The sequence below is a fragment of the Rhinichthys klamathensis genome, unplaced genomic scaffold (assembly GCF_029890125.1).
Source record: "Rhinichthys klamathensis goyatoka isolate OS25496 unplaced genomic scaffold, OSU_Roscu_1.1 h1tg000011l_1, whole genome shotgun sequence".
Classification (NCBI taxonomy): Eukaryota; Metazoa; Chordata; class Actinopteri; order Cypriniformes; family Leuciscidae; genus Rhinichthys; species Rhinichthys klamathensis.
In genome coordinates, this window is record NW_026606564.1 from 12,197,276 (window position 1) to 12,269,364 (window position 72,089).

Sequence of the window (72,089 nt, forward strand, 5' to 3'; positions counted from 1 at the left end):
CTCTTTTGAGAGCCAAAGCACTGACCATCTTTGGCTTTTTTGTGAGTATATTAGACACTTTCTTAGTATTTGCATTTAGATCAAACATCATGCAGCAGGTTAGAGTCATAAATAATGCCTTATACAAATTAAACAAATATATATTTTAGAAAACAATTTAGCATCATCTCTAATTAAATATGTTCACAATGATCATTAATGAATAAACAATCCATGTCAATTCATTCGGTATGCAGTGTCTGACTACTAATGTTTTGGTCTTTTTCTCCACTTTGTTTTTGTGTCATCAGCAGCACCCCAACGGCTATTTTGAAAGCATCTTTGGCTTTTTTGTGAGTATATTTTTTTGACTGAGTGTCAGACACTTTTTTAACATTTTTAATTATTAGTTTTGCCAACAGCATCTAAATAAAGAACACATTTTTTTTTCTTTTTACAGACTGTTTCTTGCTTTTGTTTTTTTGCTCATATTGGCGAAAAAGTAAGTATTATACAATTTTACTATCTATACTAAGTAATACAAAACAGACTTAGTGGCATATTACAAAAATCCCAACATTTAGAATCATATCTTGTTGGTTTAGTCATGGCAATTTCACAGGAGCTCATTTAGGACCAGTCCAGCACTATTGCAGAAGTGCATTAACTTATCTTAATCTTAGGAAAGCTGAAGCATACAGAAGCATCCAACCTTCACAGAAACAAAAAACAAAAAGTGGCTTTACTTTATGACCCACTGGTGTCCAAAAACCAACATTACAATTACAATACAATAGTCAACATAAGATGAAAAGTTTCTGTAATATGCCCACTAGGTTTAAAATTTTCAAACTAAGGATGGCCTTTTTTATTCACATGTAGGATATAAATAAATAAAAAATCATTCAATCAATATTTTGGTTTAAAGTCATTTAACAATATGTGTGTAAAATGGTCATAAATCAGCAATAAATCATATTGATGTTTTTATTTATTTGATTATTTATGTACTGATTTTTAAGCCTCAAATATTTGCAATATAGGCTTACCACGATATAATACCGGTTATGAGGAACAATATCGGCATAGATGGGAGCAAGTCACGCATGTTAAAGTCAAAACCAAGTCCTTACCATCAAGTATCGAATCAAGTCTCAAGTCCCAGTGCACAAAAAAGTCACTTCCTACTAAGGATCAAGTCAAGTCACAGTATCAAGTTTGAGGGCACTTCCGAGCAGAATGTCAGAATGTGCTGTATGATTTCTTATTTGCTTGCTTGCTGTCTTGCGAATAAATGTTTGTTGTATTCTTCATACAACACTAAATAAGTGTCTTTATACAAATAAAATAATGTATATTGTCTATAGAGGCAAATACAATTGTTCCTTCATTTTGGACAGCGATATATGAGTAAACTTCTGGAAACTTGACCAATGTCTTCAATATTGGGATATAACAAAGTTAAATATTTAATTATAATCATCACACAGCTTTATTTGTAAACTTGTTTTATTGAACTGTATTGTCAGTACACAAAAGCTAATTTTTAATTTGTCATTCAAAATAATGGAGACCGATAAAAAAAAGTTTTACAAGAAATTTCTTACTTTTGCTAATGGACAAAATGAGTACTATAGCCTTCATCTCTCAGTTAAACCGGCTAATAGTTTATAATATATTATCATAATATTGCTGTTAGCTCTGAAATGAATTAAACTAAGCAAGTTTCTTCAAATTTACTGTCTATATTTGTAAAAAGTTGAGACGTTTGACAGCATTTTTAGCGTCCTAATCATTTGGATATACACTCACCGGCCACTTTATTAGGTACCCCATGCTAGTAACGGGTTGGACCCCCTTTTGCCTTCAGAACTGCCTCAATTCTTCGTGGCATAGATTCAACAAGGTGCTGGAAGCATTCCTCAGGGAGTTTGGTCCATATTGACATGATGGCATCACACAGTTGCCGCAGATTTGTCGGCTGCACATCCATGATGCGAATCTCCCGTTCCACCACATCCCAAAGATGCTCTATTGGGTTGAGATCTGGTGACTGTGGAGGCCATTTTAGTACAGTGAACTCATTGTCATGTTCAAGAAACCAATTTGAAATGATTAGAGCTTTGTGACATGGTGGAAGTAGCCATCAGAGGATGGGTACATGGTGGCCATAAAGGGATGGACATGGTCAGAAACAATGCTCAGGTAGGCCGTGGCATTTAAACGATGCCCAATTGGCACTAAGGGGCCTAAAGTGTGCCAGGAAAACATCCCCCACACCATTACACCACCACCACCAGCCTGCACAGTGGTAACAAGGCATGATGGTTCCATGTTCTCATTCTGTTTATGCCAAATTCTGACTCTAACATCTGAATGTCTCAACAGAAATCGAGACTCATCAGACCAGGCAACATTTTTCCAGTCTTCAACTGTTCAATTTTGGTGAGCTCTTGCAAATTGTAGCCTCTTTTTCCTATTTGTAATGGAGATGAGTGGTACCCGGTGGAGTCTTCTGCTGTTGTAGCCCATCCGCCTCAAGGTTGTGCGTGTTGTGGCTTCACAAATGCTTTGCTGCATACCTCGGTTGTAACGAGTGGTTATTTCAGTCACTGTTGCCCTTCTATCAGCTCGATCCAGTCTGGCCATTCTCCTCTGACCTCTGGCATCAACAAGGCATTTCCGCCCACAGAACTGCCGCTCACTGGATGTTTTTTCTTTTTCGGACCATTCTCTGTAAACCCTAGAGATGGTTGTGCGTGAAAATCCCAGTAGATTAGCAGTTTCTGAAATACTCAGACCAGCCCTTCTGGCACCAACAATCATGCCACGTTCAAAGTCACTCAAATCAACTTTCTTCCCCATACTGATGCTCGGTTTGAACTGCAGGAGATTGTCTTGACCATGTCTACATGCCTAAATGCACTGAGTTGCCGCCATGTGATTGGCTGCTTAGAAATTAAGTGTTAACGAGCAGTTGGACAGGTGTACCTAATAAAGTGGCCGGTGAGTGTATATCAGGTACAGTAGGCTTCATGCATATTTTTCTCAAGCAAAGACAGACAAAGGAAAAAGGCAAATTTAAGTTTGACATTAATTGCACTAAACTACACAATATTAACAATTATTTTGATCTGTTGACAACTAACCTTGGTGTCCTACACCCTTTTGAACTCAAACTAAAGACATAATTAGACTTAAAATAGAATGCCTACAGTTCACGAAACCTTTGGACTACATGTATGATTGTAGTCTGCTTGTATGCATGATTGTAGTCTCGTCTGGAAGAAGACAGATAAGAGTTTGTTATCATCAAGATATTACACATCTCCAGCCAGAAATGGATAGTCGTGACGTCAAAACCTACTGACTACTAATGTTTTTTTTTTTTTTTTCTCTACTTTTGTTTTTGTGTCATCAGCGGCCCAACGGCTCTTTGGATTTTTTGTGAGTATATTTTTTGACTTGGGTGTCAGACATTTTCTTAACCTTTTTAATTCTTAGTTTAGCCTTTGCCAAAAGGATCTAAATAGAAGTTATGCATCTACAATTGCACCTAAGGCATCTTTCGGTTGCTGTCTACATTTTATCTTTTTACTGTCTCTGCAATTTCATATCATTGAAAATAATGAATTCATGCAGCAAGTAATATACATTACATTAAAGGAATAGTTATTTTATAATTGAAATTGATTGATATTAGTATTTAGTTTGTCTTAAGGATGTATATAACTTTTTTATTATATTACGTTCATATATTTTTCTTTTTACAGACCGTTTTTTGCTTGTTTTATTTTTTGGTTCATATTGGCGAAAGAGTAAGTATTATACAATTTTACTATCTATACCAAGTAATACAAAACAGACTTAGTGGCATATTACAGAAAAATCTTAACTTCAGAATCACATCTTGTTGGTTTAGTAATCATGGCATTTTCACAGGAGCTCATTAAGGACCAAAACTATTGCACAATAACATTTCAAAAGTGCATTAACTTATCTCAATCTTAGGAAAACAGAAGCATCCAACCTTGACAGAAAAAAAGTGGCTTTACTTTATGTAAAAAAAAAACATAAACTTTACTTTCCACTGGTGTCCAAAAACCAACATCACAATTGCAATACACGATACATAAGATGGAAAGTTTCTCTAATATGCCTACTAGGTTGCACATTTCCAAACTAAGGCTGGCCTTTTATATTCACATGCAGGATATTTTTTTTTTCATTCAATCAATGTTTAGGTTTAAAGTCATTTAACAATATGTGGGTAAAAAGGCCATAAATTAGCAACAAATCATATATATATATATATATATATATATAAATGTTTTTTTTTTTTTTTTTTTTTTTTTTTGATGTACTGATTTTTAAGCTTCAAATATTTGCAATAGGCTTGCCACGATATAATACCGGTTATGAGGAACAAAATCGGCAGAGATGGGAGCAAGTCACACATGTTAAAGTCAAAACAAAGTCCATCAAGTCTCAAGTCTCAACTCAACAGTGCACAAAAAAGTCAGTTCCTGATAAGGATCAAGTCAAGTCACTGTACCAAGTTTGCGGGCACTTCCGAGCTTGTCTGTTGTATTCTTCATACAGCACTAAATAAGTGTCTTTATACAAATAAAATGTATATTGTGGCAACTACACTTGTCCCTTCATGTTATGTCTAAACGTCTGGAAACTTGACCAATGTCTTCAATATTGGGATATAACAAAGTAAAAATATTTAATTACAATCGTCACACAGCTTTATTCCTAAAACTTGTTTTATTGAACTGTATTGTAAGTAGGCTACATTAAAAATTAACTCAGGCTTTTGTTTGTCATTAAAAATAATGGAGACCGATGAAAAGATGTTTTACAGGCGATTTCTTTTACTTTTGCTCCATCTAATGGAAAAAATGAGTACTATAGACTTCATATCTTTAAAACGGCTAATAGTTTGTAATTATAATTATTATAATATTGCTGAAATGAATAAAACCAAGCAAGTTTCTTCAAATTTACTTGTTCTCCATTTGTAAAAAGTTGAGACGATTGACATTTTTAATCTAATCATTTGGATATATCAGGTACACAGTACATACATGTTTTTTTCTCAAAACAAGACATACAAAGGAAAAAGGTTTGACATTAAGTGCACTAAACTACACAATATTAACAATTATTTTGATCTGTTGACAACTAACCTGTCGTGTCCTACACCCTTTTAAACTCAAACTAAAGACATTTACTAAATTAGAATGCCTACAGTTCACGAAACCTTTGGATTTTAGTCTCGTCTAGAAAAGACAGAAGAGTTTGTTATCAATCATCAAGATAATACATTTAGCCTACACAAAAAAATGTGGTAAAAAAAATAGGTGCCTTCCAATCGCACAAAAAAAGAAAGAAAATATTATTATATTTTTTATATTATATTAGTAATGTCTTTCAATATAGCATTGCAGTATAACTTAGAATAATCTAACTTTTTATGTAACTAACTTTAACAAATTAGGGTCAGTCTTCAAGAGAATTTTTTTTTTTACAATTATAAGTACAAAACATTATCATATTTGCAAATTTCATTAAATTAAATGTCAGTAATTTTTAAATACCAATGAGTTGTTGTCATGGTGAAAACTCCAAACATTTAGTATCTTTGAAAATCCCGAATGTGCTCTTTAAAGGGATAGTTCACTTTAAAATGAATACTCACCCTCAAGTTGTTTCAAACCTGTATGAATTTCTTTCTTTTGCTGAACACTAAAGAAGATGTCAGTAACTGGTCCAGTTGACTTCCATAGTATATTTTTTTTCTTACTATGGAAGTTAATGGGTCCAGTTAACTGATTGGTTACTGGAATTCTTCAAAATATCTTCTTTAGTGTTTAGCAGAAGAAAGAAATTGATACAGGTTTGAAACAACTTGAGGGTGAGTATATGATGACAGAATTTTCATTTTAAAGTGAACTATCCCTTTAAAGGACATCCAGAATGTGACATGTTGTCAAAGAAATTCACTAAAATATTATGTCCACTACACAGGACACAAGTCTATTCCTGGGTCCCATGAGGATATGTACATTTACATAAAATGTTGTTTACATAAACGTTTTATGCAAATGATTGTGCTTCAATTCTTATAGAAACATGGCTCTGTTAAACAAGTTCTGTTACCAAATGGAGGCGTGTCCAGAAAATCCTTCACAAGCTCCATTCTCCACAAATAAATGACACAGACACTCCAGTGGCAAGTCCCGAGGAATCTTTTATGCCAAATGAACCAACATGTGATGAAGACATGATCTGTGAGAACACAGACGACAACATTGACCAAGACAATGACAGTATCATTGATGATGATGACCAATTCACTGACTGTAATAGCAACTTCAGTGAGAACGAAGATTTTTTCAGTGACACACCTGACACTGGCAACTTTGATGACTTGCCAGATGAACTGCGTCAATGGGTTGTAGAGTCTGGAGTGACACAAAATGCAGCTGACAGCCTACTTAAAATTTTACATAAACACATACCCTCTCTCCCAAAATGTGTAAGAACTCTAATTAAAACATCACATTCACATAAGGTGAAAACAATCGATGGTGGGGAATATGTCCATTTTGGAATATTGGAACATTTGCTCCAAAAGAGAGATGGATTGCTGTCGCAAACTGACACAGTCAAATTGCAGGTGAATGTAGATGGACTGCCATTATTTAAAAGCTCTCAGAAGCAACTTTGGCCAATTTTAGGAAAATTTCCTTTTGAAAAGGATCCATTTGTTATAGGTGTCTTTTGTGGAAACAGCAAACCACACAATCCAAACCAATATCTGCAAGACTTTGCTGAGGAGGTTTCCACACTAGAACAAGGTTTCACTGTTGATGAGAGGATGTTTCATCTGTCCCTGGACTGCTTCATTTGCGATGCTCCAGCACGATCATTCTTAAAGCAAACAAAGGGACATGGAGGCTATAGTGGTTGCGATCGCTGCACGCAGGAGGGATCCTATGTGGGACGAAAAATGACGTTTCCCGAAACACATGCCACCCGGAGAACAGATGATTCATTTGCTGAACTTCGTGATGAAAATCATCACAGAGGTCACTCCATACTCACCACATTACGTTTGGGAATGGTCACACAATTCGTGCTGGACTATATGCATGTTGTTTGTCTAGGTGTGATCAGGAAGATGCTTAACTTTTGGACCAAAGGTAACCTAAAATACAGACAGAGCTCCCATAAGATAAAAGCCATCTCAGAAAAACTTGTAGGGATGTCAAAGCACATACCTTCTGAGTTTGCGCGAAAGCCAAGGTCACTCTCGGAATTGGATCGTTGGAAAGCTACAGAGTTTAGGCAGTTTCTCCTGTACACTGGTCCAGTAGTACTGAAAGATGTTCTCCCAACCCCCCTTTACAACAACTTCCTTTCACTGTCCATCAGCATTTATTTGATGCTTTCTCCAACCCTGTGTGCCCATTACTGCAATTATGCAGATAACCTGATTAGGTACTTCCTTGAACAGTTCGGGACCTTGTATGGGTTTGAGGAGATGGTCTACAATGTCCACTCTCTGTGTCATCTGGCAGATGATGTGAGGAGGTTTGGTCCCTTAGACTGTGTGTCTGCATTTTGCTTTGAAAACTTCCTGGGCCAGCTTAAAAGAAAGGTCAAAAAACCACAACACATTCTCCAGCAAATGACACGCGTTGTTGAGAGACAGTCCACACAGAACAAGTCCACGTACCAACCAGATAAACCCAAACTCGGTGGAAATCATTCAAATGGCCCAACAGTGCAAGACGGTGCATCAAGACTGCAATACAAAAGGGTCACACTTAAAAATGCTACAATAAAATGTAGGACAGGAGACAACTGCGTGATGATTGATGGACAACTTGGCTTGGTTGAGAACATTTTGCATGACACCACCACAGAAGAAACTTTCATTCTGCTGAGAAGGTTTCTGGATCTGGCGCCACTGTACACAGAGCCAATTATCTCTACAGATATTGGCATCTACACAGCTTGTGAGCTTGCTGCAGAGGTTAAACTGTACAAGCTTTCTGATATTGAGGCCAAATATGTTTTGCTTCCATTTGGTCTGAAATGGGCAGCAACCCCATTGCTACATTTATATTGAAGCTTCAATTCAATCAGTTCTAACACGTTGACCTCAAGTGATTGTCAAAAAAAAAAAAAAAAAATACAACAACAAAAAAATACAAAATGATTCAACTGAAATAGAAAGATTATAATGTACATAGTTCTACAAAATAATGTACATAAATCTCAATTACTTGGCATATGTACTGCATCAACACAAGATGCCAAACTACACTGGTTTAAAAAAGCAAGTAGGTATTTATCAGAAGTAATTATATTAGTACATATTTTTCATTTTGACAATATTAACCATTCTAAATAATTCTTTCTAATCTTTTCTTTAATGCATAAGATGAACTCACCATTTTTCCATGTCGTGGATTTCTTGGAACGGGGAGAGGTGGAAGTAGTAAGCAGTAGGTGGATGGCTGGTGAGGATGCTTGCTATTGGCCACCTTATAAATTTCCCAATTATGTAAAAAGAGCTCAGCTGCAACATGAAAAACCAGGAGCAGACTGGGAAGCATACAAAGTCCGCTCGCTGTACAAAACAAGTAAGCAGAGCCGGCCGAGCCACTAAGCGACCGTTGCAATTGCAAAGGGCCCCGTGGCCAGCAGAGGGCCCCCTAGAGTCACTGCTAGCTAGTGGGGGGGAAAAATCGCACAACAAAAGTAACATAAAATAAATAAATAAAAAGAAATGGACCTACAGCGCTCTTTATCAGGCATCATGATAAGCACAGAGTTGTTATTTAGTTCTGTATTATGGCAAATCAACCGGGAGCTCCCCGCAAAGGCGCGCGCGCGTCTTGATCCCGACTGCCCCTATGATGTCACTCGTTGTCACTTGGTCAGTCAGTTAGCGACTCTGACGAATCGACGATGTCTGACAAGAAACTAAAATATCTTTCTGGCCAAGAAAAACGACAAAAAAGAGCCTGGAAGAAGAGAAGAAGCAAGAAGATAAAGGTACGTAAGCCTGTAGGCTTAATTTTCCGATTTCTGTAATATGGATAATCTGCACTAAAAGTCTTATATTAACATTAGCCTAAATCATATATTAATTTTCTACAGTTGTTTAACTTACATGCTAATAACATGCTCCATAAAATTGGTTTAGTATTAGGCCTATACCATTTGCTGTGGTGCAGGCCTGCCAACTCTCACGCATTCAGCGTGAGACTCACGCAATTGAGCCAATTCTCACGCTCTCACGCCACACCCCCGATTTCTCACGCTGAAGTGTCAACCCGGTCGGTCAAATGCCTGAAAGATAAGTTTATATAGATCTACCAGTTGAGCCATTCGTGATCGACTAGTTTTACCGCAAATTAGTTAAAATATCCTGTAATCTATAGCGAGCGAGCGTGCATGCGAGACAGATGTGTTGAGCTCTTAACGGCGTGCTCCTAACCGCGCACGCGCACAACGGCAGAGAGGTAAGCGAGCTTGCGTGTCTTTCGCAACACAACCCAGTGGACAGTTAGACTGTATTGAGACAGTTGAGAAATAATAATATTTTTACAGTTTTCAACAATAATTGTCATTGTTGAACCCTTGCTCTTATTATGTTTCTGATTTCTCAGTTTTGTCATTATTTTAGCAAATAATTTATTTTATATGTTTTGAGACAGTTTGTTTTAAGAAGTTTCAAAGAGTTAGTAAAAGAGTAAAGTAAAAGTTAAAACTTTTTTATTTAAGTAGGCATCTATTTTTTATTAAGTAGGCCTATTTATTTTGTATTAATACATAACCTTACTGTATTCATTCATAATGTATCATTATTGCGTGACATTTGTGTCAATAATCGTCAAGCACAGGGGACTTCGCGTAGTGGGAGGGGCCCCCAAATCAAATTCTGCTTAGGGCCCCCAAAAGGCTCGGACCGGCTCTGCAAGTAAGTCATTTAGAAAATCTTGCTATTTACATTTGAGGTTCATTCACTATTCACTAATGGAAACGCATATTTGTCATATTCTATGCAGTAGTCAGTTCACAGCAGTGACAGAAATTAACATTTTCTATTAAGGGGTAATATTTGCAACCTTAAATTGATTTCCAGGGGCATTTTCACCAATGGACATTTGTAGATTGCATCACCTTTTATGTCAAATTCTAACATTCAAATTAAATTATATTAGCAGGGTTCCAGACTGCGACCATTTTTTGAGAATGTGCGAGTTAAAATGTTATGTGGTCGCATTTGTGAACGCCGTTGTATCAGATGCTGCAGTCCGTAACTTATGTTCAAAATGAACATAAGTTATATATTCGGCTACATCATGAATCCATTTTCCAAACCGTGTTTTTGACTTATTCTGAATCACTACGTTACGCCTATAGTAAGTGTTTATATTCGGACTATTTTATCCCGGGGTCGTCTCGGCTGCGGAGTAGCCCAGTGCCTGCGTGACTCGCCACATTAACGGAGAGAAGTTCCGTCTACAATGTTCTTCCGCAAGACACGTGCAGTTTATTTATTGACGAACGAAGACGTCACGCGCATTGCACACTGATGGTGAAACGCGCCAATTACGAATTCACGAATTAAGGCATATAAAAATGGTCTCACGAAACACAGAGCCCCTTCCTCCTACGTCTTTTCAGCGGTTATATTTTCCTCTGTCGAGCGATTACTCTCATGATCGCTCGACAGAGGAAAAGGAAATTATTATAAAATGCAGAAGGTAAGGAGTGTGAGATTTCTGCTTTTTGTTACAACAATAAACTTTGATAACGAAAAATCTGTATCAGTTTATTATAATACTCTAATCTTTTAAAATGTAATGCATACATTTGAATGTTTAATGATTTTTAAAAGATAGAAAGATGATAGATAGATAGATAGATAGATAGATAGATAGATAGATAGATAGAATATGATTCAAATGTAAATAGATAGATTGTATATAATTCAAATGTAAAATGCTTAAAATTACAGATTAAAATTACTGTCCAAAATCCATGAAAATCCTGAAATTTGGCAATGATAATAATATATTACAGGTATTTCTGCAGCAACCCAGAAAGCCTTTGCTAGCCTTGGTCCATTAAAACCACTAATCATCAGCATGCATTGATTAATCCCATGGCATGTAGCAAAAAAAGAAAAAGAAAAAAAGGTGCGACCAAATCATATGCTGGTGCGACCAACTGAGAAAGTTGCCAGCACCAGTAGTGCAACCAGTGGAAAAGTTAGTCTGGAGCCCTGATTAGAATAATTACACAATACCACTGTTACCAGTCAAATTAAATCATTAAATCAAACTTCATCTTTGCAGTGCAGAGGTGACACAAAAGCGGCATCAGAACTGGCATTAATATATTTACACTGAATTTACAATTGCAAATAAAGCTATGAGATTAACTATTAACTGATTTCTAATTTTAAAGTTCTTATTAAAGGGTAGGCCTACTTTAAATGTGAAACTAAAACTGCCAGTAGGTGGCGGCAAGTCACTGTCTTAATAAGTGAGTTGAGGGAGTCATTCATTCAACCGATTTGTTCAAAAAGCTGATTCATTCGGGAAAGAAACAAGTGATTGTTCATTGAATCATTAAAATGATTCGTTCAAAACGCGGATTCTATTCAAAAATCATCGCTGTGTTGCATTGAGACTCTGCTATGGCTTCATTTTGAAATTCTTGTCGGCGAAATAAAGGGAAAACAAACAATATTGACAATATCTATATAACTCACAATGTTAATTTATTGTTAATTGAACTGTTATATAAAATATCACATTTGCAATTGTGCACGGGAAAATTTAACTCTTTCTGAGGTGAATGCGCCAGAGACAAATGCAATGTCAGATCGCAGTGCCTCGCACATCGTTAAAACAATGATTACAATATCATAATAGAAAATACACATCGCACACCACTAAAAGAATAAAGAAGGAACTTACAATTGAACTGACATGTACCGACTTGATTCTCCTTCTCTCCTCCTGTGTCTCCTGGCCACGTGTAATGCTGCCGCGAATGTGACGCTAAATGTCACGTGAACAAGCAAATCCACAAAAAAGAAAAAGATTAAAGTACGCTAATTAGATAGTTCTAATTTAAAAAAACATTTAGATATGTCTAAGTTAAATTGCTATCGAAAAATTAAGACATTTTATAAGTAAAAATAAGACTTTTTATTGATCCGCCCTGATAAACTACGATGGAACCATGTTTATCGAATAAATTCCTCGATGTGCAATAAAAAAAAGTATGTCACATAACGAGCAAATACAGTAGGCCTACATGTTTTGAATGTTCCGAAATGCCTGAACAAAGTCTGTCATCAAAGTTACAGTGCGAGCGTTTCACTCGCATTTGCATAGTAGGCCTAGGCCTGATCATCAATGACAGAATTTTAATTTTTTTGGGTGAAGCATCCCTTTACTGTTTCAGGGCAGAAAAAATACCTGAATGTACGTTTCGCATTCAAATGAATTAAATCATTTTGCTTATAAATGTTTACTTGGTCTATCCCGCTTTGAGGAAAAACACATTTTTGGTCAATTTCCATTGCGCTCCTATATACACTCTAAAAACTCCTGGGTTATTTCTTCAACCCATTTTCTGGGTTATTTGTGTTGGGTTAAAATTATGGGTTATTTTTTCAGAGAGTAACCATTTTCTGGGTTATAGGGTTAATATTTTGACCCAATTCCTGGGTTGTTTGGGTTTCTGGGTTATTTTCAAAGAGAAACCCATGTTCTGGGTCACCCCTCCCCCAGTTGTTCTGGAATTTTCTCAACAGTCGTTTGAAATAACCGTCACTTCGCGCTCGATCCATTTTGGCCTGTGCTTCTTCAGTGAAACTTCATCGTGCATTAAAGGTAAGCAAGTATTTTCAGTGTTGATGTAATGTTAACTTTTCTGTGTCCATATCCCGTTGCTAAGTTAGTTTAGCAACATTTGCCATGGCTTAGTTGCTACGTTGAGACTACCATTATGTGGTAACGTTAATTTTGTGGTTGGCATGTAGACTCGGCTATCGCGAAAACATCTAACGTTAACTAGTTTAAAGTCTGTGTAAAGTCAACATAACCTTTTTTTTTGACAACTTTAGGTGTCAAAATGGTCGAAATGCTTTTTTCACATTGCTGAGAAATACATTTATGACCTATTTAACGTGTTTAGAAGAAAATGACTGCATTCACTTTACACGGCCTTTAAATTCTAGTTTTCATAACATGTGCTGCAACGTAACGTTACTTATCTCATTGTTATAACTTAATACAACGTTAATAATACGGTAAGTACAGTGCAGCTTGTGGCGACATAACTCAATCGTTGAGTTATGTTTAACGTTAACTTAGCTACCAGCTGCGCCGTGCCGTGCTTATTAACTTATACATAGCTCTAACTGGCTGAAGTAAGTTAGTGAGAGTTAAAACCTGTTAACCTTTGCAAGTGGCCCAGCGCACTTAAGCGTGTTTTTGTTTTAGTTCAAAGTTACTATCAGATCTGATTTAATGTTATTACCGTGACAAACTAACCATCATTAAAATATATATACGACTCAAGTTTCAGTATTTGACTATGACCATTATTGTATTCTGAGAAATTTATATTGACAGTCATGACTCGTGTCTTAATTTGTGTCAGAAGTTATGAAATGAAAAAATGAGTCGATACCCTTTAGAATGAATTATGAGCGTCAGCCGCTCTCATTCAGAAAAACAAAATCCTGTTGCTGTCGTCATGACGGCGCTTGACAAAACAACGTCCCTCAGGGCTTTTAGCTCAAAAAGGTGCAGATTTGGAGAAATATTGATATATATTCTCATAGGTTTACATCAGAGTTCTATAGGCATGAATACTATTTATTGAATTTTATACACAAATGCGTTGATATAATAATTATGGAGCGCTGGATACTCTGATGTAACATTACTGTGTTTTCAATTCATATAACGTTATAACTGTAAGCAGCCCCTGAGGGCGCCCTATGGACAGTATAGTCCATATATGTAACACATGAAGAAAATACATATCATGTGACATTCCAGGAGGTTCCTGACACAATTAAAGCTAACAGAGATCACTGTAACATGCAGATAAAGACGTTTTGAAGACAATAAACATGATTGCAAAGATATTTGATTTACCTGTGTTCTTCGAGCGAAGGTATTTTCATACTAATAGATTATATTTATAATTTAATTCTAATGGATATAGACTATCATCCTGCAGAATAATATAAAATAATATATTGTGTGTCTGATTTTTATATCTGAAGTCAAATCAGACCACAGAAGGTGTAGGCTAATTAGTAATAATAATGCAGCAGACAAAAGAAAAGCATATTTTATGCTTTTGGTACAAAGGGTTCATGAACTGCTTCTGTTTCAGTTTGGGTATATGCCATTTCTGGGTATTTTTTAAAAGTGGGGTTGCAGCCTAACAGGTTAAAGAAGCAGGTCAAGTCTTCGAATTGTTGCTAACCTCTATATTGCTATGTTTTCTCCAGGTCATTTTAAATGGACAGCTTTGTCACTGACAAGTTAACTGAGTGGCGGCTGCCTGAGCTGATTGAGAATTTTAGAGGTGAGCATTTTACTCTTACTGCCCTTATATCATCTCTCTATAGGCCTTATTCGTAAACACCGGAAGTAGCTAACCGCGGCCATATTGTTGACATGACATCTGTCCTGCCCCTAGCCGCACACAGATTTGAGTTGAGGAGAGCTGTAGCCTAATGGCTTCATCTCGTCGGTATCAAGAGAAGATAAGCTTGATTGGTGTGGACCCATATCAAATAGACCCAATAGCCTTAAGTAAAGATCCGTCCTTATTGCCATCCGTAACTTATCCGGATATTTACAACTATCTCGTTCATACTGTATCCGCATACACATAACACAGTATCATACAAGCACTAATTCCCTACCTAGTATCAATGCCAGACCTATATAATATGTTCATAGGTAACTTAAGCTACGGTAACTACTAACTTCAAATTACTGCATGATACTGATGTCTGATCATGCCTGAAAACTCTCAGTGTAGGTATAAACTGTGTTTTGAGGATCTGGCTAACTTAAGCCCACTGTTGTGAACTTTTTCCTTTGTCAAAGCAGAGACCAGGAGACTTTTGAGATATCTTTCAGCAGGATTCTTTATTTAGAACACGAGCTGTCCGTCGCTGTAGTTCGTCCAAAATCTAAATCTAATACAGTATGCAACTAATGTTTAAAGACTTAAAGCCTTCTTAAGGCTTTTGCAGAACTGTTTAATTGTTTTAAACTGCATTAAATGACAACTAATGTTTAAAGACTTAAAGCCTTCTTAAGGCGTTTGCACAACTGTTTAATTGTTTTAAACTGCATTAAATGACAACTAATGTTTAAAGACTTAAAGCCTTCTTAAGGCTTTAAACTGGATTGAATTTAAAGTTTAATCCGGTTATTTTGTTGAATGTTTCAGAGTTGTTTATTTTTCTATTTTTTCTTATCATTACAGTCTGACCTAAAATAAATAGGAAAATAAATATGTCCAAGTGTGCGTGTGTTTTTTTAAATATATACAATTTAATTTAATGCAATAAAATGTAAAAGTGCTTGAAGTGAGTAATATAATTTAAAACAAAGTTTTATTTTCTGAAATAAGGCATCCTTGCATAGTAACCCAAGTTAGGTTATTTTTTACCCAACTCCTGGGTTAAAAAGGGACCAACTAATTTCTGGGTTATTTAAACCCAGATATTTGGGTTGTTCTTTTGACCCAGAAATTGGGTCAAAAAGAATAACCCAATTTTCTGGGTTGAAATAAACCAGAAATTAGTTGGTCCCTTTTTAACCCAGGAGTTTTTAGTGTGTAAGATCTTACTGCGCACCGAAATCACTTCAGCTTCACGGTTGCAAATGTTCAATAAATTCAGTTAAATAGGCTACACAATTAGTTCATATTAAGTAAGTGACTTACATTTCAATCCCGCGAAAATAGTTCCAAAATAACGCCACAGCAGAACGGTTGCGCGCCTGAGTCTCCAGACAATAGAGTGATGCGAATCGTTTGAATTTGAATGATTCAATGAGTCACTCCTTAAGACTTGACGCCACTTTTGAGGTTTTCATTCACATTTGTCAACATAAACATAGATCAGCATGCATATAGTGCACACAAATATGTTAAATTCAAACTCTAATGTGGATGTTAAAAAAGACATCAAATTGACATCAAACATCTAAATATTATAACAATTGACTGGTAACCCTGTTAACGTGGTACTACAATTATTTAATTTCATCCAATGTATAATAATTAATTGTATCACTATAAATAAATAAAAAATGGATAATATACAATACTTTACAGCAAAAATGCTGTTTGTCATTTATGAAATTGTAATGAATTACAGACTTTACAGTTCAAGTAAATTAATAAATCAGTATAATTTTGGTTAAAAAAAATCACTCCACTGTTTCCATTTCAGCATGGGTAAGTAAATTTTGGTCAGAAATTGTTATTTTTTTATTAAGTTAAAGTCCAACCCACAGCAATTTTACAGTTGGACACAAATCCAACGCACAGTTCAAAAGGAGAAATAGTTTGGGGCCTCGTTAAGAAAAATGCTATTTCAGGCTGAGAAAGAATTCATATGCAATAATTATACACACAAATCATTGATGTGAATGTGATGTCCAAATGATATCAATTTGACTTCTAAACCATGACATTGATTTGATGTCAACTGAATTTCAAACATACCTGCATATACATAAAAACAATTTCAATGTTTAACAATAGTAACTTTCTCTTTTAACATAATTACCACTGGAAGGCATTGACTTCCAAAACGGACCTTAAAATGATATGCAGCATCTTGATCAAGTCTTTTGACGTAATTGAGATCAAGGGAATGTTAATTATGTGTTTATGTCAATAAAAGCTAAATTTGGCAAAAAATATTCTAGATTTAATTATGTTCTTTATATAAAGCATTTGTGTATATTTAGAAGTTAAGGAATCCACAGACAGCTGTTAATTCATCAATAATAGATTTGTTGTGTGAACTTTGTGACTATTTGCTGAAAGTCTAAATAACTTTAAATCTTTTAATATTTAGTTTCACCTTTGTGTCTTAAGAATTTTTAATTTGTAGAAATGTGATGACAAATGTTCAGCTTATGATAGCTCACAGAGTACTGGTTTATTGTTCTGTAGCAGATTATGAGAAAGCCAGACAGAAGGCCAAAAAGGCTGAGACATCCTCCTGTCTCAGTTCAGAAAATGACACCATGGGAAAAGTTAATCGCAAAAGGAAGTAAGTTTCTTCGTTTTCGCATTGATTATAAAACTTACACAGGAGAAAGAAGTGGGAATGTAGAGTGTGAAATTTCAGATTACAAAAAATCTAGGACTAAAGGTTCACTATGTGACTTTTATCTACACCAGACCAAACTCACGGTACCCTGATCAGGGCCACTCTTCTGAAGAAGAAGTACAGAAAAGAAGAAAGGGCTCTGTACCAGTTCCACCACTCCGACCATCCCCATCCATCCCCATCATCTCTGCTGTCGACACAAATTTCACCAGCCCCGCCTATAACCCCTGCACCACCTGGCCCACCAGTACCAGTTCTGTCAAGAAGGCAGACAATTACACGTAAGCACTGCATGATTTCAGGTTTTTACGTCTCATGAAAAGAGGATATTGTTGTATTAGTTGCAGAACAATTGTAAATTAACAGTAAATTAATGATTACAATGATTTTTTTAATTACTTTTTTCAAGATTTCATATTTTCTCTGTCTCTATCTCTCCAGCAACAGAACGTCAAATAATAAGTCAACTAGAAAACCTGAAAGGGGAGGTTGCTGTTATCAAACAATTGCTTTTAAAGCTCACCAAACAGAGCTCTGTAGATGCAAACCTGCCAGAGGGTGTCCATTTGCCTTTGCAAAATATGATAGACCTTCAAAATTTAGAACTCCAACTGAAGGATGAGGCGTGCTACAGTGCAATGGTACACTTGGTTGTATTAAATATTTGGTTCTTGATAAGTTGCTTTTGATAAAAGAGCCTGCTAAATGAATAAATGCATTTAAATAAATAAAGTTTTGTACTTTTTCACTACAGTTTCATTATAGCTGTCCTGTGAATACACTGATACTGCTTTAATTTAGGAAAAGTATCTGGCAACAGTTGGGGGTACAAGCCCAACCTCCAACACCAGGCGTATCCTGGTCTGCATGCTCACCACTCCACTTGCCCAGCAACTGTGCTGGAAGGGCTCTGGCCAGAAGATGGCCTTTGGGGAGATTTTGGTCTGCAAAGCAGTTATAGGTACAGTACATAATGTTTATATGTGATAAGCCCTTATAACAGGAATTAAAAATATTTTAAAAATGGGAAGGAAAAATCAGTAGTCAGGTGTAAATGAACAATGACTGATCTATCTCCATGTTTCCTGTACCCAGTAATCCTCGTTTGTTTGTCAGCAAAGGTCCAATGCACATTTAGCATAATCCTGGAGATTTTTCCATTCTAGGGCCTTTGTTACAACTACACAATGTACTGTATGTAGTTTAAACATAAATATTAAAATATTAACAAATTAATTTACTCATTCACTGTGTAATCTAAATGCTGATCCATTAGTCTAATTTTCTATACCAATAAACGGTAACATTTTATAATAACGTTCAGTTGTAAGTCATTAGTTGCAAGTGGTTAGTTAATGATACTAATTTAAAAAAACATTCATAAATGATTAGCAAGTGATGCACATTTTATGTATGTTTTGTAAATTTCGTTACAAGTCATTTATAAGTGATTAGTAAATGATTAACTAATTATTTACAAAACATGACTTTGCGTTTCATAAATGTCTATATTCAGCACTTACACTGCAGTACACACTACAGTGTTCAACACCTGTTATAGATAATGTCTAAACGCATGAATAAATCATAATCACGTAATCTACGAATGATGTGTAACACATTTACAAGTGATGAATAGTTTACACTTTAGATTAGGGGATGCAGAAAGTGTTGTGAATGATTTATTCATGCGTTTAGACATTATCTATAACAGGTGTTGAACACTGTAGTGTGTACTGCAGTGTAAGTGCTGAATATAGACAGCTGTCTTCTCTGAAACACATGGAGTCTTTAACCTGATGTGAGCAAAACATACAAAAAAATTTAACATAATTTATTAAACATTTATGAAACGCAAAGTCATGTTTTGTAAATAATTAGTTAATCATTTACTAATCACTTATAAATGACTTGTAACGAAATTTACAAAACATACATAAAATGTACATCACTTGCTAATCATACTGTGTTGAACACTGTTACTTACCTGTTGCAAATTATCTGTACGTGTATACAAGGCATTTACAACACTTTCTGCACCCTCTAATTGCTAAGTACATACAAAAAATAAAAACATTTATTAAACATTTATGAAACGCATGTTCATGTTTTGTAAATGATTAGTTAATCATTAATCAATCAATTGTAAATGACTTATAACTGAATCTACAAAACATTGAACACAATTTATTAAACATTTATGAAACGCATGATTGTTTCATAAATAATTAGGTAATCATTTACTAATCACTTGTACTAACTCACTTGTCCTGTCCGTCCTTCGGATGAGACGTTAAACCGAGGTCTTGACTCTCTGTGGTCATTAAAAATCCCAGGATGTCTTTCGAAAGAGTAGGGGTGTAACCCCGGCATCCTGGCCAAATTTGCCCAGTGGCCTCTGTCCATCATGGCCTCCTAATCATCCCCATATATATATACACTGATTGGCTTCATCACTCTGTCTCCTCTCCACCAGTAAGCTGGTGTGTGGTGAGCGTTCTGGCGCAATATGGCTGCCGTCGCATCATCCAAGTGGATGCTGCACATTGGTGGTGGTTGAGGAGATTCCCCCTTCCATGTGAAGCGCTTTGAGTGCCTAGAAAAGCGCTATATAAATGTAATGAATTATTATTATTATTATTATTATTTGTACATGACTTGTAACAGAATTTACAAAACATACATAAAATGTTAGTATATCACTTGCTAATCATTTATGAATGTTTTGTAAACGATTAGTTCATCATTAACTAACTACTTATAAATTACTTACAACTGAACGTTATTATAAGCCGCAGCTCTCTCATTGACCTATTCAGTCATTCTCTCAGTTGAGCATTTATAAATAGCAACTGGAACAATCAAAAGACATTTCCTCAATCAAAGTGCAGGTTGAAACATTTCTTAGGTTGAAATGGCTTAACAGTACTTGAACAACCCTTATTTTGTTTTTAACATTTGTATTTAAATTGATCCTTTCTCACTTAGATGCTGTGACAAAAAGCAGCCAAGCCACTGCATGTGAGGTGGAAGCCACCATAAAAACGTGGCTCCGTAATGCCAGGGACAGAGATGGGGGAAGGCAAGGAAGGGCCAGAACTGCAGCTACTGGTGCCCCTGAGGGGATTGGTTTTTAATTTACTTTGACTTGTTTTAAGTTTTCTGTGTTTCTGTTTTTGTGGTAATTGCTGTTTTCAATCTGTATTATTATTAATTATAATTATTATTGTCAGTAAATAAATAATTATTTTTTAAAAACATGACCCTCGATTTATTGCTGCTAACAAGTGCAATTGTTCTGCATATAGTAATATGTGTGCTCAAACTTTGCACCTGCACCCACAGTGTGCCCACATCCAGCCCACATGAGGGCCCGCTCTAATTTGTGTGGGCCAGCCCAAAGTCAGCCCACACTTTGGGCTGTCCCACTGGGGCCCCACCTGGGTCCCAAAGTGTGGGGCCCACAGGTGCCCCGCATTTCACGCCGGTATCTGGGCCCACAGTGGGCTGCCCACAATGGCCCCACATGGGCCCCTATAAGGGTTTGCTGTGGGCCCACAACTGGCCCCAATGGGGCCCACTCTATTTACTGTGGGCCTGCCCATAGTCAGCCCACACTTTGGGCTGTCCCACTGGGGCCCCACCTGGGTCCCAAAGTGTGGGGCCCACACGTGCCCCGCATTTCACGCCGGTATCTGGGCCCACAGTGGGCTGCCCGCAAGGGCCCCACATGGGCCCCTATAAGGGTTTGCTGTGGGCCCACAACTGGCCCCAATGGGGCCCACTCTATTTACTGTGGGCCTGCCCACAGTCAGCCCACACTTTGGGCTGTCCCACTGGGGCCCCACCTGGGTCCCAAAGTGTGGGGCCCACACGTGCCCCGCATTTCACACGGGATCTGGGCCCACAGTGGGCTGCCCACAATGGCCCCACATGGGCCCCTATAAGGGTTTGCTGTGGGCCCACAACTGGCCCCAATGGGGCCCACTCTATTTACTGTGGGCCTGCCCACAGTCAGCCCACACTTTGGGCTGTCCCACTGGGGCCCCACCTGGGTCCCAAAGTGTGGGGCCCACACGTGCCCCGCATTTCACGCCGGTATCTGGGCCCACAGTGGGCTGCCCGCAAGGGCCCCATTCGGGCCCCAAAGAAGCATGTTTGCTGGGGTTTCTCCTGTCTCAGCTCATTATCGTTAATTTGTTCACACCCACTCGCAGAGCGCGCTATTCATAAGATAATGTGTTGAGGCCATATGCAAAATAGATAAACGCCCCCAGGCAAATGCTGTAAACGCACTATATTTTTTAGTCAGATTAAGATTCGTCTTGCGCGGCTATGAGGAATAATCCTGGGACATTTACCACAGAAGGGCTGGTTTATTTTCACTTCGAGGAGGAGCAACAGATTCAGCGGAGAAGTGTAAGTGTTTTATGCTTGTGCTTTGTTCTAATCGCGATATAGAATAACGTTAGTGTCTGTAAACGGACAAATAGCATGTCCTACTGTTTAAATGTGAATTATGTTTCTCTCTCTCTCTCTCTCTCTGTGTGTGTGTGTGTGTGTGTGTGTGTGTGTGTGTGTGTGTGTGTGTGTGTGTGTGTGTGTGTGTGTGTGTGTGAATGAATGAACGCACAGATACGCACTGTTACAGACGAAATAAAAGAACATTTCTTTGACTAGTTTTGGATAAAGTTTTTCAAATCAAATAAGCATCAAATAAGCTTCAAAATAAAGACATCAAATAAGCTTATGTTTTGTCAATAAACTAATCAACTAAGATGTTTGTTCCAATGCAAGCTATATCAAAATAATGAATCCTCAACTTTGAAATATGATCAAACTAAGACATTTATGGAAAAAGACTATTTTATTTTCAAGATGTTTCCAACTCTAACTTTGAACTGAAATAAAACCATGTCTATATGGTGAAGGGTGTGTGATAGAAGTGTCCAGACGTATGCACCCTGTATTTTAAAGAAGAACATTTAATTATTTGCAATACATTATTCATTCACAAAGAATTCAAGGACATTATTCATGTCCCTAAAGGTTGGAGTTTTCCTCATTTTTTTAATTATAAGGCATTAAGATTTTTTATTCCTCTTTTTAGTCAACTTTAGCATGGTGTGTTCACTTATTCTAAGCAGTGTGTGTGTGTGTGTGTGTGTGTTGTAAATAAATCCAAACAATCTAAAAGCCATTCTTTTTTAAATCTCCTCATTCTTTGTGCAAGGCTCCTGTAATGATATGGCCTGATAGCACCTAATAGGGCCATTATGGGAGGGTCTTTGTCTTTCTCAGGTGTGGAATGCCACACATATTAATGAGAGATCACGCCTCCTGCATAAAGCTTTCTCAAACAAAACACGTCATTAAAAATGTAAAAGACTTTATTGACTTATCTGAATGAGCAGTCAGGATGATTCTCACATAGTTTTGGAGCAAATATTCTAGGCTATGTGATACAATTTTCAAAAGTCTTGTGAAGAAATAATCAATATGTGTTTTGTGGTCTTATTTCAGCAACTTTCATTTTTATTTTTTTCAATAACCACGCATAAACATTATTCTATTAAAAATACAAACATGTACATACATGTTGCTCAGATATCATGGTAGTCCCGTCTGTGCTATATAGAGTGAATTTACACCTTTGCCATTAACATGTTTATAAATAACTGAAAAAAGCACAAATGTCAGTGCATGTCAAAACATCCCAAGGGCCCCAAAAACACTCTGGTCCCCAGAGGGTTAAGGTACCTACGTTGCAGTATATAAGTCTTTTCCATTAATGGCTCTGCTCTTTCTGCCCCATCAAAGCCATCCTCTGAAAACATGCGGTGAAGGCGCATTTTCATCTCGCCCAATGTTGTCTCGGTCTCGCCACTGCGTAGATCTGTAGGAGCCCATCTCACGCATCCATACTGATCTACTGGGCCTCTTGCCGTTGCCCCTGCTCCACTGCAGGCCCTCCTCTCCCTCCGTCGTCGTGCAAGAGTGTTATTTCTATTTTTGTACTCAACCCTTGTTTTAATTTGTTGAAGGAGGGACTGGCAGCCATCTCCAATGATATCTCCTGTTTTGCCTACATCTACTAAACATTTAGGAAACTCTCTGATGCCCCGAACTATAGTGTGGCATGTTGCTCTATTAGGATTAGGATCTTGTTCTAAGATCTGATCTACCACTGCCTGTACTATATTTTTTCTGTCTACTGGGAGCGGTCTTGACTGATTTAACAAACATTTTTGAAGAGATGAAGGCATCCGTTCCCAATTTACTCTGAAATCCACATGCCATGGCCTTCCAAGATGTGGTGCAAAGCTTTCAGTGCATGAGGAGTGTGAGGATGGACTGCATGTGCTTCCCAAAGGGCTCTGAGATGAAGAGGGAGAGGGGACAGCCTCTAAATTTAACTGAATTGCTGGAAGTCCTAAAAAAAAACAAAAAAATATTAAATTCTGAAGTAATCATATAGTTACGTTTATAAACCCTCAACGTTGTCTGCTTGTTTGTCAATTGTGATTGTATCCATAGCACCCTGCCGTGTAGATTTACCTTCATTTTTAAAGGCAGCAATTTTCTGCACTGTATTGGACGCAAGTATTTTTCAATGTCTTTTTCTTCGACCAACATAAGGTCTTCGTTGTTTTCGACTCCCAGCTCCTCCAGAACTTCCAACAAATGTGTCAGTGTGTCATCTGAGAGGCTTGGTAAAATTGAGGTCACCAAATCCTTAATGCCTTGATTCATTTTCTGAAAGAGAAAAGGTACAATTTTCTTTTTAGTTCAAATGAATCTGTAACACATTGCTTAATAAACCTCTGGAAAAGCATGATGTAGAGCAATTAGTAGCAAGTCAAACATCTCATAAGTTGGAAGAGGATAGTAGTCAAGCATATAATCATCTTGAGCTACTCCTAATTCACAATAGACACCAATGTCTCTCAACTTAGCAAAGGTATGTTTCTCTGTAACAAAGTACACAGACTCATGTGCGACAACCACTAGAATAATCCTTCCAGCATAAAGTTCATAATCATGCTTTTCAAGCAAAACAAACATCCCCTTTCTGTACAATGTGCCTTTCACTGTGATTTCATTACATGCCACTGTAGACTGTGAATCAAAATTGTAACTGGCCACTGCCTCTCTAATCCTGTCACTGTAATCATCAACATAGAATTCTACACCCTTCTGTATCTGTACAACAGGAGGGAACATGCTGCCTGCACCTAGGTAAGCTTGCAGAAGTTGGTGTCTCTCTGCAAGAGTTTTGCAATGATTTTCACTTATTAAAATAGCTGTGCTTGCTTTCGAATCTCAAAGTCCAGAGGCGAATTAGTGGCCCAAAGTGGTGTATAAGGTCAGGGTAATGACACATGTAATGATGCTTAGGTCGCAAGGGATTATCAGGGAAGAGCTTTTGCCTGGTGCAAATGTATTCTTAGATTAAAACTTTGAGATATGCAACCTGCCCTGTTGTTACAGCTGGTGCACAGACAAGCTCCACTATCTCTCTCAGTTGCAAAATCAGTAGCCATACCTCATTTCTACATGGATCTTTAATCCTGTCACCAATCAAGATAGGTAGAATCCTAAGAAAACATCAATTCTGAACCGCATGTCCACTTAACCGCTCACTTCCGGGGGAGAGTTCGCCTGGTTTGTCATTTGCATCATTTCCTTTGTATTTGAACTGATTTTTGCATCGATTCAATTGCAAGTATGTAAAATGCTTCTCCTCAACTAAACGACCAACAACCAACAAACAAAGCAAGGTCATAAGAAACAACACCCTCAAATAGATCGTGCCCTAGACATGGTGGGAGCCCAGGCTGACAAACATGGAAATGTGCAAGCTCGTTAAAAGGAGAGTCCCCCTTGATACCAAATACAGAGCCAACAACAGCACAGTCTAAATCTTGGACATAGCTTTTATATGACTGCACAGTTCTCGCAGTACCACACAGGTTTGGCTCATTCACAAATGCGGTTTTATTTATCTCACAATATCGGCAGAAATAATCTGCACGACTGAAGTTTTACACAAAAAAAAAACTATGCAATGGGATCCCAAATTATCTCCTGAAATGGCAACAAGAGTCCATTTCACAATTTTACCATTGGGCATTGAAATACCAGGTTCCTCTAGAAATTTAAGATCCTTGATCAATGGCTCAAAAACAATGGCTCAATATTTGAAGTCGTGTTCCCTACAAAGAAGCACAAGTTGCATGTGATCTGTACTGGATCTATTGTGTGGCAAAATATCAGTCAGAGTACAGTACACTGCTAAAACCTTATGTTTTTTCTTCCCTGAACCAAGAGGGTTTACAACCTCAAAGGCATCCTGATATAAAATGAATGAGGCCAAGAGAATCAGAATCTGTCTTCATTAAAATATTACTCTTAAATCCCTCACCATTCTTAACATCACGTAAAACGTTTCCAGGAGTAGGTGGTTGAGAATGTGTGTACGCATGCTGTTCTTGCACAGATCTGCTTTTAAACAGTGCAGCCAATGTTTCCTTTATAGGTATATACTGGGCAAAACACTCTTTGCCATTTTCATCATTGCCTAAAAATAATGGCACAGGCTCCACAGAGTCAAAATGACTTTTAAAAAATGACTTTCTTTTTTGGTCTGTATTTAACAGCTCCCTGTTATAAAACCTCAGACGCTAACCCTAACCCTAACCTAATTTCAAATTTCTGTACCTGTTAGATCTACCCGAAAAACTCCAAAAACACTGTTTATTTCATTTGTAGCCTTTCTTTGTTCTATTGTATTTATTTCTGCTATGTGTAATTTGATTATTTGTTCTTACTTTATTACTGACTGCTTGTCTTTAATAATATTTTAAATTCACATTAATTAGGCTGGTAGTTTTTGTAGTATCAAAATTGGAAAAAAGAATTGATATTTCACTGGTGTCTAAACATTTGTACCACTAACCCAATCCTCAGCACTGAGCCCTTCTGGAGCTGCTCTAAATATGTGATGTGCTATTAAATGAAAGATAAAATATGACAAAGCAATAGAATGAACAGTAAAAGTAACAGAAGCTCATACAATGCATTTTAGCAGGCTTAATTAAAGGCACACTATGCAAGAATTGTGTTTTTGTGAAACAGCGACCCGCTGTTCGCTGTGGTGTACTTGCACTGTCGTAAATAGCCGTAACCCCCCACGCGCCACAAGCGCCACACGCCCCACACCCCTGGAAAGAAGCGTCGGACATGCAACAGGCACAGATAGACTCCGAAGATATTGACCAGGTAATGTTTCACGATTTCATACAAATATTATGCTACTGCATAATCTACTGAAATACTGATGATGGTAATAGGATAATAATAACTATATGTCAAGTGTTAGACTACTTTATAATAATAAAGTTTCCTATCGCGTTAGCTGGCTTATAACGTTTTTACATGATTGTTGCTAAATCACAAGTAAATAGCCTATAGTCTACGACTACTGTATAATTTCATTTGTGTTTTTTGATTGTAATGTAAACATTACAAAATAAGTTAAATGTACGTTGCATTATTTCATAACATTGGCCGTTATGATGTCATTAGACATGATTATTGCAATTTATCATAATAGTTTGCAAATTGTGCTCGTTTACACTATTTACAACATCTAGGCTTATATATGTCCTGATAATTATGAGAGATATTGACAACTGTTCTCATGAGGAATCAACGTCAACAGCGTCGTCTGATATCCCTCAGGCGATTGGGGCCATATCAAAGAAAAAGAAACCTAGGCGGAGGAGACCATCGAAAGGGGGGAAGGCCACAAAAACTATAGACCCTGAGGAGCAGTCGAGGCTGCAGGAGCTGCGGTCAAGACGTGCAGCTGAAATGAAGGTTTGTTTATTATTGGTCAAGACGTCATTTTAGATATTTTCAGCCTTTCCACTAATATTATACTAACCAATTGTTTTGCGTTGTAGGTAAAACTGCATTCCCTGGAGTCTGTGCAGAAGTACAGGCTGTTGAATACAATCCTCACAAGGTTGCCAGGTCTTATGTTTGATGTGATGGCCATGTTTGAAGTATCCCAGAGCCCTGACCCTGTTGGAGATGTCCTGCATTGGTGCACTTGCACCAATTGCAGAGAAATGGACACAGACCTGGAAAGGCTTTGCTGTCACCAGATACCTACAAATTGCATAAGCAACATGGCACACATGGAGTTCTATGTGTTGGATGAGGGGGTCTTGCGGCTGGCCCGTGCGGCCTGGAATTACATTTTTGCTGTTGATGACACCCAGGAGCCGGGTGTAGAACAGCGTCAATATAGACATGCCGTCTACAGACAGTTTTTGCTGTGGCAGCATGGCCGCCTGGGTGTGGGCAACAGAGTGGTGATCCCCAGCTGTTGTGTCTGGAAGATACGGATCAAATTTCCTGACCCAAGAGGCCGATATACAGGATTCCGGGTGCACCGCCTTCAATAGTTTTTTTTTTTAATTAGCCTTTGTAATTAGTTATACAGCTATTTCTAAACAGCATCTTATGGAAGAAACTAGGGATGCACGATGATATCGGGACAACATCGGTATCGGCCGATAAAAGCTTAAAATGACCATCATCGGCATCGGCCGATATGAATATTTCTGCCGATGAGTCTTGCCGATAGGGTGGCGTGTTTCCTATGCGCACGTGACGGCCGTGAACGAAGCATGAGCGCCAGCAACTTAAACTTCCAACTAGGGCTGTGCGTCTCACGGTTTTTGATCGTGGACGATTAAAATGTCTCCACGATCTGCTTTTGAAGAAAAATCATAGTATCGTGCATTCTATCAGTTCAATTCTGGCGCCTTCATTTCAACATACTGTACAACGCGACGTACATTCACATCACATCAAATGTAAACGCAGAGGTAGAGTTACACTCACGGGACACCGCAATTCACAAAAGTTCATTGTTTGCATGTGCGTCAAAGTCTTGCTAATGCTAGGTAAACATGTCATTCACGTGCTGATGCGCTGTTCTAACATCCGCTTTTCTGAGCGCGTTACACCCGACGCTCACAGGAACTAAAAGCCTGTCACACAGCGCCTGCATACTGGACTAATCTTTCGAGTCTTATTGCGCTGATACTGTCAAATACACACAAGGTTTACATAAACAAAGTTGGTTATGTCTAAAGTGAAAGCAAACAGAGAAAATCTGCTTGTCAAATGCGTGTATATTAGACGCGTCGCGTCACTCGCGTGCTGTTCTTAAAGAGACAGTAATAATATTCTGCCGCTTGTCTTTAAAGAGATACTGCACCCAGAAATAAAAATTCTGTCTATCTAATGTTGTTTCAAACCTGGATTCATTTCTTTCTTGTGCTTAAATATACTATGGAAGTCACTGGAGTACAGCAACTGTTTGGTTAGCCACATTCTTCCAAATAACTTTTATAATTTCAACAGAAGAAAGAAACTTGAGAGAGTAAATGATGACAATTTAAATTTTTGGGAGAACTATCCCGTTAATGTTAATAAAACAACAAAACACAGAGGAAATCACTCACTGCTCTTGACTGAGAACATTAATAGAAGCTTTAATAAGCTTTTTTTGCACTTAAAAAAACAAACAAATATATCGGTATCGGCATCGGGCAAAATTAGTTTGAAAATATCGGCATATCGAATATCGGCCAAAATCCTATATCGTGCATCCCTAGAAGAAACATTTGTGAATGTGAATTGTATGTTTTGTTCCCTGTTACCTCTGCAATTGTGCACTTCACTTCTATTTATTTTAGTTTAACTTATTTTTTGTTTGCATGTAAATAAAGACATTTTCCAAAATGTTCAATATTATACATCATTTATTACAACTATTTACAAGGACCAGATTACAGTACAACAGTCACTGTGGAGGAATGTCTCCTCTTTCAATATGAGCCTGCACTAGTTCTGCAGTGGGTGGTGGCAGTACAGCAGCAAGCAAACCCCAGCGCCTTGGGTCATCGGACCTGAGCGTCTGTTTGCGGGGAAGGCCTCTCCCACTTGCAATTCTTCTCCCAAGAATGGACTATTTATTGTATTATTCTATTATTGTAATCTAATGCGGCAAGCAAAACTCGCGTCCTGTATAGAGGTGGGCTGTAGGCGAAGCGCTTTGCCGCATACATCAGTATATGATTTTGGAAGCTTTCCAAATCAGAAGTGGTCCTGGCGGGGAGGGAGGAGGCACACAATAGTAACACTTCTTACCACAATGGCATAAAGGTAAAATCTGTTCAACCATCACTTCCAGCCTTCACTCAACAAACAATTACAAAAATGTGCAACAGACACATCTACCAAGACTGTGAATGAAGTAGAATATGGCTATGTATAAGTGTAGTTTCAGTATGTACATTTGTAAATAAATACAATATCTACTTTAGTGCATGTGTAATTGCATGACAGTTGATGCATACCTGAAGTTGATGAACTTCTTCACCTGGCTCAACCAGCGCTTGTCAAGCACGATTGCTGTAAGTGCCTGATGAGCTGCTGAACCTGTAATCACATATCAGAGTGAGTAAAAATCACAATCTCAGAGCAAATGAAAATCAAGTGACTACAATCGTTCAAACCTTGATGGATCCATGGCTTGTTTTGGCTGCCTTCATCCAGAGGCTCATGTTCACAGCATCCAGTTGCCCATGAATGTTGATTGCAGACATGGTGTAGGACTCCATGCCACATCATCTGCAGAAATGGACCACCACACATTACATACAGCTAGAAACTTCACCCTTCTGCATGCCAAAAGTAATATTTTTTACAGCGACATCACAAATACTTATAAAATAAAATACCTTGAACTGCTCCTCGGTCAATGCTGGTTTGCAGCAATACCAAAAGTGATTAACGATGTCCTTCATCCAGGCTAGAATTGAATTCTGATTTTTTATTGTGCCAGCCTGATTGCACGATGCAAAGGAAACAAAGCCACGGTTAATATATTGCTGCAAAATATTACATTACCAAGGCAGTAGGGCAAGTCAAAATATGCAATCTTCAGCCTTCAGGGCATAGATTAGTCGTAGAATACAGAATAAATTTGGATGATTGCATACCCGTCGTAACTTCTTTCCAAGATTTTTGGCAGCATGCCATATGTCCAGAGAGTGGTGAATATTTTTGTAGCGCCCACGCTCTGGATCTGTAACAAATAACACAGCATTTGTAATGGCACAATTATCAGTAGAAAAGAAAAAGCAATGGCTCTAGACAACACATCCAATAAGTTATCCTTACTAAGCAAGGCGGAGATTTGTGGGTGGGCATCCGTGACAACTTCTCGGACAGGAATTTCCTGGATTAGTGCGTCCATGTAGCCTGGGCAACTCTCGGCAAATTTAGATTTGCTCTGAAAGTTAGTCTGGCAAAGAGCTCATTCAAGCTCATTTCCAATCCGCCGAAATAGAGGCACCAATCAGAAATGTTGGGGCGGGCTTTACACGATGACGACAGCGCTGGGATTTTGAAGCAGATTTTGTAGCCTACATTACAAAGATGGATGCCGCCGTCGAACATCACTCGTTCGAATCAGCTATCGCGTCTGTTTTAAGCGATTTGAACTTTTCCTTTTTGTTAAAAACCGAGCAAAGAACAACACTCGGCGATGTTTCTGCCGCTCTGTATACGCCATCTCCTTCATCGCTCTGATTGGTTTTAGGTCTATCCGCGACGTCCGTTGGTGACGCCCCTCTGGAAATGATTTGTCTATGACGCTTTGCCAGACCATAACTCAGTTACAGCTGAGAATGGTCTGGTTTTAACCAGGCTAGCGTCCATGGTCCTGATGTAACACTCCTTCTCCATAATCACGGAATTCCTGTTCGTTTCACGCTTGTCTACGGTGACAATGTGCACAATGTCTCTTGACTCTTGCTCAAGAGTTGTGTAAGTGCAGTATTGTGCATAGTGTCCTAGTAAAAAGTTTTTAAAAAATCTGCTGTCAGCATGTGGGCTGTATGTATAATTTGATCACAAACACACAGTACCTGGAGAGTCCATTCTGCCATCACCTAGTGAATAGAGCAAAAATACATCCATTAGAATCACAGTTTCTACACCATCACAGCTAAATACAAACATAAAATGGTGGTTAACAACTATGCAACACCTTACCTAGGACAACGACATGTTCTTCATGACAAAACCGGTCTACAATGACCGCCCTATTTTTTTCCCAACATTCCTGGACCGGAGCAATGCAATAAGCATCTTCAATTCGGAAGAAAGTCCCCTCAGCAACCATTGGCATTTTCATAAATTGAAAGAGGAGGGCAATCTTCCTGTAGTTGTTGCCAGAAAGAAGAGTATTTGTAGCCAGCATGAAGTCACCCACCTGCATGCCGTACTTCAAAACTGGCTGCGAGTTCCATTTCCACAGAATCTGTCCAATAGCTGAGCTGTATGTAAATGTTTTCACAACTATACTGGTTAAAACTAGTTTACTCAGTCTCCAACCCTACATGCATTTACATCTTATCTTACCCATTCCAAAATGACTCTAGTCCCCCGAGGTTTCAGGCTCACCCGAAATGGCGGTTCACCACGGCATGCTACACCGGAAACATTGTCTAGATTGTTGCACTTCTGTAGTGGCAGCATCAAGTACATGGCGAGCTGATGGAGGTTGTTGTTGTAGGTGATGTTGGCACTTTTCCCCACCAGATCTTCCTCACAGAAAACTCGTTCTTGTTCAGGAATGTATTGTGATTCCAGTTCAGGAGGATTGGGTGTGGCTACATCAAGCACAGCTTCATCTAAGCTTATTTCAGCAAGATTGTTTGTGTTGACACTACCAGTTCTGTGTATAGAAGCAGAGTATATGGACATTGATTACCTTCTCAACACAAACCAGAAGGTAGAAATGATGTGACAATGAAAGAAGTGTATAGTTGTGAGAGTGAACACAGCACTACGTGAAATGTACCGTAGCTGAAGAAAAGGAACAAAATCCTCATCCGAGCTGTCCTCATCCTTCCAGTCCTTGTGAGAAGGATCAACCCAACAATCATCCATTTCAATGCTGTACAAGAGGTACACAGATGAACATCAGACTGGAGGGATATATCAGTGGAAGGCAAATAATAACCAGTACAGCACAATACTTACAAGCTGTTCCTCAAGTCATTGGCATCCCCCTCATCTGGAGAGTCATGTTCTTCCGCAATGCTCAGAGAATGCATGCTGCAATCAGTCAAAGTAACTTATATATGTGTGTGTGTGTGTGTGTGTGTGTGTGTGTGTGTGTGTGTGTGTGTGTGTGTGTGTGTGTGTGCGTGTGTGTGTATGTGTGTGTATATATGTATATAAATATATAATTGAGAAAACAACCTCACCTGCATTCCAAACCATCATCCTCTTCTGTCTCTGTGACCAATGGCTGGAAACCAGGTACAGGGAAATCTTCATCCCTAATTGAAAAGATAAGTCATTAGTTTACAATGTGCTATGTCTTCCTGGATTATTAGGATTTAGCAGAAAAACATACCAATCACAGTCTGACTCAGTTATACTGGACACAGGTGGCTTTGGTGGTCTTTTGTGACCCTTGCTGGGTGTAGACATAACTACCTTATCCTGGTAACTAGAATACAAGGGCATGATCAGTATGTTCTCAGCAACAGAAGTAGTACTGAACAAGGTTAATCAGGGTGAAACTAGGTATGAATTTCTGGGTTCCATAACTCGCCAAGATTTCATTTTAGAGTTACAGTCGGGAAGTGCACTGTTAGTCAGCTAAAGTTTGTATAAGCACAGTACACACGCCATAAGAAATCGGAACCAGACACAGGACTAACGTTACGTGATAAATACACCTCACAACACCTGAGTTCAGCAGGCAAACTAGCTCGTGTGGCAAGCTAGGCAATAAAACATAACGAAAAAAAACGTAAGAGAAACAAGTGTTTGTTAGCAAGTCTGCTAACAACTCTGGTAATCGAAAGCTAGCTAGACATATGTGGCAATTGTTGAGCTGGTCTAATTATCAACAATGGATAAATGAACAGCATCGTAAAAAAATGACATACTACAAGCAAGCGCAACAACATACAATATAGAACGCAAACAAGTTTACAAATAAGAGATTTACTTACAAGTCCATCAACAAGATCGCCAGGTCAGCATCGCTGTTGCATCCAGTGCTGCTTTTTAACTCGCGCCAACGAGAGAAAGCCCGGCCGAGTGGGACTTTTGTCCGGTTTCTAACACGGTCCGATTCTCTTTTCCTTTTTCTAGACTCTTCCGACCGAGTTTTCTTTGATTTCTCCATCGTCAAAGTATCACATCTGAAATGCGCGCAAGTGTCTTCGTGCTTCATATGTTGTTGTTGATGTGTGTGACGTCGTTGCCGTAAAGCATGTCGTGATTCTCGCGAGATTTGTCGGGGGCGCTCCTCTCAAACTTGCATTGCTGGATCAGACTCGTTCTGGAAATAGTAGTATGGATGATTCCCTGTCAGCTGGTATTATTAAATGTTAAAAATAACTCAAATTGAATATAATGCAGTTTGTATTATAATATTTATATAATATTTTTATTATAACAACTTTATAATATTTTAATGATATAAGTAAAATTACAATAAATAAGTAATAGTGCACATATTTAGCAAAATACTCAATTATACTAATACTAAATATATTATAAAATACGAATTTTTCTAGCCAACTAGCGTGCTATGGTCATTAAATGTTTTTTTTTCCTGAGGTAAATGTAACGTTATGTGACATACTGTTCTCCAGCTGATTTATTGACCTCTTTCCGCGGTTGAAAAACACTGATTTATCGAGGCATATACATTTCGGTAAGTTGTACTGTATCTTTTAAAGGAGTCATAATGTAGTATTAACTTTGATACCCACGCTCTATTATAGTCATTTCATGCCCTTCTAAAAAAGAAAAATTGGAAAAAAATAAACACAGAGCTCGTTTGACCCTTATTTCTGAATGCATTATTGTCTCGCGAGATCTGATGCGAGGTTTTGGCTGTCGTGGACGGTCATTTTAATAATGCAAATGAGGGGCGCGTTGATTGGTGGTAGGAAGGAGGGGGCTTGACACCGCAGGTAACTTCAGCATATCATTCCAAAAAGAGATCATGGCGCAAGTTGTTAATGAACCCGACCTGGCCGCGACCTACGGGATTCAACCGTATATGTTTGAGCCAGACTCTGAACCAGAGCTGGAAACGGAAGAGGAACAACAGTCAATTGAAGGACGTCTACATCAACATGTCTCTGAATGGTAAAGACAATTTTTTTGACTGAGACATACATTAACATCAGTAACGAGCTAAAACGTTTTTTTGCTATTTTCTCCCACATAAGTTTAGCTTTAATTTAATGTAGATTACATTAACGGAGATGTAGTCTACTTTATTTTCAGCTTACAGTGGTTATAGAGATTAACGTTTGCTATAATGTGTTGTTTTTGCCTTTTTTGACGTTGTGGTTTTTTAGATATTTAATCATTTTCATCTGCAGACATGTAACGTTATGTTTTTCTTTATGTTTATTAATTCTTGACTGTTTTTTAAATGTATCTATCCTTATCACATACATTAACCGCATTAGTAGTTAGCTGCTGTTTGTTACACAAAATATAGTAATAAAAACACAGTCTTACCGTTTCAAATTCAGGCAAGTCCCTGATTGTTGGAATGGCACCTTTTTCCAAACGTAGCTTCGATGCCAACTTCGCCTGATATTGCCCCAAATTTGTAAAAGATTCTTTTGTGAAATGTTTAGCGCAGACACCTAACGTTGAGCAAGTTGAGATGGTTGTTGGAACAGCGTCATTAAAAATAAATTTCATCCTCTTGTCCCTTGTAGTTTGGTCAGTTTTGGGTAAAGAAAAAACATTAGAATGTGGATTATGACAGTCAACCACAGAGCAACTCACGTGTACACTACGTTCTTGCATCTTTCTTGACTGAATATGATGGGGAGAGGGGCAGGGCGGGCCTCCTCTGCGGTGTCCATATATGGTATATCCGGCCCCGTCTTGACGTCATGTCGGGGGAGAAATTGAAATCTCGTATTTGAGTGCGCGTGCACGTTGGCTAGTTTAAGAACCCTGGGGTAAACAAACGCTTCACTTTTGAATATCGGCATCCCGGCAAATGTATAATCGTTAGTCAATCATAACATACATTGATTCTCATGGAAAAGTGAAAATTGCACATTATGACTCCTTTAACATAGGCTACCTATTATTGTTCATTTGTGTTTATTTAACTAGTAGTAAAGAGAGATAATCGGTTCACGTGCCGCCAGGCACTACAGCGTTCTGTCACGTCACATTTAAAAGCGCAAAAACGGTATTTATTGTTTGAATTTCGTAATAAAATTGACAGAATCTGAGAGCTGAGAATTTGTTTCATATCAAAAGAACCCAAATCAAGATCAGAAGAACATGGGTTAAACAGCTTCATTCAAGCCATCTACTATCCAACTACTCTCGTCTCAATTTTCTTTCTCTTACTTAAGTTTTCTTTTCCGTTGAGAGTCTCGGTTCTAAGTTAAGTTTTGCTGCCAAGTTTCGGTTAAACGATTCGACTGCAAAGCCAGCGAGATATATAGCTGCAGACCCTCACCCACGGAAAATACCGAGCACCCACGTGTGCCAGACTGCCAGTAGGCTACATTCATTTAAAATTAAACATTGCAGTTTGTGCTATGTGAAGCGTCTGTGGCACTGTGATTGGTTATGTCGCTGTCAGTCGCATGCTCCATATCCTATCCACCAATCACAGCGTTTCTCGGATGAAAACGCCTCTGATCGTGGTTACGTTTCAGTTAAACTTTTGATCTCCAATCCTGTCTGTATTTGTGAGAAGTGCCGCTGTCCTGAGTTGAAAGATAGCATACTTTACGGCTTTATTATTAAGTTAATAGGTGTGTGCGTTCGTGTCGGCCGCTGTCCATTTCCTAAAAGGGGTTGCACACCGGACGAGAAGCGCAGCGCCGCGTCGCGCAGTGCCATGTCTTTTAAAATTCGAACACATTATTCTCTATGAGTGTAACTTACACACACCGGCGGCACCATTCGGCGTCTGTCCACGGCCCCCAGCTACGGCTTAGGACCTTGTTCAAAATCCTGCCGTGCCACAGAGCGCGATTTACATATTTTTATATTGAATTTACATTTATTTGTCTCAAATCGTCGTTAATGTATATACTGACTTCAACCCGTGCTGCAATATACATTTAGTTTTACAATCATTTACAGAAATCAGCTGCTTGAATAAAAATTGCTGATGTTATCGGATTTTCAGGTGATATTCTCTTTAACGCTCTGAGTTAAAGTGTTCAGACTGCAGACTTCACAACGGTTGTATTTAATTGTACAGTACAATCATAACATAGTAGAAACATTATCTTAATTCCATAATGTCCTTAAACTAGGGCTGACTTCTAATAGTCGAGGATTCGACGATTCGATTCAGAGAGGTCTGATTCGACTATATTTATTTATATTTATTCGATACAATTTTCAAAAGTCTTGTGAATAAATAATCAATATGTGTTTTGTGGCCTTATTTCAGAAACTTTTATTTTTAAGTTTTTCAATAACCATGCATAAATAATATTCTCTCAAAAATACAAACATGTACATACATGTTGCTCAAATATTATGGTAGCCCCGTTTGTGCTATATAGAGTTAATTTACACCGTTGCCATTAACATGTTTATAAATAACTGAAAAAAGCACAAATGTCAGTGCATGTCAAAACATCCCAAGGGCCTCAAAAAAACCTTGGTCCCCAGAGGGTTAATAGAGTGAATGAATGTGAGTTGGTGTTACTGCGCTTCATAGGGATCTGAAACGACTACAGAGATAATAACTGTTGTTCGCAGCGCTACTAATGTATTATGTCAGTGAGTGAATGAGTCACTGCACTTGCATGGGATGTGAAGCGGCTACAGAGAGACTAACTGTTGTGCGCAGCATAAGTGATTGTGAGTTAGTGAATGTGTCATTTCACTTACAAGTGATGTGAAGCAGCTCCAGAGAAACTGATTGCTTTGTGACACAAAACAAAAATGTGTATGGCCTACACTACATTGAAATAGTTTCTCATCCCAGGTGCAGCAATGCCAAGAGTGGACCCCGTGCTGCGTTCAATGCTTACAGGGACTTTGTGATCAAGGACACGACTGCTCTATTCCTAGCAGCGGCGATTGAGCATCTTGGTTTTCATCATGTAACAGGTAAACCATAAATTAACACCAATACATGTTGGTGTCACAAGAAATGAAGCTGATGATTATATATTTTAAAAATTGACCTGGGGTGTATAACAAACTTTTAACTCGCACATTGGTCTTGATACCATCAAGATTAATGATTCAATATTGAAGCTGGCAAATGTCTGCATGTGTGGGGTTGGAATACTACCTCTATTAATTAGTCCCTGTTTTGTTTGTTCTGTTACAGATTGTCCTGAGTCCCTTATACCGGAACACATCAAAGAGGCCTCTCCAGAAGCAAGGAGGACATGGTTCCACAGATTAACTGCCTCAATCGTGGACAAATATGTTCTTCTTCCTGACATCACAGAGGCTGCAGAGGCTGCAAGTAAAACATCAGCCACACCAATTCAAAAGAATACGTTCCATTGTCGTATGGAGGGTTGTTCAAGAATATTCACTTATTTCAAAAGCAGACAAACCCACGAAATAAAGACACACAACCTGGTTGTGCAAACAGACTCGAAACCAATCATCCCCACTCACTGTGACCACTGTGCTGATACATTGGCTGGGGCTGAGAACTGGTAAAGACGGGTTGAGGAGTTGGCCGCTGGAATAAGGCACCTAACCCTGTGAGGAGTTGGGTTACTAAGACACCCGTCGAACGGGTTGTTTCTGCGATCAGTTGAGACCTGAGTGCTTCATCCCTGGCATGGCTCAACTGCCTTTGCTGCTCAATCCATTGGTTCTGTGCGTTCTGCATTCTCTCCATGAACTGTTGTTGTTGAGTAAGTGAAGCAGTTCCACGGGACCTGCGACTTGACCAACCTAGAGCACACAAGAAAGCCCTTAGCTTGCACCATCAGCTATACTACATATCTCTTCTTAATCACTATAATCAAAGTAACCATTAAAGAAACTGATTATTTTCAGACATTACACAAGGAAGAGGATTGACTTAGTGGTACAATACTATGCTCTAACCAGTTTTGCCTTAGTAATACTATTTATAAATCCTACCAGGAGTAGCTGCAGTGGGATTTGATGGCTGCGTAGGAGGTCCACTTGCTCCATTCTCTGCATCTGGCCAAAAAAGACACCAAAAACAAGCAAAACGTTCAAGCTCGATGTTAGAATAGTTGGGAAGGCTATTGTTCAGTGACTTCTCCTATTAAGCTAACCGCTTACCTGTGTTATCATCCACACTATCATCATCATCATCACCATCCTCTCCTTCAAGATCTAGTGAGCCACTTCCACTTGTTACGTTGCCTGCTGTAGACATAGGGGTGGCTGCGTCTGTCAGGTCAAACGTTGCATCACTCTCTGCAAAATAGCATAAATACAATGTGCATAAAATTAACAAAAAACAAGAGACATCTTTTTAAGCATTATCATGAGGAGACCGAAAAATAGCAATAGACACTGCCTTATACTGACGTTACTTCACATTAATTTGACGTTTATTTTACTTATATATCAGGGACAGTGCATGTTAGGCCGCAGTTGTGGTACTAATGAGTAGCATTACTATTTATTATAACAATTGACCTTAGTTACGTAGCTATTTTGCTCAGATAAGTCGAGCTAACCTACCTTGGTCGTCAGTTAACTGCTCATGTTCGTCCTCAAAGCCGACATCTACCCCGCTGTTTGTAGTGATGGGCCTATTCCCCAAAATCTAATCCATTATGTCGAACTGGGGGAAAGAAGACGGGTCGGACCCACTAGTCAAGTCAAGTCAAGTCACCTTTATTTATATAGCGCTTTTTACAATACAGATTGTATCAAAGCAGCTTTACAGTGATAACATGAAAATAATATAACAAAGTTTGTTTCTAAAAGAAAATTGTGTCAACGTCCACCTTAACCCTTAGACTCTCTTTGGGGTCATTTTGACCCCACTGGACTTTTTCTTTGATTTTTTACAAATGTTCCCTTCATCTCAGGGCCATGAAACTCTGTGACTTTTCCTACATAATCTATCTAAACATGCACAAAAAAACTGGGTTCGATTCGGTTGTTCTAAAGGTGTGTAAATTTTTTTTTACCATTTAAGGTGTTTGGGGTCAAAATGACCCCAATTGAAAATGAATGGGAAAATGAAAAAAATGACTTTTTTTATTTTGTTTGTCAAAAAAATAAAAGTAAATCCATTATAAATCTGAAATGTTCTACATATAAACCAAGGTCTGGTCCTAGAGCATAAATAGAAAGTAGAACAAACTTTCTATCTCATACACACACACACAAACACACACATGTCATGACTGCAACAGAGAGCATTTTTACAGAAATTGGCAAATAAAATAAACAAAACTGGCATAAATCTTTAAAAAAAATACATTTAAATCAAGGCCTAGTCCTAGAGCATAAACACAAAGTGGAACGAGCTTTCTATCTCACACACACACACACATAGCCACACACACACAAACACACACATGTATGCATATGTATGTATCCTGTTCATTACAGTTTATTGGTGCTGTTGTTTTGTATTATATTGGTTTATTTACTTGGTTTATTTAATTTATTTTGTTCTAAAATCTCTTGTTCTAAAAAAATAAATAATTGTTGATAAATAATTTTCTGAAATAAATAGTGTGTGATTACAGTCATGTCAGAGTGCTGATTTGTAATGTTTATGCAAATGTATGTATAATAATTTGCAAAAACAAATAATTCAAAATATATCAGACAACAACAACAAACTCTAACTTTGACATATATATTTTGTGAATTGCATAAACTATTTTTATCATATATATCAAGTATATCAAACCGTTTAGACCGGTTTAGACAAATGAGTGAAAATGAATGAGTCTCTATGGACCTCTATTGGACAGATGTGGTCATTGCACTTTAATTCCTTAACTATAAGAAAAACAGTTTTTCGACTAACCACCAGATGGTAGTATTTTATCCCTAACACATAGAGCAATGTCCAAAAACTATTTAGATTTAATTATCATCATCATTAAAGTGATTTTTTCTTTAAAAAATCATTTTTCATGTGCCAATTTATGGCCTAGTTATGTAATTGTGCAGTAAATATGTAAAAAATCTAAAAATTTCCAAAAAAACACAGCATTATTGTATAGTTGAGGAGTGAATAAAAAAAATGATATATAGTTTTCCATATAAAAAATTTATATTTCCGTATGCAATCACTCTTTAAAAGTTTGGGGTCAATATGACCCCAAAGACATTTTGTGTTGTCTTTTATTAAGAGTGATTTAAGTAAGGCAGATCAATAATATTATTGAATATTAAATGTCCCCAACTAAGCAAGCCAAAAGCCAAGGCAACAGTGGCAAGGAACCAAAACTCCATCAGGTGACAGAATGGAGAAAAAAACCTTGGGAGAAACCAGACTCAGTCGGAGGGCCAGTTCTCCTCTGGCCAACGAAGGAACAGTGCATGATTCGGGCAGCATTACAAGTCAGATTGGATCGGAACATTTAGAGTATTTATCCATTTCCATCTTTTTGGAAGTCCAAGTAATCACGCCGGTATTGAGACGAATTGTTGAGGATCAGTGCCATCCACCATAGAGGGTCCATATCGCCGGTGTTGAGTCGTCTCTTCACAGGCTTTGTGATTGGGGCATCTGAAGTCTCCGTGAGAGGCTGGATACAAACTGGAGCTGACGAACGCCATTTTCCTCGGGACTCGCGTCCCAAGATAACAGCAGAAAGGCAAAAAGGGAAAATAATTAGCGTAGCTGCTGTTCATAATGATTTCCATAACACGGGCGTAAATGATAAAAACATGAAGACAGTGACTCTTGCGTCCCAGAGTCACCCCCCTCCGTCCCCCACTCAACTCAGCCCTGCTTACTGACCTCTACGTCCCTCCTGCTGCTGAGACCTAACCACAATCTCACAATCTCTCCGCAGCCCAACCATACGCGCCAACCCGTTTGACTAAGGCTGTCGAGCCCCACTGGTGCGTTAATATGCAGTTTCAGTGGCAACGGTTCCGTATGGCATACCACCTACCGCAAAACACAATATCTGCCCAACCACCCGTCATTCACGCAATATATACAGGAACGTAATGACTGTAAATACTATGCAACCTATACAAATAACCTACAAACTCTTCAAGTTTTATAATATTAAATGCATTTGATCTGATTCAGCAGTGGTATAAAAGGTAAGCATTATGTAAATGCTTGGCTAAAGAGATGCGTCTTTAATCTAGTTTTAAACTGGGACAGCGAGTCAGAGCCTCGAACAATATCAGGAAGGCTATTCCAGAGTTTTGGAGCTAAATGTGAGAGCGCCCTCCCTCCTTTAGTGGACTTAGATATCCTAGGAATGACCAGAAGCCTCGAATTTAGTGATCTTAAAGAACGCAATGGATTGTAGGGCGATAGAAGGTCCATTAAATACACAGGAGCTAAACCATTTAGGGCTTTATAGGTCAGTAATAGTACTTTGTAATTGATACGGAACTTGATAGGTAACCAGTGTAGAGATGACAAAATTGGTGTTATATGATCATATTTTCTTGACCTAGTAAGAACTCTAGCAGCTGCATTTTGCACTAACTGTAGCTTGTTTATTGAGGATGCAGGACAACCGGCTAATAAAGCATTACATTAATCTAGTCTCGAGGTCATGAATGCATGAACTAACTTTTCTGCATCAGAAACAGATAGCATGTTACGTAGCTTTGTAATGTTTCTAAGGTGGAAAAAGGCTGTTCTTGTAACATATGAAATATGATTTTCGAAAGACAAGTTGCGGTCTAGTATAACTCCCAGGTCTTTTACTGTAGTGGATTAAGTAACAGGACATCCTTCTATATTAAAGTTGTATTGTAAGTGGTTTTGTGGGTAGTTTTTTGGACCAATAAGTAATACCTCCGTTTTATCTGAATTTAGTAGCAGGAAATTACGCGTCATCCAGCATTTTATATCTTTAAGACATTCTGTCAATTTAGATAAGTTAGTGTTTTCATCTGGTCGTGATGAAATATATAATTGAGTGTCATCAGCATAACAGTGGAAATTAATTCCATGTTTTCTTATAATATTACCAAGTGGCAGCATATATATATTGAGAATAGCAGAGGGCCTAACACCGATCCTTGCGGCACTCCATAGTCTACTGACGTTATCTTCGATTTTTCCCCATTTAAACAAACAAAATGGTAACGGTCCGATAAGTACGATCTAAACCAGCTTAATGCCTGTCCCTGAACACCAGTTTAGTTTTGTAGTCGATCCAAGAGTATTTTATGATCGATAGTGTCGAACGCAGCACTAAGATCGAGTAGAACTAATATTGAGATACAGCCTTGGTCAGAAGCTAAAAGTAAATCATTTGTAATTTTAACTAGCGCAGTTTCTGTGCTATGATGCGGTCTGAATCCTGACTGAAATTTTTCATATATCTCATTTTCTTGCAAGAAAGAGCACAATTGAGCGGACACAATTTTTTTTATAGTATTTTAGACATAAATGGAAGATTTGAAATGGGTCTGTAATTTGCTAAGTTATTTGGATCTAATTGCGGTTCCACTATTACCGTTTTGTTTCTTCGCCTTGTAGAATGCCTTTTTCAGCGTCTTCCAGCGGTACTTGATTTGGTCTGGCGTCCGTACAAACCCTGCTTCGCGCAACTTTTCGTCACCTTCTTGTAAATCTCACTATCTCGGTACTTTCTGCCGTCAACAAAAGACATTATATTCATGGTTTTCACCACACTAATAAAGAAATTGGTCTCCTCTTCGCTCCAAAAGTACGCTGTGCTGCGTCTCGCCATGTTTACTTCCGGTATACTGCACGCGGGTTTTTGTATGCGTCGAGAACTTAAGTTCCTCTACTCAAAAGACCAAGATTCCTTGCGAATAGAACATGCGCAGAACACAAATCTATGTTCCTTTTGATGGGGATATGCCGATACACGTTTACATGACCAAAAATTCGGGTTAGAAAAGGGGTAGGCTACCCCAGGTATAATATCCCAGTTTTTAAAATCCGGGATATGAGCATATTCGGATTTTTGCCGGTGTTTACATAGCCGTGGGTGACCGGGTTATTGCTAATATCCCGGTTTTGAATGGGTTATTGGCTGCATGTAAACGTAGTGAGAGTTCCATTTCAAAGAAACTCTGACATCGTAAAGGAGGGACGATTCCAGTATGTGCAGGTACAGATTTTTTATTGTAATACCTTGTTTACCATAGTTAAATGCGACTGGAATGATTTGCTCTATGAATTTGCTCTTTTTCTTAGAGAATAATTGAGCTGAAGCTGAAGGGGCACATCACAAATTCGTTTTTGTGGATGAAGCCGGCTTCAACCTCTGTAAAGTGAGGAGATGCGGGAGGAACATCATTGGGCAGAGGGCCACTGTCACAGTGCCAGGTCAGAGGGGTGCCAGTATCACCATGTGTGCTGCCATCTCCAATGATGGGGTCCTTTGCCACATATCAACTATTGGCCCATACAATACAGAACGCCTCATCACATTTCTTGATGCATTGAAAGAAATACTCATTCCACCTGAAGAGAGAGGGCTGTTGAGGCCTGGCATGACTCTTTATGTCATAATTTGGGACAATGTGGCTTTCCACCACTCTCGCCTTGTGAATGAATGGTTTGCAGCACAGCCTCGTATTATGATGCAATTCCTCCCTGCATACTCGCCTTTTCTGAACCCAATCGAGGAGTTCTTCTCTGCTTGGAGGTGGAAGGTGTATGATCTCCGGCCATATGAGCAGATGCCCCTCCTGGAGGCAATGTATGCTGGTTGCCTGGTGGAGGGGACTGCCAGGGATGGATAAGCCATGCAAGGAGGTATTTCCCTCGGTGCATTGCAAGGGAAAACATTCAATGCGATGTTGATGAGAACCCGTGGCATAATCCTCAAGAACGAATGGACTAAATGTGAAAGATAAAATATATATATATCTTTTTTTTTTTTTTTAAAGGTATGTCCACCCATAAGTTTCCTTTGGTAGCTTTTTTTTCTAGTATCCATTTGAGTTTGTAAAGTATCATATTTCATATTGATGGCCGTATTTTGTATTTTGTTGTCCATTGTGTAATGATTAATTGAAAGAATAAATTAATTTGACCACAAGTTGTGGTGTTTGATGGAAATATTTTCTTATGTTGCATGTTTTTAATGTTTTGTGAGTGTTAGAGGATTTTGCTAACAAAATGAGTCATTTTGGTCATTGAGCCTAAGTTTTATCCTGTGAGTTAACTGTTTTGAAAATGTGATGTCAGAGTGGGCAAATGTGTTTAACCCTCTGGGGACCAAGAACGCACACGTGCATTTTGCTAGTTTTTTTTCACATAGCAGAAAAATAGACTTAAAGTTCTACCATCATTTCTGGTCATATAGAGTTAAGAAATATGAGAAAATAAACTGTTAAATGTCTACTTTTTTATGTGCCCACCCCACATACAATCGAAATAAAATTTTGTGCTTTTGTAAAATAAAGAAAATAAACAGGGTGTGTGTTCTGCCTCCCCTTCTCCGTGAACTTTTTTATTGGAGCACGTCTCTTAAACTTAAACAAAACTCAGCTAATACTATTCACCCAGGCCTGAAATGTATATCTTTATAATCATTTAACCCTCTGGGGTTCTTCGTTTTCCAGTCACACTCAGGACCTTTGCGGTCAAAAGTGACCGGACCCCTGAAATCAATGTTTATTTTTTTTCCAGCAAAATCAATGAAATTTATTTTTGTTCAATAATATTTTTTCTCTTTTGTTTTTGGTGTCTGAGAGAATTTTATGAAAATAATATTTATGCAATAATTATGATCAATTTTTTCCCATTGAATATAATAGAAAATTTATATATATATATGTATGTATTATTCTTATTATTTTTTAATTAATGCTGTATTTCAGGTTAAAGTGGATCCTTGACCTATAGAAAACATTTTTTTAAATCACATTGGAGCCATCTGGTGGATGTAGTGAGCATAATTATCATGCAATGTCATATTTTAACCACTAGATGGATTTACAGCCTCTGTAGAAAGGCTTGTGAATTCTAGTTGTTTTTGCACATATTTGCCTATTTTTTTCAGGTTGTGGATTTTAATTTATAATAAGTGATTCTCAAAGACTATTTTTGTCAAGTTTTTTGTTTGTTTGGTTGTTGTTGTTTTTTTTTTTTTTTTATAAATAAAATTTCTATTATTTTCGCATAGACATGAAAATCACTATCCAAACTTAAATGGTTGTAAGTCAAGAATGCTTTGGAATATAGACCTATGGTTGGTCTTGTTTTAAAGAAGACATTTGCCAGATTATTGTAGAAGTGAAATAAATTATGAAAGTGAAACAGAAAAAAAGTTATGTAAGTTTGAGTTAATGAAAATGAACAATGTAAAAATTTAGAGGCACACTATGGAACTTTTCAACCTTTATAATATATTACCAAAACCCATTGAGATGGTACATCGACTTACAATAGGTTGAATGACACGTCTGCCGAAGCCTGAAGGTGTCTGTATCGCTTTTACTAGCACTATGTAACTTCGGGTTTCGGGTAGGAACCCGAGCACAAAAAGAACTACAAAATTCGACCGCTTTACGGCATACGTCACTTCCCCCACCACCCCAACTTCCTCAAATTCCAAATTCTAACGTGAGAGCTCAACTCGCGTTTGATTGCTGGCGTCTGTATGTTGTCGTCATGGCTGAATCAACAGCTACTCGGAAGAAAGCGAAGAAAGCAAAGATTTTGTCAGAGGAGACCAAAAAAAGAAAAAGGGAGAGTGATAAACTAAAAGCAAGGACGAGGATAAACATTGGTCAAGCGTTCCCTCGCTGGCGTGCGATAAAGGAGGATGAGGGATTCTCGACCGATGCTGACCTGGCCGTCATGCTTTTGGACTAGTAAGTTAAATATATTGCTTGCACAATATCTCTATTTTTTCAAATTTGTTCTCTGCCTGGCCATGTTACTGATTCTATATTGTCCTCCTCCATTTAACTTAATGTAACAAGGAATGCTAGTAGAGTAAGTTAGCGAATTATCAATCTGGTAGCTAAATGTTAGTACAAATATAAATTTTATAAATATTGGGAAAGGTTTGCATTCAGCAGACACTTTATCCTCCGATTTTGAAACGAAACAGGGCTGCAACTTAACAACTAGCTACAGGCTTTGTTTAATTTGTATGCAATTCATCTGGTAGCAGACACGGGAGGTTGACCGGTTGACTGTTTGTTGACAAATGCGACAATGCTGCGGCGCTTGTGGCCTCTAGGGGCACTAGACGTGAAAATTACAGGTCGAGCGCACCCTAGTGGCCAAAAATTCCACAGTGTGCCTTTAATTATTTATATTTTATATAAAATATATATATTACAAAATATATTTTAATCTAAAACTGCAAGAAAATGAAAGCCAAAAATCTTAAGAAGTTGTGTTCCAAATTTTAGGTTGATATCTCAAAAAATCAGCTTTTAGTCAAGATTTTATTTTGGCGCATACCAAACTTTTTCACTAGATGGAAAGCCAAGCTTCCTTACTGACCATATAAGGGCGCCTCCATTTTCATATATGTTTTGAGTGATCTGAACCATGTATTTCCATAATTTTCATACAATTTATGAAGTAGACATCCTATTCAGAAGTAGTATGGGTGGTTTGACAGTATTTGATTTGAATTCAACCTCTAATAAACGCATAAAAAGAGCACATATGTGCTGCAATAGGCCTGGTGGTTACTAAGGAAGAATTCCATCGTTTGATCTTACACCGTGTGTGTGTGTGTGTGTGTGTGTGTGTGTGTGTGCGTGTGTGTGCGTGTGTTCAAGAGAGAGAGACATAGTGTGTGACCTTTGCATTTTGGACCCAATGTCTCCCCTTTATTTGATTCATTGATTTTATTTCACATATTCTCACATTTCTCTGTTACAGTTTCACCAGTCTCATATTTCCCTATGTGTGTGTGTGTGCGTGTGTATTTTGCAACCTTGATTGTTTACAGTCTCATGCGTTCATTGCTGTGCGCTTTATTTCTTACATTGATGAATAATTGCTTTTATTTCACACGTTTCCCAAAATTAGCTTTTGCAATGACACGCGTTCATTTGTGTACATGCGTGTGTTTTTGTGTGTATAAGTGTGTGTGTGTGTGTGAGTGTATTTGTCTGTTTTGCACTCTTGATGTTTTAGAGATTCCCCCCTTCACTGTTGTGTACTTTTTTCCTGCATCGTGGCTGATTTGTAGATTGTACGCACAAATAAACTCTGTATTTTCATATTTTTTGCCAATTTCCCATTCATTTCCTATGGGCGGTCATTTATGACCGAAGGTCCTGAGTGTGACTATTTTTTTTATGACCACTTAGACTTTTCAAATCCTGTCCCCAATTTTTTTGTGTGTTCGTATACAGAGGTGGGTAGTAACGAAGTACATTTACTTCGTTACATTTACTTGAGTATTTTTTTGGAAATTTTTACTTTTAAGAGTAGATTTAATTGTGGGTACTTTTACTTTAACTCGAGTACATTTCTAATGAAAAAACTGTACTTTTACTTCGTTACGTTGAGCGACGTTCCTCTCGTTACTTTTTTTTTAATGCAATGTTGTTAAAAGCGTAGTTTATTCTAAGCGCGCGCTCTCTCTTTTTTCTGGGCACAAGCGATGCTCAATTCACAAATGAATCACTCTTTTGAGTCGATTCTATTCAAAGACTTCATCAAACAAGTGGTAAGATCTGTCTAAATCGGTTCGCGATGTTGACTTCCGCCTTGTTCACATTCTTGCACATAGCAATTCAAAAAAGATGTTTCCCCCCTTTTTAATTAGGTATGATAGAACGGTTTAGATTCTTTATTTTGACAACTAATATAGAAAGTAGAAGAGTTAATTGATTATATAAAATTCAATGAAGGGTATAATCTTTGAACTACACTAGTTATCTGCATGTCTCATCCATGAAGGTGCAACAATGTTGGGGGTTTTGAGAACCAGAACCATGCTAACTGAGCAAGTTTACTATATGACTAAAGAACTTTAGCTATAGTGTGTGTCCCCTTTATTAATATGCCTGGAGGTGGAAAGTAGCTAATAATAATAAAGAAATATCAAATTCACTCAGTATTCCATGATTCCTAATTCACTACTCAATTACAATTGAATACAAATTAACTGTATTCAGTTGTGTAGGAACAGTCCAATACATTATTTAAACTAATTATTATGTTAAAATAATTAAGATTTATGTGCCACCCCAGACTGTTTGCTGGCCCCTGCCTGGCCACCCCTATGAAAAAATCCTGGCTCCGCCACTGTATAGGCCTATGTGATCCAAAGTAACTAGTAACTAATTACTTGAGTAGTTTTTTCATTGGTTACTTTTTTACTCTTACTCAAGTAACTTTTAAGATCATTACTTTTACTTTTACTTTGAGTAAATATTTCTATAAGTACTTGTACTTTTACTTGAGTACAGTTTTTGGATACTCTACCCACCTCTGTTCGTATACCAAGTACCATAAAAGTCACCAAGTTTCGTACCATTCCGACGAAGCTACGATTTAAAAAAAATATACATTTAAAAAAATCCCCCCAGAAGGTTAAGTATGTACTTTTAAATGATCTGATTCAAAACGAAAACAAATTTTCTCTGTTTAAGTAATTTGTATAAAACTAACAAGATTTCCAGTTTCTCTAATTTGACCACGCCCGCAAAAGAGACTGATGCAAATCCCCACGAAGGAACGCGAACGCGCTCATTACCTCAAAAACAAAGCACCAAACTTCATCAGTCCTCTGCTTTTCGTCGAGATCGGAAGACACGCAGTGAGCTTACATTGGATTTAGTTACATCAGAAGAAGAACGCGATTTGAAGACAAGAAAGATGTAAGGTAAGAAATGTATTATGAATTATATTAGTTAGTGTTATTGTTGCATACACTTGACATTCCAGTTGAACTGTTGCTAGACTAAAATGTATGAAATCGACAGAAACATGTTGAAATATGAACTGTATGTATTTGTCATGTACGACACGAGGATGTTTTTATGTTTAATAAAACACAGCTTTATGTTAGGCTAGTATCACTGTTTACTCTAATATAGTGAATATTATAATGTTTAGAAACATGTTTACTGTTAAATACTGTGTTTGTAACGAATGGAAACATTTGAAGTAAACGTATCCATATATTTTTTTCTAGTGTACTGAAGTTTTCCTTTTTAACGATTTATAGGCTGCATGCTAGGCTATTGTTATTATTATTAACTAACTGAAATAAAACCATGTCTATATGGTGAAGGGTGTGTGGTGAAGTGTCCAGACATATGCACCCTGTATTTTAAAGAAGAACATTGAATTATTTGCGATACATTATTCATTCACAAAGAATTCAGGGACATTATTCATGTCCCTAAAGGTTGGAGTTTTCCTCATTTTTTAAATTAAGGTAGGGCTGCAACTAACGATTATATTGATAATCGATTAATCGGACGATTATTTTTTCGATTAATCGGATAGAAATTAAATTAGATTTTTTTTTTTTTATAACTAAATAAAACCGTAATCAGGGTATTTATGTGTAAAAGTGTACTTTAAAAAGTGCAAAAGCCACACATTGAGTTTTACTAATATCAATATTTGCATTGTTTTTAATGATAATTGCTGATGGCAAGTTGACAAACATGATTATTGTTAAAAAAAATGATATCCAACATATTATGTTTTAACACAATTTTTGTTAAAACAAATTTACACAGACATGTTGTTCAGATGTGAATATCTGAACTAAAAACAAACTAAAAACATCTAAAATATATAATTCATTTAATTTTTCTTTAAAATAAATATATATAAGGAATATAAGGATAAAGAATATAATATATATTATATATAATATATATAAGAATATAATATAAGGATAAATTGATTAAATAAATATAGAAAGACTGAAAACAATTGTGTGAACGTAGAGCCGCAGTAGATCGCGTTTGAAAAACAATTGAAACTTAGTAGACAAATGCTATAAAAAGAGAACGGAATGGAGGTAACGTTACCCAGCAAGCTAACAGGCTTGAGTAAAGGACAGGAGAAATTATGCATTAGTGCACTAGCATTCGCTGAAAACCACTGAATACAGTGACTAAAAAACAATATTTTACTGCTGCTGTTATTAACTGCCTTTGTATTTAGTGCTTCACTTTGTAAGCACCGTTTTAATTTAACCTATTTCTGCGGTAGCGCTATTTTAATCCATCACTTACGTTGCGAGCGAACTGATTGCGCAACCTGATGCTCGAGACAAAATACAGACATCCCAAGATCCCGGAAGTCCCGGGAGTCTCCCGCATATTGATTGCGGCTCCCAGATGCCCGCGAATTAGTTCAAACTCCCGAAATCTAGAGCGCGCAAGCAAGAGCGTGCATGCGAGACAGAAGAGACTGCTCCAAACCGTGTAGCGCGCGCGCTCGGCAGAGCGCCTGAGGGAGAGAGACCTTGCGTGTGTGTGCGTACCAGTAAACGCTCCCCGTGACGTAAGCAGACCAACTAATCGATAATGACATTCGTTGACAACGATTTTCATAATCGATTATAATCGATTTTATCGATTAGTTGTTGCAGCCCTAAATTAAGGCATTAAGATTTTTTATTCCTCTTTTTAGTCAACTTTAGCATGGGTGTGTTCACTTATTCTAAGCAGTGTGTGTGTGTGTGTGTGTGTGTATAATTAAAAAGCAATTTTAACCAGAAAAATCTACAATGCATGCCCAAAGTCGTGCAGCCATATAGTTTCTCTTGATATCAGCATGTTCAAAGGTGTTTATTTAATTTTTTACAGCGACGAGATGCTACTGATGAGTCCTGCTGACTTCAACATTCACAGGAGACTGTACATGAACATGGTAAAATGAAAAATCAAACACCTTGGAAATGACAGTTATGTACTATGTTTCAGGAATGGGACAATGCTGTGTGACTGTTCAAGCCTCTGTCTTTAGATCAGTGTGTTTACTAATGTGCTTTTTTGTCCTTTGTTGTGTATCTTTGGATTATGTTGTGTTGTAAATAAATCCAAACAATCTAAAAGTCATTCTTTTTTAAATCTCCTCATTCTTTGTGCAAGGCTCCTCATAATGATATGGCCTGATAGCACCTAATAGGGCCATTATGGGAGGGTCTTTGTCTTTCTCAGGTGTGAAATGCCATACATATTAATGAGAGATCACGCCTCCTCGCATAAAGCTTTCTCACACTAAACACGTCATACACATTCTAAAAGATTTTATTGACTTATCTGAATGAGTAGTCAGGATGATTCTCACATAGTTTGAGCAAATATTCTAGACTATGTGATACAATTTTCAAAAGTCTTGTGAAGAAATAATCAATATGTGTTTTGTGGCCTTATTTCAGAAACTTTTAGTTTGAGTTTTTTCAATAACCATGCATAAATAATATTCTCTCAAAAATACAAACATGTACATACATGTTGCTCACATATTATGGTAGCCCCGTTTGTGCTATATAGAGTGAATTTACACCTTTGCCATTAACATGTTTATAAATAACTGAAAAAAGCACAAATGTCAGTGCATGTCAAAACATCCCAAGGGCCCCAAAAACCCATAGGTCCCCAGAGGGTTAAGCAATCGAGAAAAACTGTAACTTGCTTTAAGGACTGGTTAAGCTCTAGTGTGGGACTTAATTTATTTATTTTTCAAAGAAAAGAGTGAGTCTTCTCTACAGACAAATGACAACTCCATTCACATGCCCATTTTATACCTTGTTGATAGCTAATTGCTTCTTAGTTCTAATATTTTCAATATTGCGTCCTTTCATCCACAATACTACATCATCAGCATATAATGCTCTATTGATTCTAATGTCATCTATTGTATTGAAAACACCATTAATCATAATGTTAAACAGACTTCCTGCTCAGCTACTGTTCAGATGCTCTTGCTTACTGCTCCGCGCTTTGCTCTATCGCTTTTATATTTTTTATCACTTTATTGCTTTTATATTATATTTTTTATTTTTTATCACCTAATTTTAACTTCAGCAAATCAGCACAGTGCTCAAACGCTTGATTACTACAAAAAAGCAGAATTATTTTCTCCGACCAGCCTCCCACTGAAAGCTTACATTCCAGAAAACACAACTGCTTATAGGGCTGTGTATTGGCAAGAATCTGGCGATACGATACGTATCGCGATACATGGGTCACGATTCAATATATTGCGATATATTTCGATACTGTGCATAAGGCGATATATTGCGATTTTTTTAAAGTAGGACTACAATTTTAGAAAGTATTATTTAAAAAAAAGACATGATGTGCATAAAATTCAAACAAGTTTACTTTAGATAAACAATTCAGTACACAGAAAATCAAACTGCCAGTTTGGGATTGTGGTTCACAGGTTCTTAGTGAGCAAATTTGTATATGCTCAAGTAGGCCTTAATAAAAGAAAATACATAGCCCCTGTCACAATACATAACATACACACATGTGTGCAATCTGAAAAAAGAAAAGACATCTGTCTATGTCAATAAAAATAAATAAATGCTTGCACTATTCCTAGTACACAGGGTACATCCAACACGTTTTGTGTTGCAAAAACACGAACACAATTCAAGTCAAGTCAAGTATATTTATATAGCGCTTTTCACAATTGTATCAAAGCTTCACAGTATAAATCAAAATAACATAACAATGTTTGTTTCTTAGTGGAAAAAACATCCAAGTTAGGTAGGGCTGATCAATGGTATTAATGATTGGTTAATTAATTTGAATATCCCCAATTCCTAAAGGAAACATTGAGGAACAAATATATAAATAGTCAGTTAAAGAAAATACATAGCCCCTTACTGTGACATCTAGGCTAATGCATAACACATAAGGTGCAATCTGAGGGGCAATCTGTCATTAAAAAAATGCTTGCACTATTATTCATACAGGGTACATCCAACACATACCGTAAAACTTCAAATAATAGCGAGTCCCATATAGACGCCGGTCTCTTTTACACGCCTGATGTGGCGAGTGGCGACAGGTTTGGGTAAATAAAGGCCAGTCTCAAATAGAGGCGGGGTCTGTTTTTTAGTTTCGGGTTGTATTTAATCTTTTAAAACCCGTCAAATCGTCCGCTTTTTAGCGGCTGCCAAAACAAATTTGTGTCCCGCCAAAGCCTTTTTTTATCGGTGAGTGATGTAGAATAGAAAGACTGCTGCGCTTGACAGGACGCAAACGAGCAGAGAGAGAGAGAGAGAGAGACAGAGAGAGAGCGCCCCGGCCGCGCGCGCGCACTCTCACGTCTTCAAACAACACGCGCGCTGTCTTGCTCTCTCTCCCTCGCGCATATTAATCAAAATCATAGACACTGTAGGCGAGGACACTAGTGGTGCGTCTCATTCTAGCCATCTAGTGGTAGGGATTTAAACACAACATAAACGCAAACCACGGCAATAGTATGAATATTTTTGCACGTAAACTAAAAAAAAAAAATCGATATTGCGTTTTTGAAAATCGATACAGTATTGCAAAATAAAATATCGCGATACTCAAGTGTATCGATTTTTTCTTACACCCCTAACTGCTTACATTCAAAAGGATAAGAGAAAATGCCTCTTCTGGAATCTACTTGCTGCATTAACTGCCAGAGACTTTTACAAACGATTGCAGTTCATGAAACAAAGTTACTTGTGGGACCACCAAACTAGACGGAACACACAACAGAGCTTCGTCATGGAAGCTGCAGCCGGTGAGCGAGACCCAAAGGCACTCGAGACATCAGATTGTCACGAGCATCACATATTGCTGCAGTAGCATCCTCTACCCCAGATACGGCTCTGACAAGGATTGCAAACACTGGTCTCCTACCACTGCCTATACATCTTGAGAACAGATTTGAAGTATTAATGAATGAGGAATCCCCGAATGTGATCGAACACAGACTGAATCAGCCAGTAGCTAACACTGCTAACTGGCGCTCAAGGTCGAGCAAACAGAGGCACTCAGCTCAGAGCACAGGACTCTGATAGTGGGTGACTCCATTATCAGAAACATTAGTAGCAGAGATACAACTATGTGCTGCCTTCCACAAGCAACAACTTCTGATGCAAACAGGGAACTTCAGAACATTCTGATGAAACATAAGACTGCAAATCGACTCATCATTCATGTGGGGAAGAATGATATTCATAAAGAGCAGTCAGAACTCCTTAAGAAGGACTTCAATAAACTTTATGAAACACTTAAAAAAAGACTGAAAGTTCAGACATTCATCAGTGGACCGCTCTCAGCAAGAGAAACAAACAGGTTTTCACGGTTGCTTGGGCTTAACACATGGCTGCAAAAAATCTGCAATATAAAAGGAGTGAACTTCATTGACAACTTCAATATTTTCTGGAGTCAGAGGCAACTGTTTCAACAGGATGGGCTCCACCCAAACAAGCTTGGTTCAAGAGTGCTAAAGGACAATATCTACTTCTCCCTCAATCATCCTTCTGCAGTGTGTGCCAATCCACTCAACCTGAATGGCACACACACACACACCTGGACACAGTATGAATGACCACAGGACTTCACTTCAGCACCTGAATGGACATGCGTTTGACATGTCACACAAGGACAATGATAACACCACTCAGCCACAACAACCTTTGCTCACGGACACAATCTCAGCTGAGCCCTGCCCACAGAGCTCACCACAGACAGACTGTGACATACTAGAATTGATCCAAGATTCACCACCCACGGACGACTTTCTGGAAAACAGCCAGGGAAACCAGGACAGCATATTACAGCCTCCGATAACACCAGAGCAACAGCCCCTCTCCCCAGACACGTTATCCCTCTCTCCAGCATCTCCACTTCTGTGCTTCTCAGAGAAAATGGAAAAAGTGATGTATGCTGGAACCAAACTGTCCCACTCTTTTGCTGCAAGCCCCCAGATGTCAACCAAAAAACGGCAGGCCCCACAACCACCAAAGCCTGCGGGCCCAGCTCGCCCTCCCCCTCCTCCTGTGAGAGCTCGTCGGCCTCTGCCACAGCGCCAGGGCTCACACCCTCCTCCATCTGCTCGAGGTGAACCAAAAACAACTGATTCCAGCTCTCAGTCATATGAGTCGGGTCCCCGCTATGATAACAGTAACTTTCTCAAATGTTTACAGAACAAGCGGGAACCCAATGTGCCTGAATCTTTCTCTATTGCTGTTCAATTACATGATAGAAAGTCTAAGGCCTTCAAAAGCCGTACAGCAAACCCATCTAAGCTGGTGCCTATTACACGCCAAACTAAGATTGCTGTGGGGACAAAAAGTAATACTGTTAAGTTAGCACTTTTAAACATTCGCTCACTTAAAAATAAATGACTTCTAGTCAACGACTTAATAAGCACATACAACCTGGATTTTATGTTTCTAAATGAAACTTGGCTAGAAGACAGCTGCAGTGCAACAGTCCGCAATTAGACAGCCCCTCCTAACTTTACTTTTATGAGTGTCTGCAGAGCGGGTAGGAGAGGCGGGGGCTTAGCTGCTCTTTTTAAAGATGTCTATCAATGTAAGCAAATATAATTCGGGAATTATCTGTCTTTCGAATATCTGGGTATTGTGTTAAAAGGTGCTCCACGTATTTTACTTATCATTATTTACAGGCCTCCAAAATACTATCCAGCCTTTGCTGAGGACTTTACAGAACTGCTATCAACAATTCCCTCAGAGTTTGACTGTTTTGCCATTGCTGGAGATTTTAACATTCACATAGATAATGCAGAAACCAATATGGCAAAAGAAATCAAAACTGTTTTAAAAACTTTTGATCTGACTCAGCATGTACATGGACCCAGATATTCGAAAGACAGGTAATTCCCAAATGATATTTGCTTACATTGATAGACATCTTTAAAAAGAGCAGCTAAGCCCCCGCCTCTCCTACCCGCTCTGCAGACACTCATAAAAGTAAAGTTAGGAGGGGCTGTTTCATTGCGGACTGTTCCACTGCAGCTGTCTTATATCAAGTGCTGTGAGAAAAGGCTATAAATCTCCACCTCCAACATCCTCACACGCAATATAGCCTACTAGCCGAGACTCCTTCTTTATGTGTACAGATGTGACGTAATGACGCAAAGACATGCTCAAATGTCCCGCGGAAATCCACCAGTACCACTGGAATTAAAAACATTATTACAAGCTTACCGCTTTGAATCGAGCTAAGGCAACCAGATAGTTTTGAACACTGGCTGGTTATGTATTTTCTCAAATATGTATTTTGGATAATTTTTAACCCCAAAAAAGCTATGGACTGCAGCTTTAACTAGAACAACCCCTCATAGTCATGCTGTCATTTAAGTTATTATAAGTGCCTGACAATTCAGCTGGTTGACTGTATGCGAGTCTAATATTTTTCCATGAAAGTTCTTTAGTGAACAACATATCCGTGTTGGAAATAACATAGCTAGCAACCGGCATGCAGCTAACGTTAGTGTGTGTTTACAGCTGAGCGTTTGCTCCGGTTAGGTGCTCAGTGTGGGTTTTTTTCAGGATTTCTTCGGTGTGGATAGTTCAGGAAGTTTCTACCGGGAGACGAATTAACACAGATGTCGTGTCCTGTCCAAAACATACGGACCCGGCCATTAAATCATTAAAAACACTGCATGAAGCGGTTTCATCCTTAAAACATCAGTGTCTCTTCAATGAATACTGGCTGACCGTCAGCGAGCCGGCTGGAAATATTTAAATATCAGTCGGCGCTTATGTATAACAGGTAGAACACAACATAAAGCTGATGGTACATGGGGCAACTTTTTAAGTATTGTTGCTGGGCAATCTTGTCGAGTGATTGTTGCTTGGGCACTTTCCCATTGAAAAAATACAATACATTTCTATCTGGATAATTTAGATCAGTCGTGGGCCATGTGTCTCATCTGGTTGCCCGTTCGAGGCAGAAACTTGTCGAGGCAGAAACTTTTGCTGGCTTATTTATTTACCTTGAGCTGCAGTCCCATTCCAAGCAACCCATGCCTCTGGAAAGACTGTAGCGTGCTGCTCAGTGCAAAACCATTTCTCCCCAAAATGTCTCTCTTCTACTCTATAGTTGTAAAATGTTTGTACTTTGCTAAGTGTTCCACTTCACTTAAATTGTGAGATTTATTATAGTTGTTCAGTTATGGCTGTTAAGAGAGCGCTCGTTATGTTACAGGCCTGTAGGCAATAGGAGTTTCACTGAGGCTTTCTCTGTAGAAGAATCAGTGGGTGCCTTGAAGAGTCCACGACTTACTCAAGGATAAACGTGTTGCTGCCCATTCTTGTGCCATGCATGCTCATCACACACTGGCAACTACCTACACACTATATCACTATATAGATAGATATGTAACCATCTATCTATAGATGGAAGCATATAAAATGAGCTAAACCTCAAACATTGTAGGGTCTGGACCAATCAGACACACACTAATTAGTCATATTCATTATATTTAAAGTCCCTGTAAAGGCAATTTCAAAAAAAAATTCTAAACACATTATAAATGTTAGAAATGTGTTGCTAAAACATATTACAAAGACTGTGAACTGTGAGGTACTGATTTGTGGAGTTAGACCGTTAAACAGTTTTTCACCATTGCTATTTTCCGGATTTTCTGGGCGGGGCTAAAACAGGGCTTGATGACGCACTGGAGCCCTTGAGCTCCTGGACACGCCCCTACTTGATGACGCACTGTAGCCGCTGAGGCTGGCCGCTCCTAACAATAATAGAGCACATTCACATCAGTTTGCCGCTCAATCGCGAGTTACTGTCAGCACTATTATTAGTAACACAGCCTACAGATTGCTAGCTACTAGCTATGCCTTCGTCACGGAAATGCGTAGGCCTACTACCTGGATGCGATCACCGGATCACGTACAAAACAGATCGGTGTCCTTATTTAAATTTCCGAAAAACGATTACATCAAGAAGAAGTGGATTAATTTTGTGAAGAGCCACCTTGATGGAGAGCTGAGGATCACCGCCAACACCCGCCTCTGTAAGTGATCATTTTACACGGGATAGTTTTATAAACTTTCGTCGGAGATAACTGTCAGGGATTCACTGATAATCCGCTGTTACTGGTGAGGGGCCGAACCGACTCCCGCCTGGCCTTCATCCTCCCGTCGCGCCGACAACTGGTGTCATCGGCAGTGCGTGTGCCCACTGCCCACCGTGCGAGCATCTATTCCGGCTGTAGAGTTGAGTGTGGCGAGTCGACGGCAGCTTTCCCGCGAGTGGGCGTGGTTTCAGCGCAGCCAGTGGACACGCCCCCAGCGTTTGAGAGCAGAGAATACTGCTCATTTCTTCAAGATTTTGATAGCTTATTTTATGTACTTGCTGGCTTTTTTTATCATTCAAATTTGGCTGGGTGACTAATAACTAATTTTTCTGTGGTGTGACAAACTCAAAACACATACTTAATTTTGACTTTACAGGGACTTTAATGAATATAAAGGTCTATGAAACTCTCCCCCAAAACTAACCTCACAAATGAAGTTACTTTGTCAGCCGGGTGTCCGGTTACAGAACACTTTAAGACTGATAACAGACTTTTACGACTTCAAAGGAATGTGGCCACATGCGCCACATGCTTGAGAGAGAGACAATATTGAATTAAATAAACGGTATTACTCTGATCTATGAAGGAACAAGCCTCACAGAAACTGTGATGATTTACTGTCTCATGTACTATTATGTATAGCAACATTGTATGTTTGATTGGGGTATATGTGGTTGCACAACCACCCAACGGTCAATATAACCTCACCTGTATCATGCTTCCTACCTAATTAATCCTCATTTAATGCCACACACTTTGATGTACATCACCGTCTCTTAGACTGTTCATTCAAGCTCAAATAGACAACAAATTCACATTGCATTCTAAGCACGCTGGGGACAAAGACCATAAATCAACTAAGAGCCGCTTCCCCTCTCGGACATGTCACCTTACTCATTGGTCCATTCAAACCTTAGGGGTTGGTTCTTTTCTAAGGCTATATCAGAGGCAGGCAACAGTGACCGCCTTCTCTTGGTAGTTTTCATCCTGTGGTAGATGCCACAGTCCACTTCTAAATCAAGTTACCTCAGTCATATCATGACAAAGGAAATTAATATTTGCGGTATGCTGCTCTCACAGATTTTTAACTCTTGTCACAACCTGGCTCAACAGTACGTGACACAAGAGGGAAACCACACAGGTCTGAAAATAATACTAGATATTTTAATAAGTAAACTAAGCAAAATATACAATTGTAGGTGTCTGTCAGATCAGCATGTATGCAGTGTATGTGTGAGTGGAGTGTATGGGTGTAAAACACAAAGAAACAAACAGAACAGAATCAGTCGGAAGGCCAGGAGAAGAGAGTCAAAACATCAAGCAGGCTCCTTTATAGCCACCTGAGCCCCGCCTGCCCAGGTCTGTGGCATCTCACACCAGCCATCAGCTCCACCCACCAATTACCTGGATTAACCTTCTGAGGTCTAATGTGTTTTTGGGGTCCTTGAGATGTTTTGACATGCCCTGACATTTGTGCTTTTTCAGTTGCTTATAAACAGATTAATGGCACAGGTGAAATTACACTCTATTTAGCACAAACAGGGCTACCATAATATGTGAGCAACATGTATGTACATGTTTGTATTTTTGAGAGAATATTGTTTATGCATGGTTATTGAAAAAACTAAAACTAAAAGTTTCTGAAATAAGGCCACAAAACATACTAAATATGTGTCCAAAATACTTTTGACTAATGGATGTTGTCGCCTAGAGTTTTTGCTTCAAAATGATGTGAAAATCATCCTGCCTAATCATTCACATAAAACAATACATGGATTTAAATTGTGAAAAACATTTTTTTGTTTGGAAAGGCAATATGCGAATGGAACATTTTTTTGTTTGGAAAGGCAATATGCGAACGGCCCAACCCCCTCATGTATAATTAGGTGGTTTTCACCTGAGAAGACAAAGATCCGCATAATAAGAGCCTTTCATTTAGGTGTGTCACACAAGAAAGAATGCAAGGACTATATATATATACATACATACACACACACACACACATTATATATATATATATATATATATATATATATATATATATATATATATATATATATATATATCAAAATATAAATGAAAGCCAAAAGCACATTTTTAGTCATACCTGGAAACAAATCCTGTTCAAATAGGTTATATGGGCCATTCTATAGAATTGGTTCAAAGTTAGAGTTGGAAACATCTTGAAAAGAAAATTGTCTTTTTCCATAAATGTCTTATAAAGTATTATTTTTTAAAGGAGGCCAACACATTTTATCATACATATTTCAAAGTTAAGGATACCTTATTTTGATATAGCCTAGCTTGCATTGGAACAAACACTTTAACAGTTGATTCGTTTATTTTTGACAAAACATACTATATATTTAACATATGAGCAGAAACTGTCTAAGAAAAGCTTATTTGATGTCTATTTGAGAGTAAAAACTTTATAATCTATCCAAAAATAGTCAACGAAATGTTGTCATTACAAACACTATTCTATATCGCAATTAGAACAAATCTCAGTTGGCTATAGCAATATAGTTTGGATGTGTTCATGTAAAAATAACGTTTACTAATTAATGTAGGAGCGAGAGTGAATGAACGGAACAGATGCGATATACAGCTGTAGTAAACAACATTGCGCACGCATCTGTGCCATTCATTCATTCACTCACACACAGACACGCAATTCATATTTAAACAGTCTTTGTGCAGTTTACAGACACTATTGCTGCCCATTCTCTCAGGGGGCGCTGCTCTTATAGCGACCGGTAGCGTGTGCCTCGTGTGTTTGGTGTGTCTAGTAGACAAAGTTGTCCCTCGTTCCTTGTTTTGTTTATGTTGAAACTCAGCACTGTTTTCTTTAATATATTGAAGATTCATCAGACGAAATGGATTGGTTTTGGTTTTTGACGTTTTGGACATTTTTCTGGGTTGTTTGGAGTGCTCAGGAATCCTCACGATATCCAACGCTACAATACAGCCGGGAATTGTTGCTCCAATTGCGTGGAAATTATCCAAAGACTGTGGCGAGCTGGACTACGGACTTGCAAGGAAATACAAGGTATGAAAATTGGGATTTTAATATCAAGACGAGGAAGAGGGGGAAGTGCGGAGGAATTCGACTGAAGCTAAAAAAGTTTGGGTTTAAGCGCATCCCATTGCCCAGTATAATTCTCGCGAATGTGCAATCCTTACGAAGAAAAATGAATAAGCTGCAGGCAAATGTGCGCTGTTTGCGGGAGTACAGAGATGCTTGTATGATTGCATTGACAGAGACCTGGTTAAACGGGAAGGATTGTGACACCGAACTGTCTTTAGACGGGTTTGGGGCACCTCTACGGCTGGACCGTGACCCTTCAGTCACAGGGAAGTCTCAAGGAGGAGGTGTCTGTTTGTACGTGAACAATCGATGGGCAAAGACAGTGATTGTACGTGAGGAAATGTGTACCGCTGATATAGAACTACTGACTGTATCTATCCGGCCTTTTTATTTGCCAAGAGAATTTCAGCAACTTTTTGTTTCAGTGGTATATATTCACCCGAAATCTGATGTTCAGAAGGCAACGGATATCATCAGTCAGGTGGTGCAGTGGTATCAGTTGCGTTCACCGGATGCTCCCCATTTTATTATGGAGGACTTTAACAAATGTTCCTTGGAGGGAGTTTTAAATTTCCAGCAATATATTGACTGTCCTACACGTCATCAAAACACACTTGATTTATGTTATGGGTCAATACCGAACGCATATAGATCCTTTTCCAGACCCCCAATTGGTTGTGCAGACCATAATGCAGTTTCTTTGCAACCATGTTATAAACCAGTGTTGCAGAGAACAAGACCAGTCATTGCGTCTTTTCAAAGATGGACTGATGATAATATCTTACAGTTACAAGACTGTTTTGATCGGACTGAATGGGATATTTTTAAAACTTCTTGTGTAGACAATGATGACCTAGCTGATGTTGTGAGTTCTTATATTCACTTTTGTGAAGAGTCTGTGATACCTAGGAAAAATGTAAGAATCTACTCAAATAATAAGCCTTGGGTGACAAAATCATTGAAATATGTTTTAAATGAGAAGAAAAGGGTTTTTTACCAAGGAACAGATTTGGAAAAGAGGCAGGTTAATAAGGAAGTAAAACGAGAAATTAGGAGGGCAAAAATGAAATATAAGGAATCAATGGAGGAGAAGTTTATTAAGGGAAATATTCAATCAGCATGGAAAGAAAGAAAAGTAATGGCTGGTGCAAAAAATAAAGAATCAACTGGAATTAGTTTGACTGAGTCTAGGATAGAAAAGGCAGAGATAGCAGACGAATTTAATGATTTTTTTAAGCGATTCGATACACACGATTTTAATAAAATGAGTAGAGATTTTTATTCTGGTTTGAAAACAGAGGAATACCTGCAAATTGATAAAGCTTCTGTTTTGAGGGTTTTACAGACCACCCAACAAAATAAAAGCCCTGGGCCTGATAAAGTCAGTGGGAGCTATGTGATATTAGTCATTTCATTTTTCAGAACTCATTGAAATTACAGAGAGTACCCTCAGTGTGGAAAAAATCAATTATTGTACCGATTCCTAAAAAGACAAATGCCAAACAAATGAATGATTTTAGACCAATTTCTTTAACATCATTATTAATGAAGTGTTTTGAGAGAATTGTTAAATTTTGGCTCGTAGAGCATACTAGTCAGCTGATTGACCCGCTACAATTTGCCTATAGGAGAAATAGGAGTGTGGAGGATGCCACTCTGACACTCTTAAATTATATATATAAACATGTGGATATCGGTAAGCATCATGCTCGTTTATTATTTATAGATTTTTCTTCAGCGTTTAATACTATTCAACCAATTCTTTTAGCTGAACGTTTGCTTTCTGAATTTAATGTCCCTAAGTGTTTGGTGGCCTGGATTTTAGATTTTCTGACCAGAAGATCTCAAATGGTACGGGTGAATGGAGAACATTCCAGGGAACTGCATTCTTCAGTGGGCTGTCCCCAGGGTTGTATCCTTTCACCGTTATTATTTATTTTATATACAGATAGGTGCAGAAGTCAATATCCAGACAGACATATTATTAAATATGCCGATGATACAGTGGTGCTGAGTCTGTTAAAGCAAGGTGACACAGAGCATGGGCCCATTTTGAAATATTTTTTGGATTGGTGTGAGACTTCTCATTTACATATTAACGTATCCAAAACTAAGGATATGACTATAGAATTTTATAATTCTGTTGGAACTCCATCTAAAGTAGTTATTGCGGGTAAAGAGGTTGAGAAGGTCGGTTCATATAAGTATTTGGGTACATTAATTGATGACAAACTTAGGTGGGTGGAAAACACAAATCTTATTATATCGAAAGCACAAAAACGGTTATATTTACTGAGGAAGCTTAAGTCCTTTGAAGTGGATAAATCCATATTGATTATGTTTTATAGATCTTTCATTGAAAGTGTTTTAACCTTTGCTATGATCTGTTGGTTTTATGGATTAAATGTTAAAAGCACATTATTAATTTAGGGTCAAAGATTACAGGATCTGTACAGTTGGGTTTGTCTGCTTTGTGTGAGAGAAATGTTCTTAGGAAGTCTTTGACTATCCTAGAGGATACATCCCACATTTTGTTTTTAGAATTTGAATTGCTTCCTTCAGGAAAGCGATATAGAGTGCCCAAGTGGAGGACCGTTAAAGCTTCTAGGTCTTTTGTTTCAAACGCAGTTATGAGTGTAAATACTTATTTGAAACAAAGATAAAGGTACCGTGAATTTTAATTAGTAGCTATATGAAGAATTATTATAAATGCCCGGGGTTTATGATGTTTTTGTGATGTTTTTGTGATGTTTTTCTGTTTTATAAAAATTTGTATGTTTGTGAGGTTGAAGCTACTTAAATTGCCCTGTAAAGGGACAAATAAAGATTTTACTACTACTACTATTCAATAACGGGATTAGAACAAAGCACTTAAGAATAAATAACTTACTACATCAGCTGCTCGAAATGAAACTACCAGCACTTCTGAGGTAACTTTTCCAGGATTATTACGATAGTATTATTCCTCACAGCGCAGCAAGATGAGGTAAAGTACAAGATTCTTATTAAACTGGATGTTTTATCCAGCTAATGTGGGCGTTGGCATGGCTTGCCTCAACATTTGCGTTTGAATAGCGCGCGCTCTCAGTGGGCGTGGTCACATTAACACGTCATACGCTATAATTAGCTGAAAGGAAAAAGACTGACATCTCTCTCTTTTCATACAGATTACATAAACTGAGAATATTTGTTTTTTATATAAATTACTTCACTTAAAAGAAGAGAATTTCAGCTTCATAACGAAAAATCTTTCGTGCCTGTGTGACAAGTATTTACTTAGTTACAGCTCATTTTTGGAGGCGTTTCAGAATGAACTTCACTTCAAATTCGCATCATGTTTATTTTTCTTTATTTGACAAAAAGCAGAACACTTTGTTTTTATTGCGAGTATCCACACAAATAAAAGACACTTAACAGGATCTAATGATGTACAACACTTATATGTAAGATCAAAATCAACAGAGTAATTTGAGTCTCTTTTGCACTGATAAGGAAAAAAGTGAGCTTGTTGCACCGGCGCGATAGCCGACCCCAGAGGGTTAAAGGGACAAAACACAGCAAAATACAAAGAACCAGAGAGGGCCAAACCTGGGGCCGTCACACTCTGCAACACTCACCTGCCTGTACTAGCATGCGGATCTCAAATGCGAAGACAATCAAGCAATATGAAATCCATTGCAAAACTCTGCAGTTGGTCCACATGTTGGGCAGCCACCACCCATTAACCATCAACCATTTCAATGAGTGATTCCACAAATTGGACCGTGTTGATGTAAATGTCCATGCCAAGGGAATCTGAGGGTCCCATAGGGTCAATAGCTGACCTAAGCTGCTCAGGATTCAGAGGGCTTTGCAGTATTGGAACAGTCACCCCAGTGTGTCCATTGTCTTGACGGCTGATGTCCTCCTCTCAGTCAATAATAGGAACAAGATACTCCTGAAATATAAAGACAAATCATACATTTCACTCATAACACTACTGGTTCATTTCAGTAAATTGTTAGAGCATTTTTATTGTTTTTATACATAATGGGAAGTGACTCATTCAAGATAAATACAATACAGAACATTTCCAAATAACATGGCCATGGAAAAGTACCTCTGCATTGTCTGGATCTGCAATGGGATTTTGCATTTGGCCAACATCCCACAGCTGGTTTGGCGTCAGGTTTTGCTCTGACCGGATTGGGTGGTTGTCCCATCCCTCACGAAAGTAGTCCAGATTGTTTTGCAGACGAGGCAAGAACACATAATGACATGCAAAAATGTGTGTGGTGCTACTGAGGTCCAGATAGCCTCCATTTTCAAGTGTGTGGTAAAACACGTTGGTCACTGCCATCCACACGTCTCACCACAGCCTCTCAATCCTGAGTTTTGAAATTAAAATAGATAATTAGATTATATGAAATTACATGCGATAACCAAATGTCTTCATGAGCTGCATTACCAATTAAGTAATTAATTGCATTTTTGAGCAATAAAAACATAACCTTCACAAAAATTGCAAAACAATTTCAACAAATGTTTAATACCCATAAAAGTCTTTCTATAAACACAAAATGTTCTAAGAGATCTAACAGTTTTGAAAGTATCTTACGCTTCAGCACTGATAAAAGCCCTGACCAGAGGCCTAATTTGATGCCTCATTCTCATAAGAGCGATCAGGAACCCCTTGAGGCAATTTCTTAAAATTGGCACAAATGTTCACTTGGGATACCTCACAATTGTCTAATTGCATCCATTATTCCCTCATTTGCATGTTTTCCTGAATGGCTGCATAAAAAGAGACGCAAGGAAAACATACGAGGAGAGAAGAACCCGCGGGTCGGGTTGGGGCGGGTAAAGAAACGGTCACTTTATTTGCTGGGCGGGTTGGGGCGGGTCATTATTATTGTTTGTTTTTTAATCCATGTATGTTGCTTGCAATTTCCAGCCTATATGAAATATTTGGGAATATCTATTTACGTAGCTATTTTATTAGGTTATTTGATAAGGTTACAATACGAATGCCGTAGCAACTTAACTTGCGTGAGGTCCATAAACCTTTGGCGTCACGTGACACGTCACGAAAGCGGCGCGCCAAGCAGCTCCGCAGCTCCCGCCGCCAGCGACAACAACAACAACGGAGAAATAAAAGTGAAGATGGAAGACGAGGTGCGAGAGAAATTGAGGTCGGGAATTTACCTTATTAAATTGAAAAGAAAAATAAGGTAAGGCTGCTAAATCTAATGTTTGGGAGCTGTTCTCAGAAATAGTTGCAGCAGGAGACAACAGTAGCTAGATCGGCTACCTGAAGTGCAACTCGTGTGAAAAATATACAAACAGTAGCGCCACAAAACGGGCACTTCCAGCATGTCAAGACATATTTGTGGGGGGTCTAAGAAATATAAAAATGGTTTAGCCTATTAGATGAATACAAACGCTGGTTTGTACTAAATGTTGAAAATGTCTATTAGTATCTTATTAATATGACCTGATTTTTGATTCATATTCATCGTCTCTTGTTGCCAGTTTACAGGGCGATGTTTCCAAGCACTTTCAGGCTGAAATAAAGGCTGTTTTCATTTACATTACAATGCCTAGTAGTATGTCTAACGGTCGCGGGTGCGGGGCGGGGCGGGGCGGGTTGTAAAAATAGAGACAGACAGTGGTGCGGTGCAGGCCCGCTTTTAATTTCATAAAAGCGGGACCCGCGGGTTGGAAAAAAAGCCGACCCGCGCATCACTAATATACATATACACTCACCGGCCACTTTATTAGGTACCCCATGCTAGTAACGGGTTGGACCCCCTTTTGCCTTCAGAACTGCCTCAATTCTTCGTGGCATAGATTCAACAAGGTGCTGGAAGCATTCCTCAGGGAGTTTGGTCCATATTGACATGATGGCATCACACAGTTGCCGCAGATTTGTCGGCTGCACATCCATGATGCGAATCTCCCGTTCCACCACATCCCAAAGATGCTCTATTGGGTTGAGATCTGGTGACTGTGGAGGCCATTTTAGTACAGTGAACTCATTGTCATGTTCAAGAAACCAATTTGAAATGATTAGAGCTTTGTGACATGGTGGAAGTAGCCATCAGAGGATGGGTACATGGTGGCCATAAAGGGATGGACATGGTCAGAAACAATGCTCAGGTAGGCCGTGGCATTTAAACAATGCCCAATTGGCACTAAGGGGCCTAAAGTGTGCCAGGAAAACATCCCCCACACCATTACACCACCACCACCAGCCTGCACAGTGGTAACAAGGCATGATGGTTCCATGTTCTCATTCTGTTTACGCCAAATTCTGACTCTAACATCTGAATGTCTCAACAGAAATCGAGACTCATCAGACCAGGCAACATTTTTCCAGTCTTCAACTGTTCAATTTTGGTGAGCTCTTGCAAATTGTAGCCTCTTTTTCCTATTTGTAGTGGAGATGAGTGGTACCCGGTGGAGTCTTCTGCTGTTGTAGCCCATCCGCCTCAAGGTTGTGCGTGTTGTGGCTTCACAAATGCTTTGCTGCATACCTCGGTTGTAACGAGTGGTTATTTCAGTCACTGTTGCCCTTCTATCAGCTCGAACCAGTCTGGCCATTCTCCTCTGACCTCTGGCATCAACAAGGCATTTCCGCCCACAGAACTGCCGCTCACTGGATGTTTTTTCTTTTTCGGACCATTCTCTGTAAACCCTAGAGATGGTTGTGCGTGAAAATCCCAGTAGATTAGCAGTTTCTGAAATACTCAGACCAGCCCTTCTGGCACCAACAATCATGCCACGTTCAAAGTCACTCAAATCAACTTTCTTCCCCATACTGATGCTCGGTTTGAACTGCAGGAGATTGTCTTGACCATGTCTACATGCCTAAATGCACTGAGTTGCCGCCATGTGATTGGCTGCTTAGAAATTAAGTGTTAACGAGCAGTTGGACAGGTGTACCTAATAAAGTGGCCGGTGAGTGTATATATGCATTAGATAAATAAGATGTCCTTTTACTCCAATGCGTCATGTGAAGAAACGTCTGTTTCTGATGACGGCAACACCTAGGGCCTGTACCACGAAGCGAGTTCAACATACACAGGATATGTTTTTGTTATCTGGCTTAACTAACCCTAACAATCGCGGTCGGGATAAGCGGTACCACGAAGCTGGTTATCAACTCAGTAAGTCAACCCAGGGTTTCCCAATCCAGCTGTGAGCGTGTTCAAATAAAAGAGGCGTGTTAGCAGCAGATGACCAATCACAGACATGAACAAGTCCGATGGCACTACAGAAATATGACATGGTCTAAGTTGCACGGCTGCAGCGGACACATGCAGGGAGACAGAAAATCACCGACAGTGTGAATGCCTAAATGAACAGGCATAGTCTATAATAATGCATTGATTTGATGTGTTCTTATGAGCTGTATAAAAATATCAGCCTTATTCTTTCAGCTCGGCTGTGTCTGCGTTTCCACATTAAAAGACTGGGGCACTGAATAAGTGGTCGTTCCACCTCACTTTGAAAAACTTTTGTCACTTCAAAAATTAGATACAGTTTTTTAACACACGCAAAAGTGTTCCAAACAACAACAATGAAACAAAAAGTCCATTCATGCCATAAAATGTGCTCAAATGAATCTCAACATCTAGGCTATTGAAAACTCACCTCATTACCTGCGCCCACATTGCCCACTTATAGTAACCAACCATTAACAGTGACCAGATCAATAACTCTATACTCACGTTTTCTTTAATACAAAATATAGTGTTCCTTATGGATGTATAATACACATACACATATTTTTGGGTATGAATATTAAAGAACACTTTCCATAGACATATTAACCTATTCTTGAATGTAAAACAGCCCCACAACAGAATTCTGCCAGGCCTGAGATCATGTCATTGAAATAAACTCCTCAATATTTACATTTATTAATTTAGCTGACGCTTTTATCCAAAGTGACTTACAATTGCTATACATGTCAGAAGTTGCACACCTCTGGAGCAACTAGGGGTTAAGTGTCTTGCTCAGGGACACAATGGTGGATGGGTCACAGTGGGGGATTGAACCCGGGTCTCTCACACAAAAGGCATAGTCTTATCCATTGCACCATCACCACCCCATAATTACAAAGACGCATATGCTGTACTCACAAGGCTGACTGTCTCCGTGAGGTCCAGAATGTTGACAACTGCGTCCTGACAGAGTGGGACCGCCATGAATGAATGAATGGCCAATCATTCTACCAGCCATTAAGAACAAATCACTCTCAACAAGCACTGATGATGCTGAAGGGACAAGGTGATCCTTCTGACCGTCAAACAGTCTGGTCACCTTTGTGGTACCTGGGTAGAGACATTACAATATCTATTTAAAGTATTGTATGTAATGTACCAAATGTAAATTATCGAGGCAACTGGAGTTTAGTAATTTTTAGTCATCGCACTAATGATTGAGACTCCTCTTGCATCATCCGTTTCCACCAGTCACAAATTATTTTCAGTTTCTGGACTTTTGCATGTATTAAGTATAACGGTAACCCCTAGGGCACAAACCAGAAATGTGATAAATATGCACTGCTTTAATGCACTGGTTGACACATTAAAGCACAAGATTGTGTACTCACTTTTTTCATTGTGTGTTAAAAGCATAAAAATCCAAAACATGTTGACTTGAATTAGATGTAATGATTTAATACAAACCTAAATCCAGTTGAAACCCATTCTTGTCTTTGTGCATAATTGATGAAAACAGGTAGCGGTTAACACCCTTGCCAATGGCAGCATCACCTAAAATACAAATCAAGTCTAAAGAAGGTAGTTTACCATCAAGCTCTAAAACCAAATGTAGACATTGTGAAGCAAATTGTTTAATCTTGCAACAATAGTGGTATGCATTGAAATTTAAACAAAATAATACCTTGAAGTCTGCACTTGAGAGGGGCAGCCCACTGAGGTCTTGCTACCTTGTAAAAGGTAATCAGTGTACTCCGCTGCTCATCTTCATTAGCCAGCACATCAACAGTCAGATGAAGAGTTGGTGAATTCTCACCCTGGCGGAGCAGTTCCTTGGTGAATGACTGACTTGCCAACCTGGGATCAGCTTCACTTTTCCACACTTCAATGAATGAAAATTATGTTAATCCAAAGTGTTTAAGCAGCTGTATAATCATAAAGAAGAGTCAGACATGCGAGTGCAGCTCTGCAACTGTATTGTCAACATAACTGGCGAGGACAACCACTCCAAAGCAATCGACTGCCGATCGCATCATTACATACCGTAACACAAAGAATCTTTGAACCTATGTGGTAATCTGAATCTCAGAACCAAACTGACCAAAAGGCAAACAAGACTGGCTTTTGAAATGTATGCATGCATTTTTCCTACTTTCTTTTTTTTGTTATTTTGTGTTTATTTTGATTATTCATTTGAGTACAATCATACAGTATATTTCAAGTTACATACAATGCTCAATGCGATCACAGTGTATTTACAAATATAGGTATGTACAATTACCCAATGTGTTTTAAATATAAATTGTACTCCAGGTTAGTTCAATTGTTTTTCTTTTACAACAAAAAAAAAGTAAAAGTAAAAGGGTAACTATATACATCCAGGGAGAGAACAATTCCTCTTAGTTAAATTCCATCCTTAACAACCTCAGATGACTTCTTCTTATAATCTCAAATGAATAGTGAGAATTATTATTACTTACACATGCAAACATATATTATTAACATATACATTATATATTAATCTTCATCTATTTAAGTATAGCAACAAACTCTGACCTTCTTTCTGATACATATTCAACCCATTTCCTCCATTTTTCCAGAAAAACAACTTTCTTCAAATTAACAATAAATGTTATCTTTTCCATCATATAAATCTCAATGGTCACATAAATCCAGTCATCTAATGTTGGTCTCTCTTGTTTTAACCATTTGCGTGTGATTGCCTTCTTACTGGCTGCCAAAAGCACGCCCATCAGGTATTTATTATCTGCTGCTACTATATCTGGACATACATAACCGAAATACAGTAATTTGCATTCTAGAGGTATGTCTCCTCTAAAAATATGTTCAAGAGCATCCTGTATTTCTTTCCAGTATTCTTGAATATGTAGACATTCCCAAAATATATGGTAATGGTTTGCCTCATTACATCCACAGTTTCGCCAACATTTTGGGGTGTTATTACTCTATTTGGCCGTTTGTATTGGTGTTATAAAATATCTAACAATGTTTTTCCAGCAGTACTCCTTCCAATTTAGTGACCTAGTTAATTTCCACTGAATTTTCCATACAGTTGACCAATCTTCATCA

The 72,089-nt window shown here is 38.3% G+C and overlaps 2 protein-coding genes across 2 annotated transcripts; both read right to left on the reverse strand.

The window, feature by feature from the left end:
* Positions 1-23,016: 23,016 nt before the first annotated feature.
* On the reverse strand, positions 23,017-24,166 carry LOC130095731 (uncharacterized). The gene is made up of 3 exons (XM_056262502.1): positions 23,986-24,166; positions 23,149-23,858; positions 23,017-23,043 (listed from the first exon to the last, which is right to left on the reverse strand). The coding sequence occupies exons 1-3, from the start codon at positions 24,164-24,166 to the stop codon at positions 23,017-23,019; spliced, it is 918 nt and encodes a 305-aa protein (XP_056118477.1).
* Positions 24,167-29,466: 5,300 nt separating this feature from the next.
* LOC130095738 (uncharacterized) lies at positions 29,467-31,825 on the reverse strand. Its single transcript, XM_056262513.1, has 9 exons — positions 31,556-31,825; positions 31,429-31,452; positions 31,205-31,353; positions 30,680-30,791; positions 30,499-30,584; positions 30,238-30,342; positions 30,013-30,127; positions 29,854-29,935; positions 29,467-29,602 (listed from the first exon to the last, which is right to left on the reverse strand). The coding sequence occupies exons 1-9, from the start codon at positions 31,779-31,781 to the stop codon at positions 29,467-29,469; spliced, it is 1,035 nt and encodes a 344-aa protein (XP_056118488.1). The 5' UTR covers positions 31,782-31,825.
* Between the last annotated feature and the right edge of the window lie 40,264 nt (positions 31,826-72,089).

Excerpts from the sequence above, each read along its gene's own strand:
- LOC130095731 (XM_056262502.1), bottom strand. The coding sequence starts at position 24,166 with ATGAATCAAGGCATTAAGGATTTGGTGACCTCAATTTTACCAAGCCTC. Across the intron at positions 23,859-23,985 it reads ACAGTGCAGAAAATTGCTGC|GTTTTTTTTTAGGACTTCCA; the intron begins CTTTAAAAATGA and ends TAATATTTTTTT. Across the intron at positions 23,044-23,148 it reads TTAACCCTCTGGGGACCAGA|CACAGACGGGACTACCATGA; the intron begins GTGTTTTTGGGG and ends CACTCTATATAG.
- LOC130095738 (XM_056262513.1), bottom strand. The coding sequence starts at position 31,781 with ATGCAGGTGGGTGACTTCATGCTGGCTACAAATACTCTTCTTTCTGGC. Across the intron at positions 30,585-30,679 it reads ACAAATCTCCGCCTTGCTTA|ATCCAGAGCGTGGGCGCTAC; the intron begins GTAAGGATAACT and ends TATTTGTTACAG. Across the intron at positions 30,128-30,237 it reads TGACCGAGGAGCAGTTCAAG|ATGATGTGGCATGGAGTCCT; the intron begins GTATTTTATTTT and ends CCATTTCTGCAG.